This window comes from Ursus maritimus, unplaced genomic scaffold, assembly GCF_017311325.1.
Source record: "Ursus maritimus isolate PB19 unplaced genomic scaffold, ASM1731132v1 scaffold_12, whole genome shotgun sequence".
Classification (NCBI taxonomy): domain Eukaryota; kingdom Metazoa; phylum Chordata; class Mammalia; order Carnivora; family Ursidae; genus Ursus; species Ursus maritimus.
In genome coordinates this window covers 32,826,017-32,898,105 of record NW_024423564.1, presented here as the reverse complement: position 1 = coordinate 32,898,105, position 72,089 = coordinate 32,826,017, and the positions used below count along the sequence as shown (strand labels likewise).

Genomic DNA, 72,089 nt, shown 5'->3' with positions numbered 1-72,089 from the left:
AGTGAGCTGTGGATGGAGTATTTGTACCATGAAAATCAGCACATTAGAACTCACCCCTCCACTCCCAGCCAGTTTACCAGCACACTACTGATTAAAGGTCCCTCATAACTTGCAGAAATACCCTAGCATATCTTATATATAATAGTGATGCTTAAGACATATTTTATGCAAAGTTTGGAAAGAAAACTGAAAAAAAAAAGTCACTTAGAAAGAGTCCTTTGAAAGAAGCTAAGAACTGTGTGCCTAGAAACAAATAATATGTTTAGTAACTGAACAGAAGAGGTTAAAATCCTGTGGCTTCACTCTGAAGTTTTTTCATTTGAGATTAGAGACTATCTTTAACTTCAAAGTCAAGTAGCTATAGTAATAATAGAGAATTTTTTAACAATTTTTTTAAGGATTTTATTTATTTGAGACAGATACGAGAGAGAGAGAGCATGAGCAGGGGAAGAGGCAGAGGGAAGGGAGAAGCAGACTCCCCGCTGAGCCAGGAGCCCCATGTGGGGCTACACGGGCATCATGACCTGAGCCAAAGGCAGACGCTTACCGTCTGAGCCACCCAGGAGAATTTTTTGAAATATTATTTTATACGTATAAGCCAATATTCTTAAAATGTTATGACAGTTATTGACTGTCCCATAGAAGTGTTTCTAGGCTTTTATGTAAATGCCATTAAGCTTTGACATTAGTAGATTCTTTTGAGTGAAGTACTGGTAAGGAATTGGGTAATGTAGAAAAGCTAAGGTGTAGAAAACAGGGACCAGTTTAAACACAAAGCACAATCAGGGAATTGCCAGCTTCTCATTTGGGGTTTACTTGGGGGATTTTTAAACTATCTAAATAAATGTACATAAAATGGACTAAGTCCTCTAATAAAATTCTAAAACTATGTTCCAATTTAAGTCTGAACAGGAATTGAGAATAACTCAAAGTGAATTTGATCGTCAAGCAGAGATTACAAGACTTCTGCTAGAGGGAATCAGCAGTACGCATGTGAGTGTTCATTCACTGGAAATTCATTTGAAACAGAAGACTTTGATGGTCCGAAGGCACTTTGAGGGGGAAAACTGAACTTCAAAACTTTTTCAGTCATTTATCAAGGAAATTTAAATTGTGGCCCTTTCCGAGATATATGAAGAAATATTTTAAATTTTTGTTTACACTTCATCACCTAGTTCTCCCACCATCAAGTCCGTTTGTTGGTTTTTGTTGGCTACATAGTTTGTTCTTACACTGTTAACCGAGGTCAGCCTTGATAAGCCTTGTAGTAAGTAGAATGCTTAGATACTGGTGATTCTTCCTGAGTACAGGTTGTGCTCTGTTTCCCCTTGGAATTTAACACTTTTAAGTAGATTGTAGAGTTAAGAAGTAACTGTAACTTTCCTTTACAGGCCCATCATCTCCGCTGTCTGAATGACTTTGTGGAAGCCCAGATGACTTACTATGCACAATGTTACCAGTACATGTTAGACCTCCAGAAACAACTGGGAAGGTTGTAATTTCCTTTTCACACATGAAACTCCTGATAAGAGAAGAAATTCAGATTTTTGCGTATGAACTAATAATAGAGGTGAAGATTAGAAGAATTAAAGGCGTTTATTAGCTTGCTTAAAGTCAGATTTTTTTTTTTAAGGACAGGGATGAGAACATAATTTAAGTGAATACTTTTTTAGTGCTGTATAAAGAAAACTTTAAAGTGTTTGAAGTTCACTTCTCTCTTAAAATACCTTCCAGTTAGTTGAGAAAGATTACATTTACACTTATTTGCCCTTAGAGATAAGCTAATTTATACTTCTTCATTACTTGTTCACTGTTTTAAAGAAAAGTTTTAGAATACTCTATAACACCTCAAGTCCATGATGTAATTATTAAAAATTCTATTTTAATATACCTTAAAGCAAAATGATAGCACAAAATGCACATAGCTCATTCATTCATTCATCAAATGTTTATTGAATACCTGTCATATACCAGGCACTGTTCTGTATTCTAAGATTATATAAGCAAGCAGAATAGGCAAAGTTGCTTACCCTTATGGAGCTCACATGGTAAGGTGACACTAGAAATAAAATGAGGTATAGGACAAATGTGGTCTCTGCTAGGTCTAGGTAGAAATACCTAGTTATTTAAAGTCTAGGTAGAAATGAAGGCCATTGACAGATAAGCCAAGTAGGTGGTAAGAGGAAAAGTAGAGGTGCAGGTTTCTGTGAAGGACCTCTAACTTTGACTCAGGTGGATCTGACAAAATTTCACAGGTGACATTATTTTCGTGGGAATAATCTAGATGAAGAAAGGAACAGGGATGAATATTCCAGACAAAGGAAGAACGTGTATGAAAAAGCCAGAGAAAAGAGAGAGGGGCAAGTTCAGGGAACTGACAGTAGTTTGTTCTGGTTGGAGCATACATAGTGTTTGAGTTAAGAATGGAATGGTAGATAAGGCTACAAGAGTGAAACAAGGTCATGTCACCAATGACCTGTAACGTAAGTAGTGATAAGGCGTTTGAGATTTATGTAGTGAGGAGCCATTAAAGCAAGGGAGTGATACGTAATATTTGAAGGAGAAATATCAGAAGAAGTTATTTTCAAGGAATACGTTTTTTAAAAATCACTTTGGTGTTCTTTTTTGCATATTAATCTTTTAAAACTAGACCTAGAACAAAATTAGGCACATCCACAAAACCAATTTTAGATTTTAAAGATGACTCGTAGCCTGATACCATTGGTTATTCCAATAGGATTTATAGAAGATTTATGCTTCTGTATATTTGACATTTTGTTAATGGTATTCAGTATCTGAAAGCAGAATACCACTTTATCCCCACATCATTACAACTATTTTAAGCCCAGGAAGCCTTAATACTTCTTTTCACTTTGTCCTGGTACTCTGGGAGTGCAGCAAAGGAATTGCCATTGTTACCATTCATATTTGTACTCTGCTTAAAGCCGCACAAATGCTTGGAACTCTGGCATTCAAACAAAATGCTAGTTATTGCACTTTTGGATAAGCTCAAACATTACAGAGTGAAATGGGTACTGTTGTTCTAGGAGAGAAAGTCTAGCTTATCTCTCTGCCCTCAAAGAATTAGATTACTGGTAAAGACCAATCATAGAGAGTGGGGGGGGGAATTTAGGTCTTTAATGTTGCAAGTTATGCTCTTTAAGAGAGTATATAGAACTATTCAAATGCAGAACTGGACAGATCATCCAAAGCCACACTAATTCAGAAGCTATTTCTGAAGAACAGAACCAGGTTGTAATGTTAATGGTTGTAATAGAGTGTTGGGAGGAGGAGGAGTAACTGAGTAACAGCAGTCAGTGAGGAAGGGCTCCAGTTGTCCCCAGGCACTCCTCTAGACACCTCATATGTAACGTGATAGTCCTCACACCAGTGAGGGTTGGTATTTGTATCCACATTTTACCGATGAGGAAACGGAAGCACTAATCACAAAATTAGTAAATGTATTTTATTTTTAAATAATTAGAGGGTTTTACTATATCAAGCTACAGTGGCAGAAAGTCTGTAGTTTTTAAAATCTATCAATAAAAGTTCTTAGAAGCTGAAAATGGTCTTTCAGGGTTTGGTTGTTGTTTGGTTGGGGTTTTTGTTTTTCTTTTTACCATTAATTCACCAAAATTGACACAGGGGGACCTCAGTGGTAAACAAAGGCTAATTATACTAGTAAATTTGAAAGTAAAATTCCATGGTTAGAATGACTTTAAAAACCACACATATTTGGGGAATGAGCTTATTTTTTTTTTAATCTTCAGCAATGTATGTATGTAGTCACGGCTGAGAAACTGAGTTCACTGAGGAAGAGATGCTAGGAAAGGTGTTCCTAACTTCAGAGTAAAACCTGAATTAGAAATGAGGTTTTTTTTGTCATTAGAACCCTGTTATCCATCAGAGAATTATTTGCTTTAACTTTTAAAAATGCGCTATTCCAGGCATGAAGGGTACAGTTTAAACAAAGCAGACCAAACCCGTGTCTTCATTGCACCTACATTCTATTTGGAGGCAGAGGGGAGTAGAAAATCAATATGTATGTGAATTACATAGTATATTAGAAGGTGATAAATGCTATGGAGAAAAATAAGCAAGGAAGTATCTTGGTTAGGAGTAGAGGTTTGCACTAGTTAGGGAAGACAGACTTGAAAGATGAAAGGAAGCAAAGCAGGCAGGCAGGCAGGCATCTGAGAGAAAATGCTCCAGGAGAGTGTACAGTAAGTAGAAAAACCCTGCAGCAGGAACATAGCTGTGGTGTTCAGGCAGCAGTAAGGAGGGCTTGGCTGGAGATGAATTGAGGAAACAGGAAGCTGGGACGGACACAAAGGGCTTTGGCCTTTACTCAGAGATGAGGAACCTTTGGAGGGTTTTGCGCTAAGGAGTGATATGATTCGATTAGCATTTGGTAGGATCATTCCTGCTCCTCTATTAAAGATAAATGTTAGGGGGCAAGGGTGGAAGCTAACAGACCTGTTTAGAACCGATTACAGTAATTTAGCCAATAATGCAGTCAGTCAGGAGATGATGGTGGCTTGGATCGGGTGATTGTGGTAGATGTGGTAGAAGCGGTCAAACCCTGGGTGTGTTTTAAAGGTAGAACCAGCAGGATTTGCTGACAGACTTCATTTATATGGGGCTTAGGGGAGTCCAGATTTACTGCAGGTGTTTGGCCTAAACAACTGAAAGAATGGAGCTGTAGTTAATGAAAGTAGAGAATGCCACAGGAGGAGCAGGTTGGGGTGGTATACTGGAAGCCCAGTTTTTTTATTTGAAGTTTGAAATGTCTATCAGACATCTAAGTAGAGATACCCAGTTGTAGGACATGCAGGTCTGGAGTTTGGGGGCTAAATTAGAGATATAAGTTAGAAAGTGGTCAGCTTATCAAGGATATTTAAATCTGAGACCAGATGAAGGGCTGTCAGTGTAGGTAGAGAAAAGAAGAAGGCTAAGGGCTGAGCCCTGAAGTACTCCCAACACAGAGAGCTTACGGAAGCAGTGGTATGGAATGAACAGTGAGGTAAGATAGGTAAACTAAGAGTGTGGCCTGGAAGTCAGGTGACGAAGACAGGAAAGTGGAGGGAAAGGATCCACTGTGATCATTAGCCAAGTGAAATGAGAAACGTTAATAGACCATTGGATTTAGAACACTGAAGTCATTGCTGACCTGGACAAGAGTAGTTGTAATGGAACAATGGAGGCAAAAGCTTGTCTATAATATAAAAGAACAAAAGGAGAGGGACTGTGATGGTGAGTTTAGATAAGTCTTTGAAAGGAGTTTTGGTGTAAAGAGGAACAGAAAAATGAAGCAGTAGCCAGAGGAGAAAGTGGGTCTAGGAGATTTCTGTTTTTTTAAGGTAGGAGAAATAAGCATATTTGTAAGCTGATGAAAATGATACAGTACATGGAGAAATATAGCATGGGAAAGAAAAGGAAGAATTACTAATGTGATATTCTTGAGAGGAGAAAGAAGGTGAGATTTTTGTGCAGAGGTGAAGAAATTAGCCATGAAGTGTAGACAGCTCATCTGTAGTAAGAGGAGAGATGATCACAAAGCATAGATGTTTCCTGATTCTTTTTTTTTTTTTAAAGATTTTATTTATTTATTCGAGAGAGATAGAGACAGCCAGCGAGAGAGGGAACACAAGCAGGGGGAGTGGGAGAGGAAGAAGCAGGCTCACAGCAGAGGAGCCCGATGTGGGGCTCGATCCCATAACGCCGGGATCACGTCCTGAGCCGAAGGCAGACGCTTAACCGCTGTGCCACCCAGGCGCCCCAAGATGTTTCCTGATTCTTTTTCCTCTCAGTTCAAAAGGAAACAACTCATCAGCTGAGTATAAAGGTTAGGGGAGAATTGCTAGAATTTTGAGGATGGATGAAATAGTCATCAAAAGAATGGAAAGTGAATGGACTAGAGAAATGTAGTATAATTGCTAGGCAGCATTTTGGACCCACTTGAGGTTCCTATTCATAAATTGAGGGTAAGGCCAGACAACTTGGGTTTTGTACATTTCTCCTCTCAAATTAAGTACATGGATACTGAGTAGGTTAATAGGGAGGTTTTTAGCAAATGAGTAGGATGAAGTGAGGAGCTTAGGAGATGAAGGCATATGCAGGTGGGTGATTATAATTAACCATGGCCATGAAGGGCGTATTGGTAGGATCAGAGATAGTAGGTCTATGGTAGGACAGTAGATTCACTCTAGGCTTGTTGAAGTGAGTGTACTAGGGGGGAAAATGGTCAGAAAATGAGATGTTGGAAATTGTGGTTATTGCAAAGGTTACAGTTTTTGGAATTGCTAAGGTCTAGATGAGGCAGTGGAAATGGGCAGCTGAACTAGAGGGATTAGGCACAGAAAGAGAAGGTATCATGGATCTGAAAGGCCAAAGTGTTAGAAGTATTAGTTCTATATGGATATTAAAATCTTCAAGAATAAAGATACAGTGTCAGCGAGCCAGGAGCTAAAATCTTGTAGAAGTGAAGGGAAAGGAATGAGACATCTGTAGATGATTGCAAAAAGAAATGGAGGGTAGTATATAGTCAAATAACATGAAATTCAAAGATTAGGCAGGATTGGTTAGAAGAGTGTAGAAATGGTAATGAGGAACGTACAACTCCGACTCCCATCCACCTCTAGGTTCAATGATAAAAGGAGTGTGAAAGATAAACACAGGGTAAGAGGCTAAAGTGAAGGTTTAGAGAAGAGATTTTAAGGCTAAATGGAATTATGCTCCTGGCTGACCACAATTTCCAGGTCGCACAGTGGTCATAAAGAGAAGAAGGAAATTTTATGGAGGAATGAATTTCACTCACCTTAACAGATGAAGCCTTTTATATTTATTAAAATTTAAATCTGAATTTTCATAGGAAACTAAATGGATGAGAATGAATATAGGCCAGCCATTTTTGCTGTTTTCCATTTAGTATTAGAGAAAGAGTAGCTTTACAATAAACTGAAAATTTTAATTATCTTTATTTATAAGCAAATCAGTTACAGAGATTTTACTTATTTCTAATAAAACTTTTATTTTTACCCCCTAAAAAATACAAGACAGAATGAATTTGTGAAATTTGCCCTGTTCTCCCATTGAGTCTTCATTATGATAATTATTAGTCATAACATAGTATTTGAATGCCCATGTCCTCCCCTGTCTGTATGTCCAAAAAGGAGTGGTATTGTTTTATCTTAGTGTCTTCAGCTTGTGGTCCAGATTCTGGACATGTAGATACTCCATAAATGTTTGTCATCTGAATAAATAGAAAAATGTGATAGGATCAGTTTTATCAAAGAGTTTGGCTATTCTGGTATTTCTCAAAGAATTGAGAAAACTTCACTCTTGTGATAATATCTAATATAGAAGTAGTTTTTCATTGATATTTTTATTTAACAACTCTTAAAGGCAGGAAAAGATTAATAAAACATACTAGTAAAAGTTTTTTGGAAGTGTTTTAAGGTTAAACTCATTTTTTTTTTCAGGAAAAAAACAGCATTTTTTTTTTTTTTTACTTTATAATTGTAAAGACAGCTTGAAAAAAACTTTCAAGGACTTATATTTGGAAAATACCAGAATTTTCTGTAGTGCAACTGGCCCAAGAAGCATCAGTTAGATAGCAACCTTTGTCATTAAAATATTACTGACGTCTGTAAATCTTTAGCCAAAGTGGAAGTTAGTAGAAAGTAAACACTGCCACCAAGTGGTGGTATTCAGAATCTCTTAGTCACTTGAAAATAGATAATTGGCCATTTTCTTTTCAACAGTTTTCCATCCAATTATTGTAACAACAATCAAACTTCTGTGGCACCCGTGCCATCTGCTTCATCAAATGTGATTGGGTCTTCTGCCTTGACTTCAACAAGTGGCCTAGTAATCGCCTCTCCTACCAACCTCATAGACCTTAAGGAGTGCAGTGGCAGCAGGAAGGCCAGGGTTCTGTATGATTATGATGCTGCAAACAGTAGTGAATTATCACTTCTGGCAGATGAGGTAAGTAATATATGGGTATAATAAAACCTGTATCATAGATTAACATACCTTCTAGTATTACAAAATGCAAATGCCTCATTACTTACTTGGAAGTAGTTTATCGTGATTACTTTCATAGATTTAAGATGGTTATATTAACATTTTGTAAAAAATTTAACTACTGTCCTAACAAAATAGAATATCACAGAAGTATTTAAAGCTTTTAACTGCTAAGTAACTAGAAGATTTCTAAAACTGCCTCTAATAAAACCCTTTATCTTTTAGCAAAATTGATAATTTTAAAAAACTTCAGTAATGAATAGTTTAAACAGATTACAAATCTGACTACTCTTCTATGTGCTTATTTTTTAACATAGTTAATAACTTGAAATATTTTATTTTGTAGGTGATCACTGTGTTCAGTGTTGTTGGAATGGATTCAGACTGGCTAATGGGGGAAAGGGGAAATCAGAAGGGCAGGGTGCCGATTACCTACTTAGAACTGCTCAATTAAATAGGTGGACTATGGAAAGATTACCCATCATGACACCAGTATTTATATACAATTAACTCTAAATAAAGCAGGTTTAAGTATCTTCCATGTTAATATTCTTAGGAGACTGAAAAGAAAATACCAGCCATCAGAAACCAGCCTTTCTGCCAATAAAATTGCATGGTAAATATTTCATTACTGAATTTATGTTAGTGCTTTCATGCCAAGAATGTTTTCTTACAAAATTCTCTTTCTACTGAGGTTTCACTAATAAGCAGCTTCTACTTTTGAGCTCCAACTTAAAGCAGAAGAACTGTTTTCTACTGAATTTTTCATTAATGGCAAGCTTTTTCTTTTATGTAAAATAAATTTATTGTGAATTGATATCAGTGACTCATTTATTAGGTATAATTAATAGCCAAAGAATAAAATTAAGATTTGTTTTAAGCTGTCGGTTTAAAAAGAGCTGTAGGATATAAGCCTCTTTTATGGAAAATATAGTATTTCTGAATGTTTCCATAAACAGAAATGCAGTTATACAATGTTTACCTTGTTTTCCAACAGAAATTGAATTATTTCAATACTATATCTCAGTGGTTTATTTTGGGGGCTTTTGGGGTTTTTAGTAAACACTACTGAATGATTTCTTCTAAATTTAAGAAAAAAATAGTCCTTGAAAAGCATTACCATACTCTGTTATATTTTCAGTTAAGTTCTGCAACATCTGGAACAAGTTCATTTCGCTAATCAATTTTTTTTAGGATTGTTCAGTTGGCACAATTTAATGCATAATCAGAATCAGATCTGTTAAAAACATACTTCAGTAAAGAGGATTTGTTGTTCATAAGAATAAATTCTTATGGAATCAAAAAATGGAGTAGTGCAACTACACCCATCATAGAGGAAAATTGTATACAAAAAGAATACATTTTTGGTTACTCTAAGCCTAGTAATTTTGCATATTTATTAATGAACTTAGGTTATCTTGATCAGGATCTCTGGTTATGAAATATGCTAATGAAATTATTAGTGCCACACTTGCAGTCAGAAAATTGCTGTTTGGACCATTGCTGTGAATCAGATTGTTTCCACATTAGGCCTTCTACATTCATTCTCATTCATTCATTCATTCATTCATTCTTCATTCATTGTTGAGGGCCAGGCACTATGCTGATCCTATCTGTATCCCCAGGATGCATAGCCCATTCCCCTGCAGACCTTAAAGACCAGTGGAGAATACAGAAAAATAAGCAGTTTCCATATAACAGAATCCATGTCATGATAGAAGAAATACAGGGTACTGTGTTTGGGAAATTTGGGTGTCACCTAATTCAGATTTGGGGAGTAGGAGATGGTTTGGAGAAGAAGTGTTCCAGGCAGAGGGAAAAAGATATGCCGGTCTGGAGCCAAGAGAATGTAGCATATTCTGACAAAAGTAGTTCAGTCTGGCTTACACATGAAGTTTGTACAAAAGTGTAGTTCATTTCTTCAGAGAATTTTTGGTACTTTAAAAAATGATGAACACTTAACACAAAAGGTATGTTAAAATGTGTTTAAGAGCCCCTAATAAGAGCTTTGTAAACATGTTGATAATAATTCACAGTCCAAACTTTAACAGTAGTTGTTACCCTCTTATTTCTGTGCTAAGACACATTCCTCTGCAATTTTATAATTGTACAGACACTTTGATTCACACTGTGAATCACCATACTCTTAACCCTAAAAGCTGTTTAAGTTGGTTAGTTAGCTATAGCACTAAGTTAGTGAGCTTTTTATTTCTCCAGAAAGGAAGTTCTACAGCCAGCCTAGAGTACCATCTTTAATGTGATATGAGTCAGGTTTAGGTTTTAAAAGATGATACAAAAAATCCAGGTCAACTCAAACAGCAACTATAAACTAGGTTTATGGAAGTAGAGTAGTAAGGGGGGGAAAAGTATGGGTGCTGGAGTGAAATGGCCTTGGGTTCAAATCCAGTCTTCCTCACATCCTGTGCTTTTGAGCTTGGACTCCATTGTATAAACTGTTGTTTCCTTATTAATAAAAAAAGGGATAATAATTATGCCACCTTAAAGTTGCTGTGAGGATTCTATAGCAAATGTTAACTTGTATGGTAAGTCATTTTTAGGGAAAGGTTTGACACATAGTAGAAGCATTCTGTAAATATCAGTTTCCCTTTGTTAGCCCCTGTAGCTTCCTGACCAATCCAGAGTGTAGACCTTGTTTATGACTGTACCGGAAATACCTTTTATACCCACACTCTATTCTACTCATCAGCCCTGTCTTCCACCCCCTTTAAATCAGACCTAGATCTAGGTTTAACTTTACTGCAGCCAGCGTGAGTTTTTATCAGAACCTTCTGTTTTCCATCAAATGAATGTTGATTATAACAACCCAATAATGTGCAGTAGCCTTCAATGTTAAGGTTCAAATGCTTCTTGTGCCTTTGTCTACCACAAATCCACCATAATATGTGGACTTGTTCTTATGTTTGTTGCTTTTTAGAGGGGTTTGGTTTGGTTGGTTGCGGGGGGGGGGGTTGGTTTTGTTTTTTGTGGGTTTTTCATTTTGGTTTTGACTTATGAAGTCACGGATTTAGTTTTTACTCAGGTAAAAGCCCATAAAGGTTCTTAGGCATGGAAGAAAAGCTTGGGAAGGCTAATAGTTCATGGTGCCATTTGAAATTATTTAAATAAGCTCTGTGCCCCAGAGCTTAACCTAAAAGTATAGTAACATGTGGAGGATGCACATGTGAATGAGATAATAAACTTGGAAATAATTGTTAGCTCTTTTACAGACAGACAAAAATGATTGGATTGTCTCTACATTTGTTTTCAAAATAATCTAACCTAAGACGTCATGGTATTAAATTGTTTTTATGGTGCTAGTCAGAAAAATTCATATTGTAGGACATTAGGTCCCAGAAATGGGAATGTGCCTCATTCTGAGTAACAGGAGAACTAAGAAACCTGAGACTAGGGTCGCCAGTGGGTGAGAGTCCATCCTCGGCTGCTGTTCTCCACCAGAACAAAGGAACAGAATGTGAATGGAGGAGCTGGTGTAGGAGGGCATTTCTGAAATACACTGTTGGAAAGATAACAGAGTGCAGGACAGGAAGCAACAGCTTTGTTTACCCAGAGAGGCCCAGCTTACCTCCATGCATTGACTGGATTCCTCGAAAAATATCTTCCCTACCTCCCCAATGCTTGAAATTTGGAACTATGTTGCCTAGTGTGTAGCACTTAGAGCCTGAGTAAGGAGCCATAATAGCTAGCTAGCTGTGCTGCAAGCCCTCCTTCAGATGACCAAGTGGCTCCTACCTTGTGGTGAGACTCCAAAGGGGAGGAGGGAGTTGTGGCCTTTCTCCCACTTTATCCTAATGAGAAAGTCTATTCAGTAGGGCAGCGGTTCTCTGTGTGAGACCCTAGGACAGGCAATAGCAGCATCACCTAGGGACTTGTTTCAAATGCTAATTCATTCTTACAAGTACTTTCTACCTTTATTTGTACCTATTTTTTTGTCTTGAGACTATAGAACTAGTCTTAGTTCTTCCATGTAACTTTGTAAAAATAGTTTAAGATAAAAACTGTCTTCTGATCTTTATTCTAGCAGTGTCATAATTATATAGTTTTATAATTATGTGATTAGTATGTATCTGTCAGTCTTGAATGTAGGTTCCCTGAGGTAGAGGCTATAATTCTTTTGATCACAGTTAAATTTCCAACTTTTAGTACACACTGTATGTACTCAATAAATACTTGTCAAATGAAAGGGGGGGATGCAATTCCTAAGGCTTATCTAAGATCTACTGAATTAAACTCTGGGGGTAGGGCCCAGCCATCTGTTTTTACAAGTTTGAGAACCACTTCAGTAGAACAACAAAAACTTGCCTTGCACCTTCAGGGACTATCTGACATCAGTCGAGGAATTCTTCCTGCCTTCCGCACCGTCACCCAGCACCTCGCTCGCAAGTGCAGAGGTGCCTCGCTGGGGGTATTACAAGTGCGTGTGACGGAATAAGGGTATGCTCAGTGTAAGCAAGGGAAATAGTACTTGGAATGGCAGGACTTGGTTGCTGTGGAGGGTTTCTTAGGAATGGATCCCATAGTCTGAAGAAGAGTAAACACTTCGACCACTCACATTTCCACTTAACACAGTGACAACTTGACATCAAAGCACCCTGACAAACCATGGAAGAGGTTTCAGACTAACGTTTACATCCCTGTGCCTCAGGTTGCTGAGCCCTTTAATTCCTACTTCACGGGAAACTTTTTAAGAATTGTTAATACTTTTTTAATAACACAAGTCATAGATGCGTTGGTAAAAAGGGAAAAAATGAAAATTTAGTTTAAAAGAAAAATCACCTATAATCCCCACTATCTGGGAGAACTGTTATTTAGGTGTATAGCCTTCCAGACTCTTCTGTGCATTTATACATTTTTTTAAATGGAATCAAGTTGTACATACTGTTTTGTAACTTTTTTTCACTTGACAATACCATAACTATCCTGCTGTGTCAAACATATTTCTACATCCTTTTTAATGGCTGCACGGTATTCCATCATATGTGCTACATTTTATTAAATTGTTGGTTTTTAGGTTTCCAATTTTTCACTAATAAACTGCTTTAAAGAACATCGTGTTGCTCAGTCTTTTGTGTGTTCTCAGTATTTCCTTAAGATGAGTACTTGGAACTGGAATCGCTAGTAGAGAGGATATGCCAGTTTTTGAAATCTTTTGTTACTGCCACTAGAAAGCTTACCAATGTACACTTTTATCAGTATATTTTTAAAATATATTGTTTCTTTTTGAAGGGCTTCCAACTAAATATTCTTGGGGCCTTCAGTTTAAAACTAAAGTGCAAGAGGAAGATAAAAAGATCCTATAAAATTAAAACGAGATCAGTCTTAAGTTATTCCTACATGACATCATTTACTGTTCTACCTTCTGTTAGGTGTTTCGCGATCCTCTGGGAATGTTTGTAGTACTAGCTTGCTCCTTGCTTTAATTCAGTCTCCTGGAAGCACAATCACCTTTCTGAGTTCTGCTGAAATGGTAGGAGAACACTCTTAAGTAGACTGGAATCTTGTGATAACTCTGATGCAGGCTTCTTGTTGGTTTTAGAGAGCATAGCCATCATAGGGGGAAGTAGAAACTTTGGAAGGTAAGCAGATCACTGGCTCTCCCACTTGGTTTCCTGACTCTGTGTCAGTCAACCTCTTTGAGCCTGTTTGCTCAACTCTAGAATGAGAATAAAACAAACCTCTCTTGCAGGATTGAAAGGATTACCATGTTATGGACAAACTGGCTAGCACCTAGTAGATAATTTATTAGGATTTCCAGCTGAGTGTTTCTAGCTGAGTGTGTTAGAGTGGTTGCTGTTACCAACCTCTGTGGAGTAAATATCACTGCCGCTGCCAAACTTCCTGGGAGCTGTCATAATTAATGGGTATTGCCTGGTATATCCTACTATACCTACAAAATCTGGTTCTTAAAAAAGCTGCCTAATTTTTCCACACTCAGGTATTCAAATATCTAACCAGATGAAACTCCCAGACAAGGTGTATGATAGATTTCAACTATTATGCTTTTATGGCCATGTATCAAAGTGGTAATCCTATTATTCTAAAATGCTGAGCTGGACATGTCAACCATGCCAAACCTCCCCTTCTAATTGAAACTGCCCCACTCTTGTCTGTGAGAAGCTGGCGCAGAAGACTCAGCTCAATAAAGGTAATGGCAGTTAGCGAAGTCCCAATAGCATCTCCAGAAGTAGAGATCAGAACTGATCTCAAATGAAAGAAATTTATTTAGACATGTATCTGAACTCTAAAAGTTGCTCAGCAGTATTTCCAAAAGATAGATGTCTCAGCGTTAACAGCTACAGTAATCATAGCAGACTAAGCCCCAGAAACCAACTCGTCACATTTGGATGAACCCCAGGAAGTTTAAATTAGCCTCTGGTTTGTTGGTTATAACTGGGAGCTACTCAGCCAATAAAAAGTGAGTAGTAAGAGAACTGAAGAGGGATGGAAGGAAGGAAGCCTATAGAGGAGGCTTAAGTAATTATGAGGCCCAAGAAAATGGGCTATTATTACAAGCAACTTTTTGGAAGCCTGAGCATCAGGGTTCAATGCAAATGTTTCTGCCTAGTCCCATGTACTAGGGACATTGGTGAAACTCGTGCAGCGGTGGGTAGTCCCCAGTAACCACAAACAGCCATACGTGATGGCTGCTTGCTTTCTGTGTGGTTTCCTCTGTTCAGCCTGCCTGGAGACCCTCATCTGTTCAGAGCAAGCTCAGGAGGATATTCTGGACTCCCTCAAGCAGAAGTAATTACCCATATATACACGTGTAACTCAACTGTGGCGTTTGTTGCTTTGAATTGCAATTACTTGCTAATCTAGCTGAGCTCAAGGACAGGGGTTCTGTGCCCCCTAACTCAAGACACCTGATGCGGAGTTTCAGCAATCCCCATAGCTGCTTCCAGTATTCTAATTTCTACAAAAGGTGTGCAGCCGAAGCTGTCCTGGAATGAGGCGGAAGGGAGGTCCCTGAATGCTGTGCTCACCACAAGTGTAGCTACCATCTGTCACCAGACAACACTATTCCAGTAACACTGACTCTATTCGCTATGCTGTGCCTTTTATCCCCGTGAAGTATTCATTCCCTAACTGGAAGCCTGAACCTCCCACTCCCTTTCACCCATTTTGCTTATCCCACGATCACCCTCCCCTCTGGCAACTGTCAGTTTGTGATCAGTGACCTTTGGTGTTACTATTATAGTTGTTTTGGGGCACCACGAAGTCCGCTCATATAAAATGGGGAACTTCATTAGTAAATGTGTTTTTTCTGACTTCTCTACCAACAAGCCATTCCCCTGTCTTTCTCTCTCTCTCCTCAGGCCTCCCTGTTTCCTTGAGACAAGACCAGTATTGAAATTAGACCAACTAATAACCCTACAAGGGCCTCTAAGTGTTCAAGTGAAAGGCAGAGTCTCACTTTAAATCAAAAGCTAGAAATGATTAAGCTTCGTGAGGAAGGCATGCTGAAATCCAAGGTAGACTTAAACCTCGGCCTCTCCTGTCATACAGTTAGCCAAGTTCTGAATGCAAAGGAAAATTCTTGAAGGAAATTAAAAGTACTACTCCAGAGGACCCATAAATGTTAAAAAATAAAGCAGTCTTCTTGCTAATATGGAGAATGTGTTAGTGGCTGGATGGAAGATCAAACCAGCCACAACATTCCCTTAAGCCAAAGCCTAATCCAGAGCAAGACCCCAACTATTTTCAATTCTATAAGGATGAGAGGGGTGAGGAAGCCACAGGAGAAAAGTTGGAAGCTGGGGTGCCTGGGTGGCTCAGTCGGTTAGCGTCTGCCTTTGGCTCAGGTCATGATCCCATGGGATGGAGCCCTGCGTTGAGTCCCATGTCAGGGCTCCATACTCAATGCGTGTCTGCTTCTCCCTCTCCCTCTGCCCCTCCCTTTGCTTGTACTCACGCTCACTCTCTCTCAAATAAATAAAATCTTAAAAAAAATAAGTTGGAAGCTAGCGGAGGTTGGTTCATGAGGTTGAAGGAAAGCAGCTTTCTCCACAGCAGAAAAGTGCAAGGTGAAGCAGCAGGTGATGTAGAAGCGGCAGTAAGTTATTGAGAAGATCAAGCTATTGAGAAGATCAAGCTATGAGAATTCATGAAGGCAGCTACACTAAACCACAGATTTTCAGTGTAGACAAAACAGCCTTCTATTGGAAGAAGACACTATCTAGGACTTTCTTATGTAGGGAGGAGAAGTCAATGCCTGGCTTTGGAGTTCAAAGAACCGGCTGACTCTGTTGTTAGGGGCTAATGCAGCTGATGACTTTTAGTGAAAGCCAAGGCTCACTTACCATTCTAAAAATCCTAGGACCCCTAAGAATTATGCTAAATCTACTCTGCCTATGTTCTAGAAATGGAGCAACAATGCCTGGATGACAGCACATCTGTTTACAACATAGTCTATGGAATATTTTAAGCCCATTGTTGGGACCTACTGCTCAGAAAACGAAGATTCTTTTCAAAATATTGACAATGCACCTGGTCACTCAAGACCTCTGATGCTGATGTACAATGAGATTAATGTTGTTTTATGCTTGCTAACACAACGTCCATTTTGTAGCCCATGGGTCAAGGAGTAATTTCAACTTTCAAGTCTTATCACATAAGAAATATATTTCATACGGCTATCACTGGCACAGATAGTGATTCCTCTGATGGATCTGGTCAAAGTAAATGGGAAAACTTCTGGAACCCATTCTAGATGCCACTGTGAACATTCGTGACTCATGGGAAGAGGTCCCAATATCAACACGAACAGGAGTTTGGAAGAAGTTGGTCCCAGCCCTCATGGATGACGTGGAGGGTTCCGGACTTCAGTGGAGGCAGTAACTGCAGGTGTGGTGGGAACAGAGAGAGGACTAGAAGCAGCCGTGGAGCCCGAACATGTGACTGAACAGCTGCGATCTCAGGATCGATCTTTCATGGCCAAGGGGCACCTGGGTGGCTCAGACTGTTAAGCGTCTGCCTTCGGCTCAGGTCATGAACCCAGAGTCCTGGGATTGAGTCCAGTGTGGGGCTCCCTGCTCAGCGGAGAGTTTGCTTCTCCCTCTGCCTGCTGCTCCCCCTACTTGCTCTTCCTCTCTCTCTTTTAAATAAATAAATAAATAAATAAATAAATAAATAAATAATTTCTAAAAAAAAAAACCTTTCATAGATGAGCAGTTGCTTCATAGGGATGAGCAGTGAACCATCTCAGCGGTTCCTGAGATGGAATCTACTCCTGGTGTAGGTGCTGTGAAGATCGTTGACAACAAAGGATTTTGATTGTTACATAAACCTAGTTGATAAAACGGCAGCGGGATTTAAGAGGACTGACTCTAATTTTGAAATAAGTTCCACTGTGATAAAATGCTACCAAGCAACAGCACCACATGCCACAGAAAAGTTGTTCTTGAAAGCAGGGGTCAGTCGATGTGGCAAACTCATTGTTGCCTCATTTTAAGAAATTACCAGTCTCCCCAGCATTCAGCAACCACCACCTGACCAGTCAGCAGCCATCAACATCAAGGAAAGACCTTCTACCAGCAGCAAGATTATGACTTATTGGAAGCTCCGGTGATGGTTAGCATTTTTTAGCAATAAACTACTTTTTAATTAAGGTAAGTACATTTTTAAAGACTTAATGCTATTGCACATTTACTTTTATATGCAGTGGGAAACCAAAAAATTCATTTAACTTGCTTTATTGCAATATTTGCTTTATTACAGTGGTCTGGAACTAAACCTGCAGTATGTCCGCAGTGTGCCTGTATTTGAACCTCAGTATTGGGAGCAAGAGAGTTCTCTCCTATTGTTAAGCTATAAAATGTTACTATTACTATTCTTCCCAGACAGTACATCTTCTTGCAAAACCACCTAGCACAGAAATTAAGACTATATGTAGACTTTGGGATTAAAGAAGCGAATGTTCAAATCCCATCTCTACCAATTATTAGCTGTGAAAGGAGCAGGTTACATAACTTCAATTCCTGTTTCTCCATCTGTAAAGTTTGAAATACCTATGTCCTAGGTGTGTGGCAAGCAGTAGTTCTCAAAACATGGTCCTCAAACCAGGAGTATCAGCACCACTTAGGAATTTATTAGAAATGCAAATTCTCAGACTCCAACTGAATCAGAAATAATTTGTGTTTTAACAAGCCCTCAGGGGCACCTGGGTGGCTCAGTCATTAAGCATCTGCCTTCAGCTCAGGTCATGATCCCAGGGTCCTAGGATCGAGCCCCGCATCGAGCCCCTGCTCAGCGGGAAGCCTGCTTCTTCCTCCCCCACCCCCCTGCTTCTGTTTCCTCTCTCGCTGTCTCTCTCTCTGTCAAATAAATAAATAAAATCTTTAAAAGGGGGGGGGGCGCCTGTGTGGCTCAGTCGTTAACAAGCCCTCAGGTGATTTGGCGCATGCCGAAGTTGGAGAACCACTGATTATGAGGATTAAATAAAACAGTGCATGAGAAGACTTGACTCAGTAATTGGCACATGGTAAATAACAATTTCTATTTGTCTTATCACTATTATTATTGTTATCACTATCAGAATGTCTAAAGTAATGAATGAACTACACTCGCTTCAAACAAATTTCCATATATATTTTTTCATTACCGAGCTTTTCATAAGAATTCAGAAGAAAAAATGTTCAAAATCATTAGCCATCAGGGAAATTCAATTCAAAACCACACTGAGATACCACCTTACGCCAGTCAGAATAGCAAAAATAGACAAGACAAGAAACAACAATTGTTGGAGAGGATGTGGAGAAAGGGGATCCCTCCTACATTGTTGGTGGGAATGCAAGTTGGTACAGCCACTCTGGAAAACAGTGTGGAGGTCCCTTAAAAAGTTAAAAATTGAGCTATCCTATGACCCAGCCATTGCACTACTGGGTATTTACCCCAAAGATATAGACGTAGTGAAGAGAAGGGCCATATGCACCCCAATGTTCATAGCAGCAATGTCCACAATAGCTAAATCGTGGAAGGAGCCGAGATGCCCTTCAACAGATGACTGGATTAAGAAGTCGTGGTCCATATATACAATGGAATATTACTCAGCTATCAGAAAGAACGAATTCTCAACATTTGCTGCAACATGGACGGCACTGGAGGAGATAATGCTAAGTGAAATAAGTCAAGCAGAGAAAGACAACTATCAAATGATTTCTCTCATCTATGGAACATAAGAACTAGGATGATCGGTAGGGGAAGAAAGGGATAAAGAAAGAGGGGGTAATCAGAAGGGAGAATGAAACATGAGAGACTATGGACTATGAGAAACAAACTGAGGGCCTCAGAGGGGAGGGGGGTGGGGGAATGGGATAGACCGGTGATGGGTAGTAAGGAGGGCACGTATTGCATGGTGCACTGGGTGTTATATGCAACTAATGAATCATCGAACTTTACATCGGAAACCAGGGATGTACTGTATGGTGACTAACATAATATAATAAAAAATCATTAAAAAAAAAAAGAATTCAGAAGCTTAACATTTGAAGTTTTCTGATGAAAATATGGGGTACTAATCCCTATACATTAACCAATCATGTAGAAAATGAGTTGAAATTATTTCTACCAAAAATTAACCAGCTGAAAGTATAAAAAGTCAATCTATCTCTGCAAAAAGGAGCAATTGGAGAAAGGGTCAAGATTTTTCTTGGAAAACAGTCCAGTGTATACTTACATGAATGGAAAAGTGAAACATTGAAGCTCCAATGTTCTGTATCATAGAATACACCCATGATCATTTTGACCTGAAATTTTTGAAAGCATATGTTGCCAATTGCATGTTGTGGATATGAAACAATTTCAATGATGCGATCATAAAATGGCTAACTTTATTCCATGTAACTTCCTGATGAATATCTCAAGATAAATGTTTCATAATGCAACCCTGAGAAACTAAATTAATTTACCTTCCACTTAGGGCGTGTGGATATAAACCAATTACATATTGCAGGAGACTAAAATACTTGTGGTTTTAGAAGAGTTCATCATAAGCCATTCCTTCTGAGAGCATTTAGATAGCAAGTCCAGTAAAAATTAAATTTGTGGTTATGTACCCTTCAGGCAAATTACTCACTTAACCTGGCAGGCCCACAGGTTTCTCATCTGTAAAATGAAAGGGTTGAGCCTGGTGATCTCTATCATCCTTCTAGCTCTTGCGTCCTAAGATACTCTAAACAAGGAAAACTTGTTCATGTTTCAGTAGTAACTGATGCTAAACCCCAAATTATTAATTAAATTAAATAGCAAATAACTTAAACAATAGATTGTTCTATTGGTAGGTAATTGATGGGACTGGTTTATTTATATTTCATTTTATTTTTTTTAAAGATTTTTTTACTTTATTTGACAGAGAGAGACCGCGAGAGAAGGAACGCAAGCAGGGGGGAGGGGGAGAGGGTGAAGCAGGCTCCCTGCTGAGCAGGGAGCCAGAGGCAGGGCTCAATCCCAAGAAGCTGTGCTGGGATCACGACTGGAGCTGAAAGGCAGACGCCCAATGACGGACCACCCAGGTACCCCTATATTTGATTTTAGAGAACAAAACTCTTCAGTGTGAATTTTCTAGAAAAGACTGAATGACAACTTGTGAGAGATTCCTTTTGAAATCCCTCTCCACCCGGACTGACAGAGCCTAACCGTCACCTCAAAGGGAAAAGACTCACTTTGTGCTCAGGCTTTCTAAAGGGTTCTAACAAGCAAATACGAACACTGGCACTAACGGTCTTGGTTTGGCATTATTGAGTTTTTACGTTCCTTTGAAAACTATTGCTAACATTTATCAAGCAGTTTACACACGTTGCCTTCTTTAAACCTGGCAAGAAGGTATTCTTGACCCCATTTTACAGACAAGGAAACAAAGTTTAGAGAGGCACAGAGCCAGATAGTGGCAGAGCTGGGCCTCATTCCTTGTCTTCCCAAAGCCCAAGTTCTTAATCAGTGTGTAACATGGACACCAGTTTGTTTTTTTTTAAAATGTGTCTCCAAAAATGGTCAATACCTTATTATTTCCTGCAGTACTCCTGGTCTAGTAACTTCTTGGGGCAGGAAAAAAAAATGTTCTTGGCACGAAGAAGCTATAAATTACTGCTTAACCAACTAAAAAAAAAAATCTACGAAGTTCATCAAGCCAAGTGGGGATCGTTCATTAAACACCACACCTGAAAGTGCAAAGAAATCAGCCTTGGCTTAAATCAGGGGTTCTCAAAGTGCAACCTTCAGAAACTCGGAGGGGGGTGAAATCTAGCCGTCTTGGGTTTCAGCAAGCTCTCCAGGTGATTCTGATGCACATGTTTGAGAACCGCTTTTTAAATTTAAAAAACTACCTTTTTGTCTTTCACTTTAAAGCTGACTGACCTGCAGAAACAGTAAAAAAGAGTAATGACAGTTCCCAAAATATGATTCTAAGCTATTAAATTAAGCTGACGTGTAATACCATTTTACTGAGTCTATCAACTAAATAGGCCATTACTAATGAGTAATTTGGTGAGCAAGTGAAAATGCTCAGACTATTATCTTGCCAGGAACAGGGGAAAGAGCCTATGGATTAAAAAAGTTTATTCCAGGGGCGCCTGGGTAGTAGCTCAATTGGTTAAGCCTCTGACTCTTGATTTCGGCTCAGGTTATGATCTCAGGGTCTTGAGATCAAGCCCCAAGTGGGGCTCTGAGCTGGATGTGGAGCCTGCCTGAGATTCTCTCTCTCCCTCTCCCTCTTCCCCTCTGCCCCTCACCGCACATGCCTGCACTCTTTCAAAAATAAAAAATAAAAAGTTTATTCTACAATTCAGCTATATGGGAATATGTTCTATAAATTTGTCTTTTATCAAGGTAACAAATCTATATAATCCTTATTATTCTTTCTAGCCAGAGTCTTAGTTTCACTGAGAGAGGTTATATGCCCTATGTGGCAGGACAAGAGCACACCATTAAAAAAAAAAAAAAAAAACAAAAACAAAAACAAAAAAACCAGGTGCCATTCATCGGCATTTACGAGATGCCGGTCACAATATGGTGTGACACATCCTCTAATTTCGTTCTCAAAACAACACTGTGAGATAGAGATTGTTATCCTCACTTTGCAGATGAGAAAACTGAAGCTTCAACAGAGACATTAAGCGTGAACCTGCTATGCTGGCTTCAAGGTCCCGGAGTCTACAGAGCCGGTACATTCGAATCCTAAACTATATCTCCCTCCTTCCTCTCTCCCCTCCCCGACGCTCACCCCTCCCATTCCTTTCCTCTGGACTGTCTGGGACTGGAGCCAGTGCTCTGGGTCTTCCTTCTCAGCCCATTTCCACCTTCCCCCTCACGATGCCCATCGTGGCTAATTTCTAGCCCCGTTTCTGCAAACTCTAGCCCTCCAGCTCCCAGGCAGCTGGCCTAGGAGGGCTGCTGAGACTCGGGAGCTCAGGGGAGCTCAGGGGAGAGGAATGCCTCCTGGGAGGGGAGAGGAGGAGGAGGGGGCTAGGGGCATGACTGAACAAATTGTGGGAAACTGTCAACAGTGATCTGAATAGGGAGATACTAAGCAACTAGCAAAGAGAACAGCTAAAAATGATTGGTCAACATGAAAATTGTGGAAAGTGTCAAAAGTTCAGAAATAACAGGAATAAAACGAACAGATCCCTGAAGCAGTAATTAGTAAAAGTTCATTGTGTCCACACGACAAAAAGGCAGATTGCAAACCAGGAGCCCACAAACCAAAACATGGGATGAGGCTGCGAAGTAGATTATTATAAAGCAGCATAGACGGTGAGAAAGAAGGGACTTCTTAACAGTGATTGGTTATACCGTTAGAATTTTCTTTAATGATAGGGAATTGGCCAGTGGTTTCCTCTTATTAATCTGGGACACAGTTTGTTTATGATTTTCAGAGGCATAAGCAAGAAATTACCCAGGTCAAGTTTGTCTTGCAAAGTAAGCTAAATTAAGCTTTGCTGGTAGAACTCAACTGGTTTTATCTCCTATGGGAATTTTCAAGGCTGTTTTTCAGTTTATTCTTTGGTTTTGGTTTTAGCAGAAGATGGTCATTTGTATGAAGAGCTTACCATATCTGCTCCATTATAATATAGCAAAATAACTAGTATGCGAACTATTAAATGGGCTGTATCAACTTTGTGTATTGCTTTGCCGGAAGAGCGACTTGTCTACCACTGCGATAATGCCACACTTCAGGGTTCGTGAGCGCGCTTGAGACCGCTGCAGGGTCTGCTCACCACTTGAGAGTTACAGGAGCCACTAGCCATATCCTAGATTAGAGAACATATATCCACCAATTGTGCATACATTCTAATGCAATGATGCAAAAAATTCCCCTTAGATTAGTAATGGACAAATATTGGTACTGACTCTAAACTTGCTAAGCCCTCAGCAGCCATGTGTCTACCTTAGAAACCCAGCTGGCGGGGGTGGAGAGACCTCCTTCCATGTCTGATCACTCACCTCATTTGTGTTAGCGTCACATCGCTGATACAGGAACCCCAGTCACGAGCAGGTCGTGGGCAGGGGTTCCTTTGCCGGTCTTCCCTACCCGCTTCCCAGCTTCCCCTCTCCCCAGAGTCCTATCAACAGAGACCTTGCGACTTAAGAAAAAGGTGAAATAATAATAGCTACAAGGATTTAAGTTCTTCTGCATGCCAGGCACTGTGCTAAAAGTGATTTACACCCATTATCTCATTCTAACAACCTGTGAGGTGGGTACCACTCCTATCTCTGTTTTACAAAAACGAAAATAAAGGCTTTTCAATCACCCAGCTGACAGAGAGGCAGAGCCTGGGATTTGACCCAAGACTCGCTAATTCCAAAAGCCTTGCTCTCATTTCTACACTAAGGGTTCCCCCAATGAACAATTACACCATTAAGCCTAAGCAATGTTTAAAATGAATAGGAGCAGACACTTATTCTCCGGCCAAGCTGCTCAAATGCAGCTAAACAGACTACTCAACCACGGTTTGATGGTCCTGCCCAGTGGGTGCTATTCCAGGAAATGGTTTTCTTTCCTCTTGTCTCTTAACCCATTTTGGTGCCCACCATTTTGGTACCTCCAGAGGATTGGGAAAGCTCCTCTCTTAGAGTAATCAGGGACCCTTCCTAGCCTCCTCGTTAGTGTAGGAAATGAGTGCCTCTTCTCCAGTCCATCAGCTCATCTCAGTAAGTGAGCTTTCCCAAGGGTCTTTTAAAAGTTGGTTGCTCAAAACTCAGAGCACATTTATATGTAATAGATGGTGACAAGGCTCCCGAGTCAGTGCGCCAAAACCCATTCAACTTATAGTGCCTAAAAGAGTATTGATAGAGCAGCCCAGAACAATGTAAGGTTGCTGAAGGCCTCTAAATTCATCTGAACCAGGGGTTTTTCATGCCTCTAAAGTCCTAGGACAGTGACGAGTGTGTAGTAGGAAATAATAATAGCTAGTATTTATTGAGCATTTGCCAAGTGCTTGAAACTACATGCATTTGACCTTCACGGCAGCTCTAGACAGTAAGTATGATTATTAGCCTCAAGAAACTGAGGCACAGAGAAGCTAAGTGACTTCCCAAGATCACAGACGGGATAAGCAATAGAGGCAGGAATGGAGCCCAGGAGTCTGGATCCCAAACCGCTGGGACTAACAAGTGTGGTGTCTTACCGCATTGGGCCTTATTTGCTGCCTAGGGGTTGAGGAGAAACCCCGCGGAGGCTCTACCATGCAGGCAGCTGCCACGATGTGCGCAGGGATATCACGCAAGCAAGCAGGTGGGAGTGGCTGGAAGTGGCCCTGGGGAATCCCTCCACAAAGAGGGGAAGAGTGCTACATCCACACAAGCTTCCGTGCCTTGGGGACAGGAGGGTGTCAGTGGAACGGCCATAAGAGATGATGGAGCTGCTTGTACTGGAGAAGAGATTTGTCTTTTCTTCACGGTTTCTCAGGCTGCTCTGAGCCATGGTCGTGGGCAAGTCCGTTACTGCCCTGTAGAAGGGGCACCGTAACAGTTCTCACCTCTAGGGGTTTGTGGGGGTTAAATGAGATAATTCACCAGAAATAACTCTGTGCAGTGCCTGGCATCCACTTACTGAACAGATCTTTGTCTAATTATAACCATTATCATTACAACATGATACCATTTGACTCTGAAAAAAGCCAGCACCCACTGGAAAGTCCTTCTCAATAGACATTGCTAAGACAAGCTTGAAGGGAAGGAGGTTTTGCCTCAGAACTGTGCTGTCATGCTGAATGGCAGCGCGGGGCCCACCCTCCCTTGCCTCAGTTAATGAGGGCCATCAGTCCAGTCTCCTTTCCCAGTAAACCTCAGACCAGCACCACCAACAAGAGGCGTAATGAATTGGCATGAGTCCCTCGTCTTTATTTCTGCTTCTGTGCTCTCAAAGGTTAGGGCTAAGAAGCTGTGAGATGGAGGATCGCTGGTTGGCAGGAGAAAGAAAGCAGCCAAGCCAAGCGGGCCCGGAATAATCAGGCTTGAGAACAGGCCATAATTTACTCCAAAACGGTTTCTAATGGTGATGGGGGGTGGGGCGAGAACAGAGAAGGGAAAACAGATGCCTCTTGAAGTTTTTCATCAAAAATCTAATGAACCGTAATTTACGAATGCAATGGTGTTTTACGATCTACTCTGCAGTTCTTTCAAATGTCCAGATCCAGGGCCAGCTCTCTGTGCTTTTCCATCCACTGCTGAGACGGCTGTTATCTTTGCCGCTGCTAATGGTCTTCTCTGATTGGCAAAAAGGAAGGAAAAAAAAAAGGAAAGAAAAAAAAAGAAAAAAGAAAAGCCATGATGACATGATGAATGTGTCCTAAGTTTAACATTTGGTTTTGCCATCTCATTATATATTAGTTGAAGAGGCTTTTGGAAGACGCAACAGAGACATTATATGTAAATCAATAACAATTTTTCTTTTGTGTTCGAATCATGAATACTGACTAGCTAATTTTCATGGCATCTCTATAAGATAAGTGAGTTTTATTATCCTGTTCCAATTCAATTCTTCTTCAGGGTTTTAATCAGCCTACGCGATTTTATTTTAATTTATCTACATGAAATGATTTTTGCCAGCACCCTACATTTTCATCAGATTTTCTTGTCATAGCCGGATACAGCTGGCACAGACAGTTAAATGCTACAGAATGGGGCAGACTGATGAGGATGGAAAACCAAACAAGGCATCAGCATGAAGCACCATAAATGGCTGGAGGGGCCTGGAGAGGGGGCATGACCCACTTGGAAGTGTCAGGAAGAACAGTCTAGTTGGTACCCGTACAATCTACAAAGTTATTAGCGTCAATGAAAAGGGGGAGCCCAGGCAACAGTCATAATTGGTGATGGTACAGGGCATTTGACAAATGTAGAGGATTGTCCCAAAAAGTGGGTGCACCCCTTTCCCTCTCTTCCTTGGTTGCCCCATTGATGCTGGGCTTGGTCATGTGACTTGCTTTGTCCAATAGGATGTGGAAGGCACATAAACAGCAGTTTGTAATGTGTTTGCATAGTTGGGCTTGTCTTCTTGGGCTTCTGCCAGCACCTTGAGAAGACCCTACCCTGCTAGCACTAGTTCAAACAGAAACAGGACGAGAGACTTGCAGAGAAGATCTGGCCCACGCCTACAGCTCTAAGCAGGCCCAGGCAAACACACATGCATTGGGCATATTCTATATAGCAAGTGCTTTGGGCTTCAAAACCTCCGCAAGCGCTGTCTCCTATGCCTGGATTACTCTTCACTGTTTCTTCCAATAGAGGGTTATTGCCTTCTCATCCTCCCAATCTCAACTTCAATGTTACTTTCTCAGAGACCCTGCCCTGACACTCTCTTCCATCTAAATTATGTCCCTCTGTTAATTCCTTCTGAACACAGCTTGGTTCTTTTCCTTCATTGAACTTACCATAATTTGTTTAATGCTTGTCCTTCCACTGGATTACACTCCATGAGAACGAGGAACATATCTTACACATCATGTAGTTGTAGCACAGTCCCTAGCATTAGTAAGTACTTAGTAAATATTTGTAGAATGAAGTATACTAAGCACTTGGCTGGGGCATAGAGCTATAACTACTACACTGATGAACACAGAGCCCTTCTTTCAAAGAGCTGTGAATCTACAGGACCAAACCATCACACATTGCATAGCAGTGGGCTAGAACTATTTAATCCCTTTCTGCCTATGGTCAGTATTGACCTGAGAGATTGAGGCAAATGTCTGGTTAGCTATTGCTGTATAACAAATTATACCAAAATTTAGTGGCTAAAAAGAACAAGTATTTAGGGGGCACCTGGGTGGCTCAGTTGGTTAAGCATCTGCCTCCCACTCAGGTCATGAGCTCCGGGTCCCGGGATCGAGCCCTGAGTCAGGCTCCTTGCTCAGCAGGGAGTCTGCTTCTCCCTCTCCCTCTCCCTCTGCTCATGCTCTCTCTATCAAATAAGTAAAATCTTTTTTAAAAAATAAAAGAAAAAAACACAATTATTTACTATCTTTCACGGTTCCTATAGGTCAGGAATTTGGGAAGACCCTAGCTGGGCAGCTCTTCCCGAGCCTCTCATGAGTTTGCAGTCACATGGTGGCTGGAGAAGACAGAGCTGGACAGGTGTCTTTCTTTATTCATGCCTAAGGGCCACTTACGTTGTATGTCTGGACTTCCTCACAGCAGGGTGGCTTCAGAGTAGTTAGACCATTTCCATTGTGGCTCAGTACTCCAGTCCAAGTTTTCTAGTAAGCAAGGCAGAGGCTACATCACATATTTTTTTTTAAGATTTTATTTATTTGACAGAGAGAGAGACAGCCAGCAAGAGAGGGAACACAAGCAGAGGGAGTGGGAGAGGAAGAAGCAGGCTCCCAGCGGAGAAGGGAGCCCGATGCGGGGCTTGATCCCAGGACCCTGGGATCACGCCCTGGGCGGAAGGCAGACGCTTAACGACTGAGTCCCCCAGGCGCTCCTACATCACATATTTTTTAGTTGTGTTTAAAAAAATGTAAAATTTTCCATCTTAACATTTGTGAGTGTACAGCTTAGTAGTATATATTCGTGTTGTTGTGTAACCAATCTCTGAAACATTATCATCTTGCAAAACTGAAATTCCTCACTCATTAAACAACTCCTTATTTTCCCCATTCCCTAGCCCCTGGCAACCACTAGTCTACTTTCTGTTCCTATAAATTTGACTACTCTAGGAACTCCATGTAACTGGATTTATAAAGATTTGTCCTTTTGTGATTGGCTTATTTCACTTAGCATAACATCTTCAAGATTCATTCATGTTGTAGCATGTGTCAGAATTTCCTTTCTTTTTAAGGCTGAATGATATTCCATTGTGTGTATATGCCACGTTCTGTTGATCTGTTTATTAGTTGACAGACGCTTTGGTTGCTTCCACGTCTCAGCTATTGCAGGCAATGCTGATATGAACATGTGTGTGCAAATATCTGTTGGAGTCCCTGCTTGTGCATTACCTTCAGTGACTTAGCCTCAGAACTTTAATAACATCACTTATTCCAATGTCATAAGCCCACCCAGATTCAAAGGGAAGAGCACTGAATCCACCTTTTGATGGGAGGACTTTAAAAGTCACATTGTAAGAAGAGCACATAGATCAGGAGATCTTGTTACAGCCATCTTTGGAAAATACAACCTGCCATACAAGGCTCCAGCTAGAAACAGAGGGTAGGGGTAGGAAGGACTAGGGAGGGGTCTTCAGCTGTGGAAAGAGAAAGATTGTAAGGGTTGGCATACAGGCATCTACCACACCAATTATGGTCATCAGTGAAGACCATGCTGGCAACTAGCCTTCATCCTATAGAAAACAGGACCTCACCAACTTCTATCTCCTTAGCCTATTTTTTTCCCTTCTTCATAGCACTTATCTTCCCCTTAGTACTTAATTGTATAGTTGTTTCTTATAAGTCCTTCTCCATTAAAATGTAATTTCAAAAGGCCAGGGACTTTGTCTTTTTGTTTGCTGCTGTACACCAGGGCCTAGCATGGTGACTGACACATGGCAGGCACTCAGTAAAATCTTATTGAATGAATGAATGGATTAAAGAAAGAGGAAAATGTAACTTGAGTTCTGAATTTTAATGTTGATTCAGGGTTGTCTGGTATAGACATATAGTCTGCATATAAATTTCAAGCTCATTCCATACCATCTGGGTGGCCTTCAAGGAGCTATTTAAGAGAGGAGATGGATACTAAGGTGGCCAGTACTGAAATTCATAATAATTATGATCATGGTAAATGGAAGGTTGGGGTCAAGTGATAAGATATTGATTAAGGGGTCCCTCAAAACATGTGTGGTCCACCTCCCACGTCCAGCAGAGGAGGAAGCTGAGGCCCAGAGATGTGAAGGGTCCTGCCCAAAACCACATAGTGCCGTGATTAAAAGTCTGGAGCCCAGACCCCTGACTCATCCTAAACTATAAGATCAGTCAGAACTCAAGGTTGCAGGTGATAGAAGTGTACCTCCATAGTGTCATATCGTCTAAGCCACAGCTATAGCTATCATAGACAGTTTCACCTCAAGTGTACCCCTGCCTTCCTCTGTTCTTCCCTTTCATGGGTTTCTCTAAAAACTCAGGAGCCCACTCAGCCCACACACAGGTTCTCTAGGAAGAGAAAGTAGTTAAAGCCCCCAGAGGCAACTTTCAGCTAAAGGGAAATGGGAGCCATTGGACAGATGCCCCAACCTTCTGTCTGATGGATAGACAATTCTGGAAGCCATTCTGTAGGCCTCAATGGTCTCTACAGAGCTCAGCCCCTGTAGCCAAACTCAGTGACTTGATAAAGCACACTAGATTGACTTTCTTTTTCCCTGTGCACTTTCCGTGTTCCCTCAGGGAATTATTTGGAATCACTTCCCCAACAACTAGATTCCTATCTAAATTCTTGACTTGGGCTCTTTTTTAGAGAAATTTAAATAAAGAGATCAAGCTATTAGTAATATAGGGGGAAAAAAAACCCTGAATATGCCTTAGTTATTCAGAGATTGGTCATTTAATCTCTACCTGCAGATGGTAGGGATTAAATGAGATAAAATATAAATAGTGTCTCCCTGAGTCCCTTACCATGGTAGATGCTTCCTCAAGGTTATTATATTTTATCTAAGACATACCTTCTCTTTAACGCTTAGCATTTCTAAAGACAAGATAAATCTTAAAATCAATGAAATCTTACAACTATAATTAGAAGCACTTTTTTCTTTCTTAAAGATACAAAAATATTGGGTACATCTTGGATTCTTCATTTTAGAGCCTTTGGAATTTGGTAGTTCTCAGTTTCTTCTTATGGAATCTGGAAATCAATTGGCAAATGCAAAGAAAGTATATGCAACAGAGCTGGTCAAGAGACGCATACTCTTCCAACACCTGATGAGCCTAAATACAGCCAAGAGGGAAGGAGTAAGGGAGGATCCAAAGGTCTTCCAGATGGATGTTGGAACTTTAAGCTCATAAAATTAGACTGCATTTCATTCATCTCTAACACCTGAGCATTTGCTCAAGGCGAAGGCCTGGTAAATGTTTATTCATAGAAAGAAAGTGAGTGGGATGCCAAGGTGATATCTCTTACCTGTCCTGGAAGCACATGTTAAGTGTGGGGTAGGTAGGGCCAAGAGGGGCATCTTTGGAATCTCAGGAACGCTAAAGTGCTGGTCCAACTGGAGAGGGTGAGCCAGCCCTTCAGAGTGCCTTTTCTCCCCTGGGAGAGGCTTTCTGTTGACTGGGGTCGCACTGGGGGCTGCACACCTTCCCAGGGGTGGATAACTTGTATCTACTTCCTGACCTGCCAACTTGCCTTCACTTCCTGGGGCTCCGCAATCTCCCCATCCAGAGCTCTGACTGCTTCCTCTTTCTCCTCCTGGCAAGCAGCCCTCCCCCCCTCCATAGGTCTGACTCCCATAGCACTTTAGCCCCTGGCCTTTACCCCCTTTTCCCTCCTTCCAAATTGAACCACCCTATGTTCCATCTCTTTAGACTCAGACCACTCTCCAACAAACCAGATAGACACATTTGGCTTTCAGGGTTGATAGGATGATTTACATCTTAACAGGGACTTTCTGTGCCCTAAGTCTACAACAACAAACGCGTGCCAAGCATTCCACAATGAACTCACAGGGGTACTGTGGGACGTTTTAAATTTCGGAGGGAAACAGAGAGACATTTGCCAGACTCTGCACAAACTACTACACGTGAAGTTATTTGGTCTTAACTACTTAGTAAATAGAACTGTTAGATATTTCTTTTGACCTAGGAGAGCCATGAAAAAAATAAATATGCCGCGAACTGAGAAAGTTCAGGAACTTCTGCCCTAGGCTAAAAGAGAAGGTAAGGGTAGCATCTGGAGCTCCTTAGCAAGCTCTGGAGAAAAGTATTTGTGAAGAGAAGGACAATTTCAGGAACCCTAAATCACACCATGGAGGTGAGTGCCTGCTCTTCTGGTAGCTCAAGTTGCCCAGCCTTGTTGACAAATTCCTGGTCATAACCTAAGTGACAGCTGAATCCTGTACTGTCAGCCCCCTAAAAGTGCAGCCTAACCATGGCCCCATGGACAAAGAGAATGTGCTTAGGGATCATGAGGTTTGGTGGTCAGAGATGGGAAAAGCCTGCCCTTTTAGCCCTTCTGACTGGTGGAAATGACCAGAGCAGAAACCAGCTGCATCCTAGATCCATTTCCAAATGGTCTGGCTTTCCCAGATCATGCTAAATGGCCTCCTCTCCCCTTCTACTATTCAAATTCCGTCCCTTTCTTCAAGACCCAGGAAGATAGCATGCATATTATTTATATACATATAGAGTGTTGGTGTGTGTTAAGCTCCATGAAGCAGAGACATTGATTTGTTTACTGCTAGATAACCAGTGCCTGTAAGAGTACCTGACACGTAGTAGACATTCAGTAAATATATTGAATAAATGAACTGTGGTTCCATGAGAGAATTAAGTCCTAATGCCCCACCATCCACTTCCTCCACGTTGCTCCCTTTTACCATTCCATTTTAGGGTCAGTTAATGATATGTTAACAGAATAAATAGAACTTTTTATTTCCACACAGATTTGGTAGCTCTCCCTACATCTATTAGGTATGTCTTGGGTTGGAAATGGTTAAGAGTGAATGGCTCCTGCTTAATGACTGGTATGCACTTAGGAGAGGGACGTTCAGCCATCCCTGTAAGGTGACTTTTGGGACCCCGGAGTTAATGGCTCTGTAAGCAGATCCAGCCTTTTAAAGGTTTCACAAAAGGGCACACACACACAATTGAGGCTGCAGTTCTGAGTACTGTCTGGTCCTGATAAGGCTGGCTGGGAATGCCCTATTCTATCCTTTCCCCAAATCAAATGCTCTTTGAGAGCTGGCCAAGCATTTGAGACCAACCAAGCAGTACTAAGTGCATTATCTTGTCTAAGCAAAGCATGAGAAATAAATTAAGATCCTTGCTGACCTCACCAGCTAAAAAAAAAAAAAAAAAAAAAAAAAAACTCTGCCTTTACCTAATGTCTGGTCAATGCCCTAAAGAGAATCTTCTTCCTTCCCTTAAATTGTATTTAGGCTAAAGAGATTTGGTCTTTTCTGCAGTAATTCCCACTGTACAAGGACACTTCTGTTTGAACTTTCTCTGGTCATTTCTAAACCAGATCACTAGCAAAGGGAATGGGATTATCATAATCAGCTTAGATTTATAGGATCTATCCTAGGAGCGGGCAATGCAGTTCCAGAAGTCATAGAGGAAAAGAGTAGATACCTGAAAAGCCAATCCGGGTTTTCTTTCTGAGCTGCATACTCAGGAATGGGTTCTGAGTATACAACCTGTAGTGTCCATTATGAAGGATTTCATAGATAGGACAGATCTTAGGGTGAAAATACTTCAAGTACTCAATAAAAGAAAGAAAGAAATTGTTTTGCTAGGGTTGCACTTTCAGATGTTCTCTGTCAGCTGCAATGGTTGTTTCCTTGAGGTGTTGCTTTTTAACTACTGCCTGTCACCTATGTGTGAGGTACATATATCAGACTTCATACACCTAGCCACATGATGAAAATTCGTGACAGATAAGTGATTATACAGCAAGCCGGAAGTGCGAAGCTATGGACAAAGCACAGTAATTGGTCGGGGGAGAAAGGATTTCCTTCCAGCTGGGAGGACTTGGAAAGACGAGCACAGTCCCTGCTACACAGGACTATAACATATTGGACCTCTTTTCCTATATCATCCCTTTTTACCTTCCTTTTGGATTTCTTTTGTTTATTATTTTATTTATTTTTGAAAAGTTTGTTAAGATCCTATCACTTGAGGGGAAATGTGCTAGGCCCTTGGGTGGCAAAGACATATAAGATATAATCCATGTTATTGAAGAGTTCACAGACTAATAATGGAGGAGACCAAAATGTAAACAAACGATTGCCCTCCTGATAGGAGACATCCTATCAGAGAAGAAATAATTTTATGGGACTCCAGAAGAGCAACATACCCTGCTTAGAAAAGTTAAGGGATTAACACTGGTAAATCCTGCTTTGTTCATGTGGCTTAAAGTCCTTCATGGGGTTTTCAAAACCTTTCCAACCTGCCCTATTGTTCATTCACCTGTCCAGTCCACTCTCCTTTTACTCCCAGCAAGAAAGTTGTTAAATCTTTTCAGACTGAAACAGATGGCCCAAGTTATTGTCCCTGCCATTCTATTGGTTCCTGTCCTGAAGTGAGGCTGGGCATATTATCATCCTGCCATTGGACCCATTTGGTAAAATCTCAAAGTCCTTGCATGTGCTGTCACCATTGAAAAAATGACCAGATATCCTTTCCCTGCCTTTCACTTTGAGTCCTCCTGGTGAACACCCAACCCAGTCCCACTTCAACAAACCTCTTCAGATTGTTTCAGCTTAACCTCGTTACGGCTGAATCCCCAGGGCAGTTGTCTTCAAATTTTCTTGCATCTTGTAACAATTTTTGAAAAAATAACCTATGTGTACCCTACATGATTTAAACTGACATTGAGAAATATTCATCATATGTATAATTTCCAGCATGTTCTAGCATATTCTATGATGTCTACAGGCCCTGAATCTGTTTTTTTGTCAGAATCTTGGAGCTGCATACTTAATTCATTTAATTTATAGACAATATCTATCACATAAATTAGCAAACCCAGTTCTCATTGTCAAACCAACCACTGCAATCAGAATCACTTTCTGTCATAAAAAGTCTTACTTTTTTTTTTAATTTTATTTATTTATTTGACAGAGAGAGACAGCTAGTGAGAGAGGGAGCACAAGCAGGGGGAGTGGGAGAGGAAGAAGCAGGCTCCCAGCAGAAGAGCCTGACGCGGGGCTCGATCCCAGAACGCCGGGATCACGCCCTGAGCCAAAGGCAGATGCTCAACCGCTGTGCCACCCAGGCGCCCCTAAAAAGTCTTACTTTAATTTTCAGTTCAAATAAGCTCCATGTTAATGCTTACCCCTGTGACAACCATCTCACTTTTGAATTTAACTAGAAGGTGGATGGATGGATAGATGGCTAGATAAGCAAGCCCTCAGCTTGCCAGAGTTTATCTCTTGGATGAAGTAAGGGACAGCTTGCTCCTTTCAATATTTCCTGCTGGTACTCACAGAACTCCCCTCAGGAGCAAGGTATCCTGAAATTGTCCCCTTGTTTGATCCCCTGGGGCAATGTACATTCATAAGACTTAAGCTGGGCAAGAGGTTTGTCTTTCATTTGCAAGAAGGAAATTTAAAATAAGAGATGAGGGGGCACTTGGGTGGCTCAGTTGGTTAAGTGTCCAACTCTTGACATGGGCTCAGGTCATGATCTCAAGGTCATGAGATTGAGCCCCCATCAGGCTCCCTGCTCAGTAGGGAATCTGCTCCAGATTCTCAGATTCGCTCTCTCCCTCTCCCTCTGCCTCTCCCCACTGCTCACTTGCTCTCTCTCTCTCTCTCAAATAAATAAATAAATCTTAAAAAATAAAAAATAAAATAAAATAAGAGGTGAGAAGAATCAGTCAGTAGAACACGGACTTGACAGGCCAATTTTTAAAAAGGTCAGATTTTAATGAATTGACTGAAAGGTTGATTTCAGAAAAATTTTAGAAAAGAAAAAATTTCCGAAAACTTAAAAGGGGTCTTCAAGACATATTGGGAGTTGATCACGTGGTTCAAATTTAGAAAAGACAGTTGGAAATTGAAGATCTAGAAATTTATTCACTTAAAATTAATTTAAAGGCCCCATGGAAACTCACTGGTTCTTGTCCAGTGGGTGGCATTTCCTGGGTTATACGGCACCATCTTAAAGTCTCACAATGAGGCCCAAAGTCTAATTCTACACATGGACTTGGTTGCATTCGAGTATGGAGCGTGCCAGCTTTCTGATCCACATTTTGGTTTTCAGAAACCCTCTCATGGTTCTACACTCAGTCCTCTCATTTTCCTCTTGCCCGTTAACTGTGACTTATTTTCATCTTCATTCCTGAAAGGCGGTCTAAATTTCCTAAATGAAGAGATTGTGAAAACTTATTTTAGCTTCTCTTCTCCTCCCATCTGAAAAGAAAATCCTGGCTAGGACATCTCCTTCTTGGTTGAAAATTATCGGGGAAATCACCATGGAAATTTAAGGGTGGGTTGGTGAATGTAGAAACTCAATTTGGAGTCGGATGGTCTTACTTATGAATGATGGTCAAATAATTAAGAATCTGAAGTGACTTGCTGCCGCTGTGAAAAAGCTTGAGCAACTGCCCCTACCCCAACATGGACCACACCCCTCTGTGGTGGCAGGAATATTTATGGGGAAATATGCTTCATGTTCCAGAGTAATTTTCAGCCTCCCATTTTGTGAAGGTTTCCTACTAGATTTGCTAGAAAGTAGAAGATGCTGTATTTGCTAAGGTCTACGGTAGCGGGACATGTCCAGCCATCCGCTGAGTTCAGTTCAGTTCAGTCACATTTATTACACTCTGTGCACCTACTAAATTAGTGAAAGAGACAGGATGTCTATTCTCCAGGAGCTCAGATTATAGGTGAGGCTGAGTTTCACCTATAACTGAACCTCAGTTCAGTTATGATGGCCGCTACCCTATCCATCTTCTCAGGGACTGTAAAATTTCTGAAAACCTAAATGTGGTTTTCAAGAGACATTGGGAGTGGATCACTTGGTTCTGCTCTCTGGGTGTTGCCTGGTTCTTGCCAGGCTCTGCCCACCCTGAACTAGCATTGGACTTGACTTCTCCTTTCAAAAGCTAATCCCTCTGTGAAGAATGTCACGGTTGCCTCTTAGTATTGCTAAGTATTGCATGTTCCTTGCAAATTAATCTCTAAACTCATCTATCCTAATACGAGATACTATTTATTTACCATCCATAAACCAAATCCAGATTTTTCATCCCGCTCTATTATATATGATGAGCTAAGTGTTTTATGTGATTTCTGAAGCAATTTTTCTTCCCTGAGAGTTTGAGAGAGGCGGCTCTGGGACACAGTTCCAGAGCTTCTGGAATAAGCAGGTACTCCTGGGCCTAGATTTTGATATAGCGGCAGTCTCTTTGGTTTTCAGTGTGGGCCAGCTCATGAGAAGGTTGCTATCCTTCCAACTAGCAACACTTGGCTGTCTTTTGATGGAGAGGAAGCTTTAAGGAAGTGAAATCCTCTTATTTTGAGAACCTAATCAGGAACTGAATCAAAACACCATTTGGCAATACTTTCATGCATGATTCTCTAAGGCTAACAAGAAAGTTTCAAAGAAACAGGTGAATAATTTGTATTTTCCACCTAGATAAATTTTTAAAAAAACATACTGGATTCACAGTGCAAAGAGTAGAATACAAGTATTTAGGACCCTGGGTATCCCATAAAAAAAAAAAATTACTACCGAGGGCAGGAGGGGATATTTCTGCCTGGAAGGTCTGAAACATCAAATGAATGAGCCAGAACTTGGGCCTTCATTCTGGCTACCTTTTCTTCCCCCACAATGTATCAGATATTTCAGGGTAAATTTGATTTGGTTCAAGCAAAGTGGAAAAAGTCAGGGGGAAAGATATCTCCTGACAAAGATCTTAGCCTTCCACCAGATGAACAGTCTGAAAGCAAAAATGGGATTTTCCCTCATTTCTTAAGAATAAACATGTGTATCCACGGGAAGAAAAAAAAATGAAGCATCCTCTTACGCCAGCACAGCAGCTGAGACAGAGCCAGGTGCAAGCTTTGGCAACAAGACAAGCTTTCTTTCTCTCCTCCTTTACCTCTATCCCTTTCCCAAGCCTGCACCCCACCCTTCACCCAAACACTTATCCCCTTAAAAATCCCCCAAAACACTGGCTATGCTTAACGGCTAAAGGATAAGAGCAGATGTGCAATCTTCATACATTTTTGGTTTGGATCAAACGGACACTTCTGAACTCCCCTTTCTAAACCCCCCCATGACAATCCTTTGCTATCCGTCTCCCTCCTCCCCTTTCCTCTCTGAATCATGCTAATTAAAGTTCCACGGGTGAAGGCGACTTGAGCTGGCTCTCTCCAACTGTGTCATGCCCCTGCTTCCTAATTGGACATGCCAGCAGAAATCAGGGCAAAGCGACTTCTGCGGGAGCAGCTGCTGAGGCCGCTCTCCTGCCCCCATGCCCGTCAGCCCTCCTCCAAAGACGGTATTTCTTTCCCGTCACATCTTGGGCAATATTTCAGAAGCTTATTCATCCTGCCACTCACTTCCCCCACCCCTACACCTCTGCCCCCAAACAAGACATTGGGAGAGAAACATGAGATTTTATGTTATCCTAATTGAACAATAGCCCTTATTTCATCTCAAGGAAGATAAATGGGCTGTCCAACTTCACTCCTCACTTTATCTGTAATGAGGCTTCTCTCTCAACTGTTTACTAAAGTATTAAAAAGCGCTTTGCAGCACCTGCTGGTATATTCCATCAAAGAGAGTCAATGGAACAGATGAAGACATATGAGAAAGTTGGAGAGATATGATGCCTTTATGAAACTTCAGATTCCAGACCTATTAGAAAGAACTGCTTCCCCCTCTATGAATTCAGTGGCAAAAAAAAAAAAAAAAAAAAAAGGCCCTTTTCTTCTTGTCAGCAAAGTGGTTTCTATCAGGCAGGACAGCACTTGGCAGGTTTTTCCCAGGGTCAGACCAAGGTGGATAACTGGTTGCAGCCATTAATGTCCAGGTGGTAAGAAATTGCCTAAATTTCGAGATCCTAATAAGTCATTAGCATTCCTATACTGAATGCACTTTAGCGGACCCTTCTCTCACCCACAGTGATGAAACATGTCTGCTCTCGCTCAGGCTCTATCTCCGGCTGTTCTTTGAAGACATGGGCACTTTCAGACGTTGATTGCTGCAACGGTGAGCACACGGGAAAAGGAGCCCAGAGAACAGAGCCTGCTGGGGTTTTGACACTGGATGCTGTGTGACCTTACACGAGTAACTAAACTTCCCTGCCACATAATTTCTTCCCTTACAAAATAAAGAGGCAACATGTGCTACTGCTAAGTATCCTGGTACAGGTAATGAAAACCCATCTGTTTGATGTGCTGAGATTTTTAGGTAAGCAGGAAGTGTGGATATTTGATCACGTTACAGCCCCAGTCCTGTTCAAAGGCTGCATTCAACACTTTGGGGGCCTACTGTGCACGCACGTGAGGGGGGAGGAGGATAAGACATGGAAACCTACAAAGGGGAATAAAAGGCACAGCTGTATCAGTCAAGTTTCTACCCCTCCTCCAAGAGCCCACCCATGTCCCTTCCTGACTGCCTGCTCAAGTCTCTAAGGTAAACTGTTCCTCCCGTAGCAGATCAAGCCTCTGTCACCTTGTACTGTCATCTGCCTTCATAGTCTCCCTGCTAGACTGTTAGCTTCAGAAAGAAAGGACTGTGTCCTGTTCATTTTCTTGGCCGCAGTGTCTAACGTAGCTCCGGAAAGCTGGCAGGCGTGCAATGTTTGTGCATAAGTAAATGGACGGAGTGAATAAATAAGTATCAAATATAGACCCTAAGTTCTAAAAGAGAACTTTTGTGCTGTGGTGGGGAACGTCCTAGAATAGGAGCCAGAAGGCCAAGGTGCAATCCCCAACCTGTCATTCTGCAAAAGTCAGACTTTGGGCTCTCTGAGCCTCAGTGTCCACATCTGAAAAATAGGCACATGAACACTCAAGCAAAAGAAGGTTATTGTGGGCATTAAGTGAAATAACAGAGGGAAAGCACTACTAAATACAGTTTTACTCTCCTATCCTGTGACCCTTTTCCCTAAGCAGTTGGGACACAGCATCAGAGTTCAAAGGAGAGACCCAGGTGCAACAGTCGATTTCTAGGTTATCGAAGAAGTAAGAAATTGTAAACCACAGGTGCAGATGAATTCTCAGAGAGGAAGGGAAGAGAGAGAGGCTGGTCATAACACTCAAACACATTTTCACAATTACAGAGGGGGTGGTTAAAGAACTGGTTATTCTGACACTTGTTAAAATGATAAGGAAGACTATTCAGGACTCTTGTGATAGGTGTCAAGACTATCACAGTAGGGGAGAGCCTCAACTCTGAATACTGCAAAGGCAGCTGGGGATTCAGAGCCCAGGGGGTGGAGGGCCTGCTGGATGGAAAATTAATCAGAGGAGACATGGAGGATAGGGGGATTCTTGCTAAATGGACTAACAGGAGTCTTTCTATGACTGGACTAGGCAGGCCAAAGACAAGGTCCAAAGGCAAGGCCTACCGGAAAAGGGCGGTCCGAAGAGCCTCCTGAAGTTTGGTCAAGGAGAGGGTCTTTGCCAGTGGGGAAATCATGAGCTAAAGATAAGATTAAGGAAAGAGGACGTTGTGTCCTGGAGGCAAGCCAAGAACAGAATGGTGAAATCTATGGAATGTAATGACATGATCTGGGGAAAAGGAGACCAAGCTCAATCCATGAGTGTTTTGGCTCCAGGGTCTTATGTCTGGGTCATTATTTAAAACTTCTGTGTGGGTGATTATAAAAATCCTCCATGCATTTTCAACAGTCTATTTACCAAAAAATTAAAGACATACTTTATGGAGGAATAGAGAACTTATGAATATATCCTTCTGGAAATGGGCAGCTCAAAACCGCATGCGATTCTTTCCAAGCAAGACTAAACCTGAACAGTCAACAGTGGGGTTATAGCTTCCCTTGTTCCTCCACATCCTCTGGCCTCCCTCAGGTCTGGGGCACCCACATCTTGCTCCTGGCTCAGACGGGGCCTGTGGTTGACTAAAACAACCTTACTTTCCTTAAAAAAAAAAAATAAGCAAATCAGAGGTTAACAGTATAATTGCCCAATTAATTAATTTGAAACTAAGTTAAGGTTCAACTTAGGCATTGATTCTGATATGTCAGAACTTTTAAAAAGTACTGATTCATATATCCAACCTTTTAGTGACTCCTCCAGATTTTTGTCACCTAAAAATTTGATCGTCATGCCTTCTGTGTCTCTATGCCTTTAATTTTTTTAAGTTGAATAGCACTATACTAGAAACAGAAATCCAGTGAACTCTTCATTAATCCATCCACCTTTGTGCTATTTGTGTTTAACTGCTTAAAATTACTATAAACAAAAATGCACTAAATTGAGAGCTTCTTGAGGGCAAGAACTGGGTTCACTCATCTTTGTATTTCTGTTGTCTATCAGCCCATGGTCTGGCAGACAGTCGTCTCCCACCCCCATTTCTCTCCCTGTGTCATTCAGGAAGTCCTGCCCAGCTCTGACACCCAGGCCTGCTGGGTTTGCAATTTCCCATATTCTCTAATTCAGCAACCCACTTTTTTAGTAAAGCTGTCATTTGTTTCTGCCATGTTCATGCTTGCTCTGAGATGGACCACTTTCTCTTCTTGGTCTTCACAAAACGTCTGCTCCACAATCATACTAGCCTCCTGCCAAACTTTCAGGTAACCTAATACCTATAGATACAGAAAACTCAAAGATTTTTTTAAGAACTAATTACTTCTAAGCTTTATACAGTCGAGCCCAAGTTTTTCAGGGATTTCTTACTTCGTTTTACTTACTCGCCCAACAGCATTCCTCACAGCTACCTGCTCATCCTGCGCTTACCCGTGTCTGTAGAGAAGATGGCGGCCCGTGGGCAGTTAGACCAGGGCATGTGAAGGGAACAAATTGCATGGTGCCAACAGCACTGTCTCCTGCAGAGCCCTTAGTCCGTTCCTCGCAGCACTTCCCTGGGGTGAGGATGAGTGAGGACAATGATTTCCTGGCTCCTCTCACTCCCACTCTCAGATTCTGCCCCAGCACGTCTCCAGGCACTGCCTCATCCCCAGAGTCCACCCTCAGCTGCACACAGACACACTAAGTCTCATACTCCAAGCAGAGCTCGTACAGGGGAGCAGACATGGGCATTTTAGCCAACTCCCTGTCAGGCCTCTTTGGCCAGGTTCTTGTGGCCTTCCTTAGAATTTCAGGCCTATCCCTGAGGCAGGGAGTGACTTTTTCTGGACACAGTCTCTACCTCATTTCTCTTTTGGAAGTAGAAAAACCATGTTCCGGTTATCCATCGGGTACAATAAACCATCAAAACTGACCTTTATGCAGGAGTGCAATTCAGATGCAATTTTCTGCAGAGTTGCAATATATTCACACAGTAATTTAATTTCCATTTTTCAGGTATAAAAACTACTTCACTGCAAAGTCAATTGACCTATTCAAAATCACCTAATTGGTAAGTGGCCAAGTGACTGACTCTGGTCTGTTTGACTCCCGCTACCTTGTTCTTCCCATAACACTACCCACATTACCATTCATTCAACAAGTATTTATTGGGCCCTGATGATGACAGACCCGAGGCTGAGTGCCAGAATATACTGTGAACAAGGTATAGAGCTTCTAGTTAAGCAGGGGAGACATACAGTGAACAATTACTTGTAATTGCTTTATATGCTAAGAAGAACAACTACTATGTAGTTGTTAACAGTTTAGGCTCGGAACCAAATATCTGAGATTGAATTCATACTAGCTGTGTGATCTTAGGGAAGTTAACTAGCTTTTCTATGTCTTGATTTCTTTATCATAAAATGTGGATGACAATATTACTATCAATCTCATAGGCTTTGAGACTAAATGAATTTATACATATTAAGTGCTCATAATTTGTGCCCAATATATATTAGCTGTGATAACAGAGATCTCTGAAAGAAAGGGGATCTTAGCCTGGGGATGGTATGGGGCAGGGGCTGGTGAAGGTTGAGAAAAGTTTCCTCAAATATACGGAGTTTAATCCGAGGCCTGAAGGATGAGTAGGAGTAATGCTGGTAGGGCTGAGTGATGAGAGAGGGAGAGAGAGAGATAGTGGAGTGGGAAGAGCAGGGGTTGGGAGAGAGGAGAGCAAGCAAAGAGAACAGCACATGCATAGGATTCATCAGACAGTAACTAGCCAACAGTTGCCATATCTCATGATTGGCTCCATTCCCAGATCTTACTAAAATATTTGTCAGAGTAAATGGAAGGGAGTTTATCAGGGAGAGAAAATGTAAGGCTTTTAGCCCCTGCCCAATCAATCAATTCCTTTCTCTCTCTCTGTCTCCCTACCTATCTCAGCAACACATAATGGTGAGAGCACCGAACTCCAAAGGAAACACTGGGCTGCTGCTGTGGCTCGACCTCCTACACATGACTGGCCACTGCACCTCATCTCCGGGCCTCAGATTTCTTCTCTATAAAAAAGAGGCCACAACAATTCCTATGCCAAGTGCTATGGATTCACTTTAATATGATATTAAAATTGTGTGAACCCACTCAGGTTGAATTCCCAGCTTTCCATTGTGTGGCAGAGTAGGCTGCTAACCACTCTGACTCTCAGTTTCCTCATCTGTACAGTGAGATTGGGAAAATATCTTGATGAAATTGGTGCAGCCACTCTGGAAAACAATATGGAGGTTCCTTAAAAGTTAAAAATAGACCCAGCCTATGACCCAGCAATTGCACTACTAAGTATTTACCCAAAGAACATAAAAGTACTGATTCGAAGGGATACACGCACCCTGATACTTACAGCAGAATTATCAACAAAAACATATATATCAATATATATCATATCTTCTTTATCCGTTCATCAGTCGATGGACACTTGGGCTCTTTCCATAGTTTGGCTATTGTTGATATTTCAGAGTCATGAGATAAAGCCCCCAGTGGGGGCTCCCTGCACAGTGCAGAGTCAGTTTGAGACTCTCTCTCCCTGCCCCTCTGCCTGTCCCCACCACGCACTCTCCACTCTCCCTCTCTCTCTCTCTCTCAAATAAATAAATAAATAAATCAAAAGAAATTTGAAATGTAGTTTCATTATATATATATATAATGGAATATTACTCAGCCATAAAAAAGAATGAAATCTTGCTATTTGCAATGACATGGATGGAGCTAGGAACTAGAGAGTATTATACTAAGCAAAATAAGTCAGCCAGAGAAAGATAAATACCATACGATTTCATTCATATGTGGAATTTAAGAAATAAAACAAATGAGCCAAGGGGAAAAGAGAGAGAGAAACAAACCAGGAAACAGACTCTTACTATAGAGATCACACTGATGGTTACCAGGGGGGAGGTGGGAGGGGGGATGGGTGAAATAGGTGGTGGGGTTTAAGGAGTGCACTTGCTGAGATGAGCAAAAATACTGTGTAGGTTATACAGTGACGTGGCAAGATGGCAGAATAGGAAGCTCCAGACCTTGTTCCCCTATGAAGACTCTGACGTAAGGGCACCTGGGTGGCTCAGTCAGTTAAGGTTTGATTCAGGTCATGATCCTAGAGTCCCGGAGTCTGCTTCTCCCTCTCCTTCTGCCCCTTCCCCTGCTTGTGCTCTTTCTTTCTCTCTCTCTCTCCAATAAATAAATAAAATCTTAAAAAGAGAGGGAGAGAGAGAGAGAGAGAGAGACACTGACTTAACCACAACATGGTCAAAAGTTCTTTATAAGAACTCCAAAAATCAGTTTGGAAGTCATGGTACCCAAGGCAAGTTCAAAGCCAAGAACAGACACATTGAAATGAGCAAGGAAAGCTGTTTCATTTGAACCAAATCAGCAGGTGTAGTGATGATGAACTCACTCAACTTTTGTTTATCTGGGGAACTTCCTTGTACATGATGAGTTGCTTTCTCAAGAAGACAAAACGTCCTACAAAAATGACAGGAGGGGTACAGTCGGTTGAGCATCCGACTCTTGGTTTTGGCTCAGGTCGTGATCTCATGGGTCATGGAATCAAGCCTTTGTCAGGCTCTGTGCTCAGCGGGGAGTCTGCTTGAAGATTCTCCCCCTCTGACCCTCCCCCAGCTCGTGCTCTCTCTCTCTCAAGTAAATACATAAATCTTTTTTTAAAAAATGAAGGGGAGGGGCACCTGAGTGGCTCAGTTGGTTAAGCATCCAACTCTTGATTTCAGCTCAGGTCATGATCTCAGGGTCGTGAGATGGAACCCTTCGATGGGCTCTGTGCTGGGCATGGAGCCTGCTTAGAATTCTCTCTCTCCCTCTGCCCCTCTTCCCCATCCCCCCCAAAATGAAGGGGATATAAAGACTTTCCCAGAGAAACAAAAGCTGAAGGGATTCATCATCACTAGACTAGCTCTTGCAAGAATTGCTAAAGGGAGCCCTTCAAGTTGAAACAAAAGGAAGCTAGACAACAACACAAATGCGTAGGAAAATATAAAGCTATAAATCTCTCTGGTAAAGGTGAGTACACGGACAAAGAATATTATAATACCTTAATGGTGGGCCATAAATCACTTTTAATTCAGGGATGGAATTTAAAAGATAAAAGCATATAAATAACTATACCCATAAAACAATGTTAATTGATACAAATTATAAAAAGATGGTCAGTTTGCACTATCGTTGGTGATTCACTGTTCATTTGTCTTGTGTCGGAGATAAGGTGAGTTAATGCAGGTAAAGAACAGAGCAGCAGCAGCCAAGGCTCTATAAGGGACAAATGTTATGATGATGATAATTCTTTTGAAGGCTTCCCTGGGTGAAGTTCCCCTCTTCTTCCCTTTCATGACTCTGGTATAGGCTCTTTAGGAGGACTACCCATAATCTTGTGGTTGCATATGTCAAAGTCCCTAGTTTTTAGCCTACCCATGTCCCAAGATGCTCTGAATCATTCTGGTAACAAGAGAATAAGATATCTGAGCTATCTTTGCAGTTGGTCTGACCACTTGGCTATGGGAATAATTGACCTGGCAAATGCCATGGGTTACCTGGATGCTGACTGAGTTTTTACATGAAGCAATCAGTCTTTCTTAACCATGAAATTTAGAATCAAAGACCTCATCAGGGCTAGGTTAGGAGATTTCTTCATCCCCTCAATCAGCAAATGTATATCAAGAACCAGCTAAATGCTGGCACGAGGATGACAGTCCCTACCCTCAGGGGCTGTCAGTCTCCTGAAGGAGACAGACTTCTCACATGTCCCTCCCAGCGGAGCACAAGGGCCCCCGCAGCTCATGCGCGGGAGTGAGGGACACAGGCAGGGGCTGGTCAGCGAGCCCCCACCCCTCCCAGGCTCAGCACTGGGCTCATGTTTGTCCTTACATTCCCTCTCTAAGGTGATTCCCTTAAATAGGGAATAGACTTAAATAAATAAGATACAAATGAAGACCTCTCATGGGGATAAAAGAGTCCAGTTATGGAAGTGTCAGTAGGGGGACGGGGAGGAAGAGCCTAGACCTTGAAGTCAGAACTGTCTGGTGTACTGCTCACTTAATCTTTCCGTGCTCCAGTTCCCTCATCTGTAAAACGAGGCAGCACCAGGACAACTCTCACAGGCTTGTCAGGAGGTTACACGAGATACTATGAGAAAGCACCTCTAGCAAGCATTAACTGTTATTTTTATTATTGGGGTCTCTGCATGGTCCTTTATCGAAACTATAAATAATTTAAAATCATAAGGCTCTGGGGGTGCCCGGGTGGTTCAGTCGGTTAAGCATCTGACTTCAGCTCAGGTCATGATCTTGGGGTCCTGGGATTGAGCCCTGACTTAGGCTCTACACTCAGCAGGGAGTCTGCTCTCCCTCTGCCCCTCCCCTCTGCTCGTGCTCTCTCTGTCTCTCTCTCAAATAAATAGATAAACGGGGTGGCTCAGTCGTTAAGCATCTGCCTTTGGCTCAGGATGTGATCCTGGAGTCCTGGGATTGAGCCTGATATTGGGCTCCCTGCTCCGCTGGGAGCCTGCTTCTTCCTCTCCCACTCTCCCTGCTTGTGTTCCCTCTCTCGCTGGCTGTCTCTATCTCTGTCAAATAAATAAACAAAATCTTAAAAAAAAAAAAAAAAGCTTAAAAAAATAGTAAGGCTCTGGCTTCCCTTGGAGACATGTAGAGAATTTCTCATGCTAAAATGCAGAGCTGGCCAGTGCCTGTTTAAAGAGCCATGGCTCATTCCTTCCCCAGCGGCAGAACTGGGATCTTTTTATTTCTGATTCATGGGTGATTTGGGCCTAATTTTCTGGCCCTTATTATCCCCTGCAGTTGAAGACAAAGCTGCTCTCCCCACAGCCCCCAGCTCGGTGGCTTTATCCTTTCCTGGAGCAATGCTTATAAAAATAGCACCGCCACACCTTTCTGTTTCTGTCCAGATTTCCTTCCGGTACTGAAATTTTGCTTTATCAAATTGTGCTTGAAATAAGTAGGTATGCACTGGAACTTGGATATCCTGTAGCCATTTGATTGTTTTGGTAATGAAACCTGACCAACAAAGAACTTGTTAGACCACATTTAAAAATCAAGTCATACGAAGTGATGAGAAAACAATAAGATGACTGAAACAGACTATCTAGTATTTTATCTATCGTTGTTTTACAAAGGGTAACAGGAATAAATGGAAGATAGTAACTTTCAGAGAAAATCATACAGGTTAAAGAAAAATATAGGGCGAAAAGAAACGTTTAAGGATACATATTTCATATGTAAATATGAAATAATTATTAAAGTGTTTGATAAATACGTGAGGTAAAAGGAATTAAAACTGCATTGGAGAATTTAAGAATACTGGGGAAAAAAGAAAAATTTAAGAATATTGGAAAACTAGGTAAATAGATTTATAGAAATAAATTGTTTTATTAAAACAAAAACTTCCTATAAAAATAAATTGTTATTAAAGCAAAAACTTCCTACGTTAAATCCAATACCACCGAGGAATGACTTCTTTTCACAGAATTCCAGGAGGAAATAAATAACAAATATTTTTGAATTACAATTGCAGAAGATTATATTTCTATTTTGGATACAAGTATGATGTTTTCAAAATTAGGAAGATAGTCAAAGTTTGGATTACTCAGCTAAAAGACTGTGTAATATTTTTTAAATCTAAAATTAAGGGGGAGCATCTGGGTGGCTCAGTTGGTTAAGCATCTGCCTTCGGCTCAGGTCATGAACCCAGAGTCCTGGGATCGAGTCCTGCATCAGACTCCCTGCTCAACAGGGAGTCTGCTTCTTCCTTTCCCTCTTCCTCTGTGCACTCTCTCTTTCTCTCAAATAAATAAATCTTTAAAAAATAAAATAGAATAAAATCTAAATTAGGAATGAACTCTGAAAACAAGAAAAATGCATTAAAATAAATACTGGCTTAAGAAAAATCTCACTATGTTAAAATGGAACAATTAAAAAACAAAAAAAATATTTTAATAAAAATCAAGTAATAAATCTGAGAAGGCACTTAAAATTATATCAAGTCCATCACATTATCTAAATAGTGCTCTAACCTTTCAGAAATAATAGAACCAGAAAATTTGATAAATTGGACTTCATCAAAATTAAGAATTTCTGCTCTTTATAAGAACTGTTAAGAGAATGAAAAGACAAGATACAGACTGACAGGAAATATTTACATAGTAGATCTGATGGAAGACTTATATCCAGACTACATAAAGTACTTTTTTTTTTTTTAAGATTTTATTTTCAGTAATCTCTACACCCAACAAGGGGCTTGAACTCACAACCCTGAGATCAAGAGCCACATGTTCCACTGCCTGAGCCAGCCAAGCACCTTTTTAAAGTACTTTCAAAACAAAAATAAGAAAACAAACATCCTAATTTAAAAATGACAAAAGATTTAAACAGACATTTTACAAAAAGATATACAAATGGCAAACACAGGAAAAGATGCCCATCATCATGAGTCACCGGGAAAACGCAAACTATAACCACAATGTAATACTACTACGTATCTACCAGAATGTCCAAAATTAAAAAGACTGACCAGACCAACTATCGGTGAGGATGTGGAAGAACTGGAACCCTCATCTACTGCTGGTGGGAATGTAGAATATTGCAACCCCTCTGGAAAGGAGTCTGGCAGTTTCTTTAAAAGTGAAATGTACTCATACCATACGACCCAGCCATTTTATTCCTAGGTATTTACTCAAGATAAATTAAAGTATATACCCATATGCAGATATGTATGTAAATGTTCATAGTAGCTCTATTTGTTTTTTCAGAAGATTTTATTAGTTTATTTGAGAAAGAGAGAGAGCATGAGCAGGGGAAAGGGGCAGAGGGAGAAGCAGACCCCCCCCCCCGAAGCAGGGAGCCTGACTTGGGGCTCAATCCCAGGACTCTGGGACCATGACCCAAGCCAAAGGCAGACACAACCGACTGAGCCACTCAGGTGCCCCAGTAACTTTATTTATAATAATCTGAAACTGGAAACAACCAGATGTCTATCAACAGACAATGTGACCGATTGTGGTGTAGCCACAAATGGGATACTAGTCACCAATAAAAAGAATGAACTACTGATAAAACAACATGAATAATATGCTGAGAAAGAACTCAGATTTTAAAAAGAGCATATAATGTGTGATTCCACTTATGTAAAACTCTAGGAAGTCCGAAATAATCTTTAGTGACAGAAAGCAGATGAGGTCACCTGGGGGTGGGGAACAGGGCGTGTGGAAGGGCCAGTCATGGAAAGGGGGGCTTCCAGAGAGAAAGCTTTTTGCAGGTGATGACCCTGATTGTGGTGATGGATATGACAAAATTATCAAATTGCACACTGTAACCACGTGCAGTTTATGTCCCTTCTACCTCAATAAGGCTGGTCTCTAAAAAGAAAAATTATCAGAGGGTTTATACTATTTCTGTTGGAGAATGGGCTTCACTATGTTTTCCTTAATACTCAACATTTTTGCCTAATACATAATGTACTATGTACCCTAAGCGGAAATCAACCACTCCCCTTTTTCTCTTCTTGCTGTGCTGATATTGCCCTCGGTAGTTAGCAACCAGACTGGGAGAGATCCACTCCCACTCTCAGAATACATCTCAACAGCTGCCCGTGGGTGGAGACCACTTGAGCCCTTGAGCAACTGCTCAGACAGCTGAGGGAAGCTGGAGGCCGGGGGTGGTGCAGGAGTTAGGGAGCGTGGGGGCGAGGAGAGGGGCACACACCTGCCACAGGATCCTGGGCCAAAACTCAGCCCCCACTTGTGGTCAGTTAGGGATGACTTACGTAGCACACTAAGGAGCCCGAAACCCATCTTTGATAGCGTTTCAGCTTCTCTTTCGGGTCTGATTGACCTCTTGGACTTTATAACCTTTTGGGGGGAAGCCCGTTGTATTTATGTCTGCCCTTCTCTAAAACTTGCTCACAGACAAGGGCTGGTTAGCAAGCCTGTCCCTTTGTTCCTTCAAGNCAGGGAAAGAGGATCTTTGACCTCTGTTTCTTCGCACTGTAAACAAAGACCTTCTTGGCTGCCAGTAAGCTCAAAGTGCTCATTAAGCAAGAAGTTTTCTGGCCAGTGGTTGAAATGACATCATGCTTCCTCCTGGAATCCAACCAGAGATAAAAATCAGGTCATTCAATTTACAACGAGAAAATGCTCCCTTCTCCTGCCAGCATTCAGGGGTTGCTGACTTTTAAAGAGATCAAGGAAGAGAAGAGCCTATTTGAACTCAGGCTTTGAGAATGTCTCCTGAACTACCTGCGCTTAATTCCTGATAATATGCAAAAGTTTTCCACTCTAAATTGCCTGGTGTCAGAGAGCAGAGGGTGCTCTTCACTGATCTTTTCAGAGTTTTCAAATTGAGTGTTGAACCGGACTCCGCAGTGGGCAAGTGGGTTTCATTAGCTGATAATGGGACAATCCTTCAGGGCTCTCTAACAAAGTACAGTGGGAGGCAGAAATTCATTATTTTCATCTTTTTACATCATTGATCACAATTTCACATGGGGAAGAGGAATATATTGTGATCTTAAAGAAATCCAATCAGATTCCTTTAAGATTAATCCAAAAAAAGCAAAATTTTCAGAGGATGCTGATAGATGTCCTGTGATATTTCTTTAGTTTTTAGACCATTATGAAGATCTTATTGGCTTTATTCAACTTATGAATCAAATTGCACCCAATCTAGCAGATAGAAATTCAAAATGGTATATGCATCCCCATGTGTATTTTGGCATTACTTGCAACAGCAAAGATACGAAAGCAGCCCAAGTTTCCACTGATAGTTGAATGGATAAGGAAGATGTGGTATCCATATATAACATAATATTACTTAGCCATAAAAAAGAAGTTTGTTTGGGCAAAAACTGATTTGAATTGGGCAGCACCAAACCAGAAGTGGTTAGGAGTACTCCACAGATGGGAGCTTGGGGAAAGACTTTTATAGAGAAGAGGCAGAAGCCAAGAGAAGGAATTATTTGATTGGCTATAACTTAAGCAGTTGCATTATTTGGGAAAGCCTAGTTGGCTCTTTGTGATTGGTTGTCTTTAGTTTTGTATTCTTAGGCTTGAAGCATTGCAGGCTTAGGTTTTGGTTTGTTTACATGGGCCAATAAAGTGTTAGAACCTTGTCTAGGGGCACCTGGGTGGCTCGGTCGGTTAAGCGTCTGCCTTTGGCTCAGGTCATGATCCCAGGGTCCTGGCATGGAACCCCGCGTCAGGCTCCCTGCTGGAGGGGGTCTGCTTCTCCCTCTCCCTCTGCCCCTCATCCCTGTTTGTGTTCTCTCTAATAAATAAATAAAATCCAAAAAAAAAAAAAGAAGAAGAAGAAGAAGACCCTCAGTCTAATGGCCTCCTTGTTTAACTAGAGTTAATCATTAACTCTACTACCATTGCAAGTGATGTTGGAGTTTAATTCCATAAGGAAACTGCAAGAAGCATTATAAAATACACATGTCAGAATTATACCACCCAAGGAGGGTCAAGCTTGGGTGTTTACACACCACTTCCTATCAGTCGTTTACTAAGGACTATTCCTGTGTAGTATTAATTCTCCAGGACGTCCGGCCTGCTAAATGGCAGTTTGCCTCAGTTCTGGAGAAAGTTCTCAGGCATGAAGAGACAGATACAGGCAGTTGGAAATCTCGGAGTTCACTGCCATGGTAGAATCCAAGGTCTTGGGCAGGGCACACAAGGACTTTTTCTTATTTTTTTTTAAAGCATTTCCACTTATCAAAAGAAATAATTTCATCCTCAAGGTAATAGAAAACAAGATAAATGCACCAACTTCCTCATAAAACAAAGGAGCTTTTATTCTATGGCAAAATATCCAGATTTGAATCTCTTCATCAAAGGAATTTTCCTCGAGATTAGTCAGATTCAAAGTATTCAGAGCACAATACAGTTGATTTTCTAAAAGAAACATCTATTCCCAAACCACTGAGGATTTTCATGTAGTGCATTTGCCATCAGAAGTAAATTCAACTACATAAGATGGTAGATGATCTTTTTGTACCATGAATGGAAATTTTCGATCAAATATTTCATTATCAGCTTTTACAGAGTATATTTAGAATTTCCCATAATTAAAAAAAAAGACCTTTAGAAAGTATTGTCCCAAATTACTTTTTAAAATTATTAATATAGTGTGGCTTTTTAAAAAATCTAATAAATATCATTCGTCTTAAAAAAGGGCGTCTGGATACTACTTCTACTTTTATAAAAAGAAACCTCCTATCTTCTGATTGGTAGAAAATGCCCTTCTGAGCCTGTGGGAACCGTACTGTGGTCCAGCTGAGCTGTGCTACTCTGAGGCTTTTGGAAAATCCACAATGAAGCCAACTGGCAACGTAACCTGTCCCATGGACCCAGAGAGTTAGCAAAACAAAACAACAACAACAAAAAAAACCACTCAAGTGACATGAAAACAATATAATAAATACTTAAATCCTTGCCCAGTATGTTTTTGTTTGTTTCCTTAACACCAGATTGTCTGGTTCAAACACCAGGCCTCCAGCCTATAGCGAGGAAATGAGATTTCTTTACAGTTCTGCCCAAATTACAAGGGCACACATGAACGGCCACCCCACCCCCACAGACGCACAGACATAGACACATAGACACACAGAAGCAGGAAGTCAGCCCTTCCCCTGAAGTCCCTCCCCTCTCTCCCAGGTATTCCTAAAAGGGGGTCCCACGTGGTCCATGAAACACTCTATCAGCTATATCACCACAGCAGCCACCACAAGCGTTTCCTGCTTGAATCCCACACTATTTCCTGTGAACAGCTGTCCTCTGACCTCCACTCTCTTCCCAAGTCTCACAGAGACTTGCTGGAAAATACTTATTTCTATTTCTTTCAACCAAAGAGACCACTTGGGAAGGAGATCTCAACCGTCCATCCAGCTTTCTTCCTCCTTCACTTCCCCCTCTCCCTTCTTCCCCTCCTCATCCTCTTCTTCTCTTCTTATCCAATTGCCTGTTCACTGCTCTGTACCCTTCATCAAAGTTGTAGCCTCCTTAAAGGCTCATTGTTACCCTATTCCAGACAGAGCGTTTGATATGTCGTGGGTATTCAAAACCTGGTTTTTGAATCATGGTAATAGCTGTACTTACTGTATACTGTATACCCTAAGAGATGATTACTGTTTTATGCCCATTTTAGAGATCAGAAGATTAAGGTGCAGAAAAGTTACGTTACTAGCCCAAGATCACACAGGTAGTAACAGTCAACCCAGAAGTCAAGTCTGTACAATCTGGCTCCAGGGACCATGCTGTCCATCATTGGGTCCAAGGCCTTACCATGGTTACCAGAAATAAGGCAGGAAGGAGATGGAACACAGCCCCTGTTCTTCAGTAGCTTACAGAATTATTTTCAGTCTTCCCTGTGGTTTTTCATGTTTTAGGTGATACCCATTTGGTACTTTATCTTATACAGTCACATCTGATATCTCTTATATTCCTCTCCTATATTGTTCTATTTATCCTATAAATGTCTCATCTCCCCGATCATATTGGAAGCCCTTTGAGGGCAGGGACTGAGACTTATACTTCTTATCAGTATCCTTCCTTTGATCAAGATACTTTTATTTGCAAATAAGAAAAAAACCAACTAAAACTGGCTTACACCATCAAGGGATTTTGTTGATTCATAGCACTGAAGACCCACAGGTAGGTCTGACTTCAAGTAAGTCTTGATTCAAGACAACAATGTCACCAAGGTCCCTGTGTCTTTCCTTTCCTCATGTCAGCCTTTTTCTTAAAGATGAATTTTACAGTGGTCCCAAATATCTGCCAGTAGCAACTAGGACTTCTTGCTTCCTTAGTTAGTTGTAGCAGAGAAGAGAAAAGTATTTGTTTTAAACGCCCTAGAAAATTCTTGTCATTTAATGTACAGGGACATGCCCAGTAAAGACTGAATTAATCATAGGGGTGTGTGTGTGTGTGTGTGTGTGTGTGTGTGTGTGTGTGTGTGTGTGAGAGAGAGAGAGAGAGAGAGAGAGAGAGAGAGAGAGAGAGATGAGCTAACTAGTGTAGCCCAGGTCTCCCACTGGCTCGCAAAGAATGCACTCCCAGAATCATACAGGGTGTCCAAACCACACGGGGGGGGGGGGGGGGCTGTTGAGAAGAGAAAGGAAGGGCACGGAGCCATGGCACCTCTCTCCTTTGCTCTTTACTTGAAAGGGACTTTGAAAGTCGATCAATACGACCTCTCCTGTGATTGCTTCTACTTCCTTTTCTTTGACAAGTCGGCATTTAGAATGCGGATATCTGATTCTAGGTGATGGTGGCAGATCTACCCCCTGGTCCAAGTTCACTTGGAACAAACCTAATCTCTTTTCTTCAAAACAACACTTTCCATATTTGAAGACCACTGTTCTGCTTTCCTTCAGCTGTTCCACGTGGCAGAGTTTTATGTTCCTTCCACACCTGCTCGCTCTGCTCCTTAAGAAGCCCTTGTGCTGGGAACACTGGAGCCTCCATCGGAAAGAGCTTCGTCTGCCCTCCCCGCCCCCAGCTCTGGGCCCTGCTCCTGCTGGACGCAGGGAAAGTTCTTTCTCACTGCTGTGGCCCATGAGGTTCTCCCCGGGGTTGTTGCTATACCGACTAAAACATGTCAGGGCTGGCAAGTGTCAAGCTTTCAGAAGCCTATCTGTGGCTATTTTCCCTCTAACTCATTTTTTTGCTCTCTGGAGGAAAGGGAAAATGTGACCACAATTCTGTCTTTAGTTGGTGTCTGGAATGAACAGAAATGCCTAGCTGTTAGAGAGAGGCTCCGAGGAAAGAAACCCATTTGTGGCTTTAGGAGCCACCTGCAGAGGACATGAGGGTAAACACACACTCCTTAGGTTCATAAGCCAAGCCAGGTCCTCAGTTTTTCTCAAAACTGCTTCCCTCGCACGAGCTTTCCCCTGGTTGCCGTCAGAGAGACAGGGGGCAAGTGAACATACAGATGTGAGCGAAGAGTAGTGCAGGGAAAGCAACAGGTCGCCTGGAGGGGGTGGACAGCTGTGTTTTGTGCCCGGGGCCACAGATTCTGCTGCTGGATGCTGAAATTCTTCTGGATTCCAAAGTGGGCAAGAAGGGAGAATGGGGCCTTTATGAGATGAAAGGAGATAGCCGAGGAGGTTTGTTTTATTTGAAGCATCCTCATTCCTTCCTTGCTTTTTAAAAACTGACATATAACTGTTGAAGACAAGAGCCAGGTTGTAGCTTCAAAACTGGGTGACAGCAGGCAGAATTCCTCCCATTTTTACAGCCTGGAAAGCAGTGGAATATATAGCCTTGCTACTTGGTCCAAACCTAATCTGCTTACACTGGCTTTTCGAAGGGGACACCAGAGAATAGTGTACCAGTCAGCCCGCCGCGTAGGACTCAGAGGACTCATAACCCAAATTGTTCCATCTTGAAGCAAATGATGACAGGCTCTGGATGGAGTCCTGCTGTCTGGGAAGGACTAGTGCCCAAACTTAGGCCCCTCTCTCACTGAAGAGTAGAAAACTGGATGGATTTCTGGATTTAGGGTTGATTCCTTCTCATCAGCTCCACCTTACTTTGTTAAGATCCCCCTCCTCCTTCACTCACCGTTCTAGAAACTCCTTTTTCTCTCTGCCTTTGATTCTATTTAGCATCTTGGCATTTGAACCATCTTTTCTAATGACTTCTCTTTACAAAACCTATAAACTCACTGACAGGAAGGGGCTAATAGTTATTGAGCACAGACCAGGCACAGGGCTTGGTACTGTTACCTCCATTGTCTGTCTTTAACAACACCTCTGTGAGATATGTCCTGTAATCCTGATTTCACAGAAGAGGAAATTTTAAGTTGTTCACAGGATTTTTACCCAGTCCTCAGGGCCTTTCTCTCCACTCTACCAGCAGAATGATCTCATATTCTTAATATTCTCTTCAGCATGTCTTAGGTATGGAGTAATACTCACGCATTGTTTATTAACTACACATTTACCATGCCCATTTGAAAATTCTGAGTTGTGGTTAAGAGTCTTTATACATGGAAGAGGGTAAGAAATAATCTTTGTAACATCTAAGCATGTCTTAGAACTCATTTCACGTTATTTACTTGCCTATGTAAGTTTTTGTTTGTACCCATGAGTTCTACCAACTTAGTCTATTTCCGATACCGTAGAGGAAGATAACAAACCTGGACGACTTCCATCCCTGATCCCCGCATTTTCTTATGCCTTTATTCTAGTTGTTCCTGGGAGTGATAGAAATGGCTCTCAACTATCCTACGCTAAAGATGAAGGAAGGACAGTAACTTCACCACGATGCCAACAAACTACAACAGACTCTGTGTGTGTGTGTGTGTGTGTGTGTGTGTGTGTGTGCATGCTTATGTAGCTACAATTCAGAAAGCAGTTACTATCGGCCATGCAGGGGTCTTCACCTTGCCCTTTACCTGTGAGGTAGGTCCTATTGCCCGATGTAACCGTCGTAGAACCTGATGCTCAGAAGATTTTCATTTATTTAAGGTCCCATAGCTAGGAAGAGGCCATGCTGACTCAGACCCAGGCCTGCCTGGCTTCAAAGGCATGTCTTAACTGCTGTTTATATGGCTACCTCATTTCCCACAAGTAGTGGTCATCCATCCCTTCAGATGAAAGACATTGAGAAGAGTCAAAGATAAAGCAAAATATAACAAATAGAAGAGGTTGACAGATAGCATATTTAAAACTAAGAGCGTAGGAAAACATTTCCCCTGTGTAAAAATATAAAATTACTTTCTGAATATTAAGCCTTATACAAATAGTTTTGTGAAACCAGTGACTGATAGAAAACACATTAACATGGAGAACAGGCAGCAGGTTGATAATCTGCATTTTAAAGAGGCACTTTTTTTGACAGATCAGACTGTTTTATAAATTTTTAAGAAATGTTAATAGGTGTCTGACACGAACGATTAAAGGGGAACTATTTAGGATTGCAAAATGAATTAAAGCTTTAAAATGTCTCTACACAATTATGAGTAGAAGCAAAACTGCTAAAATTGGAATAATGAATTGGGAAATTGCCACTTCAAAAAAGAAAAAGAAAGATCTGACAGCTCTCCCTCTGCAAATAAAACACTCTTAAGTGGGATGAGCCTGGAAGGTGTGGAGTTTTAACTTTAACACAAGGCATTGATAGAAAATGGAGCCCCAGCCTTCTAACAGGCACCATGGTTTGTGCAAAGGATCAGGGACAGCATCTTGACCTGCTACCATGGCCTCCTCTTTCCCCTTCTCTTTCTCTTCTCCTGGCTCCTCAGCCTTTCTCTTCCCTCTAGAAGTACACTTTCTGTTGAGAGCATTCACTGCTTTTCACAGGCACGATGACGCCATCATATACATAATACTGTTTTCCAAAATTGCCACCTCATAAATGAAGTGCTTTTGGAATCATAGTTCTCCACGGAAAAGTACTCGTGCTGGTACTTTATAACAACTTCATTCTTCAGAGAACATGAAGTGAGCTTGGGAAAATGGTTTTAACACTCGGTGTCTCTTCTCTTCATTTTCTTCATCTGTAGCTAATTGTACAAGGTAGAAACATCGCTGACACCAGGAATTTCATTCTGGAATCTAGAACAGGATAAAAAAAAAAAAAAAACCCAACCCCCAACACTCCGTGTTTCTTAGGAAAACATCTTAGAATCGTTCACTCTCTCCTTTGGAAGGAATACTGGAGTTCATCCACAACTCTGAACTCCTGAGGAGGAGCAAAAATGGCAGCTATTCACTAAATGTCACTATTTTTCTTTCCCTGAGTGGTTATTTTTCATGGAGATGAATTTAATAAAATAATTGATAGAAAAAGAAACTGAGGTACTCACAGGACCCATAGTCTTAAGGAGCCTTTGGGAACTGAAGAGTTTTGGATTTCGTTCTAGTAAAAGCAGCGTGGCAGTGACGGGGAGAGTGAAAACTCTCCCAACTGATGACTTCTTGTTGTCCTTTCCCAGACACGTCTCTGAAGATAGACCTTGTCTGATTTTGGGCGGAGAGTTTGACAAAGTGTGGCCCGTCTGTAGACTATGAAGTCATTAAACATGAAGATATGGAGCAATCGTTTTCACGTCTTTTTAAAGCAGCTCCGTGCACCCCACTCAAAATCTCACGTAGAACCCTAAATGCTAGCGGAAATTAAAGGGAACAGCTCTGGTGCAATCCAAGTGGGGGACCTGGGACACTGTCCATGCATTCTCTGGGGTGCTGTGAACTAGACACGTCCATATTCCCAAGAGCTCTCTCCGGCGATTTGACAAGCATATGATACATCATAGTGTTAACGGTTATCTATGGAAAGTGAGATGAAAGGTGATTTTATTTATTTCATTTTTTTCTCTATATCTTTTCTTTAAATTTTCACAAAATGTATTTTTATTTAAAAAATAACACTTAATTTTCAAAAACACATGTATAAGGAAACAGAAAAGTATAGAACTCAGGTTTTTGACTCTTCATGGGGGACAAGGAAGTGACAAAATAAAGGTCTCATTTTTTTTTCAGTATTCTTTTTTTTTTTTTAAGATTTTATTTATTTATTTGACAGAGAGAGAGACAGCCAGCGAGAGAGGGAACACAAGCAGGGGGGAGTGGGAGAGGAAGAAGCAGGCTCCCAGCGGAGGAGCCTGATGTGGGGCTCGATCCCACAACGCCGGGATCACGACCCGAGCCGAAGGCAGACGCTTAATGACTGCGCCACTCAGGCGCCCCTAAAGGTCTCGTTTTGATCACTTCTGAGCCACTTGAGAACGAGGAATGCTCGAGAGAGACGCTGGGTCTTCCCGTGTTCAAAGGCTCACGCGTTCTCCTCCTGCGCCTGCCGGTGCCAGGGGCAAACAGACGGCGTCACGCGGGCTCTGGCCTGGATGCGGCGCGACGGCCGGTCGCTGTCCTGCTCTTCAGCAGCCACGCGTCAGTCTGCCTTCACGCTGCCGACTCCGGAGCTTTTGTTCCCTAGCCTGACAGGCACCGACGCTGGCCACGCTGGGGACGGGGGTGTGAACCGCCTGCAGCGTTTCCCACCCGAACCTACCCTTTCTTTTGTGAAGACGCCACCTCTGACTGTGCCAAGCCCTTTGTTCAGTCAGCACTATCTCGTCTCGGCGCCGTTCCGGGGCAGTGTCGCCTCGGCCCGATTTCCAGCCGCCCGGCCGGACCACATTTATCGTGTGGTGCGGGTGAGCCCGACAGCAAGCCCCAAGAGTCGGTTGAATGATGGGGTCATCCCACCAGCAAATAACCCAGTGGTTCTGAAAGTACCAGCTCTGGAGTCAAGCAGTCAGACCCAAATCCCCGCTCTGCTGTTTCCCTGAGGCATGACTTCTGCCGGTACCGTGAGCTCTGTAAGATTCAGATTTCTCATTTTGAGATGAGGACAGTAAGTAATACCTGCCTCACAGTGTTGCTTCTCAGGCTTGCGGTAAGGATTAAATGAGCTCATTTCTGTAGAACACTTAGCATGATGTTTGGCATATAAGAAAAATTCGAATGATATTATTATTATATGTTTAATATTTAGATTCTAGGGGTGCCTCACTGGCTCAGTGGGTGGGACGCATGGCTCTTGAACTTGGGATTGTGGGTTCAAGCCCCATGTTGGGTATAGATTGCTGACAAATTCTTAAAAAAAAAAATAGATTCTAGATTCTAGAACAAGGGTGGTGATGACAGTGGGGGTGGAAAGGGCACTGGACTAGTCCAGGAGACCTGGGTTCTAGCTTCTGTGAGGTGAAGACACGGTACTGGAAGAAGATCTCATCACACAAGGTCCCAGCAAGAGAGATGGTGCCCTCAAAGGGTGACTTATAGAGAGTTTAATCAGGGAATTATTTATAGAAGTGTGGGCAAGGTGAACTGTACCAGCAAGAGACAAGAGGCATCCAGGGACTCCCAGCAGCAGGAAGCCGTTACCCGCCCCCCCTGCCGAGCCTGAAAGGGGCAAGGATAGGGCATGATGTTACTAGAATCGGGTGAAAGCTGGAGCCCTGGAAGAGAGGCCAGCCCACAGGAAGTGTGGGATAGAGGAATTTAGGCGCTACCAGAATCCCAGCCCAACAGGACAGAGCCAAGGAACACGTTCCAGACTTCTCTCTCCTCCCAACCTCCAATCTCCTTTCAGTGCCTCATATTCATTAAATCCAACAGGAACCCACAAGGCGTGGAAGCCAATGGGACGCACAGAGCGGGACAGAGAAGGGTAAGAGTGCGTGTACAGGAGCAAACAGAACAAGCAGCCCAGCAGGTTTGTAATTCCACGAGTCTCAGAAGGTCGTCCGCTGCACTGGCAGGTCAACCAGGCCTGGAGGGCCGAGTTCAGTAGATGCAGCGGCCTCGGCAGAGATGCTGTCACCCCCCTCCCAGGAAAAGGGAAAGTCCAATTGCGGGTCTGTAGTCAGGAAATGAGGACCCCGCATCCTTGGATGTGAACTATGACTGACAATAATCTGAGAGGCAGGTCTGACAAGGCAAAACCCAGACTACAAACAAGGCAGATCATCCCACAACGACGTCAGCCTGAAGGAGAGCTGCACAGAGAGTCAGAACCCTGGGAAGAGAAACAAGAAGAGCCCTTCGGCAGCTGGATTGATGACCAAGTTTGAATGGAGGTATGCGCTGGGACTGGGGACTTTCTGAGATGCTGAAATGCAATCTTCAGGGCGCTTCTCAGGCTCCTGTAGTTCAGATATAGATAGCATGGGATTCATTTGCTCCCTCATCGATCCATTCCGTCCACAAGTGTGTATTGATGACCTTGCCTGTGCTAGGCAGAGTGCCAGGTGCTGGGGAGAGACGAGGAGTAAGTAAACCTGTCCCGGAGAGCTCAAGTCTAGTGGGGTCAACAGCCGATCAAAACCCAGTCTGTACGATAAGTGGTCTTGAGGGATCGCAGGAGAGAGTTACCCACCTAGGCTGGGGGTGTGAGGAAGCTTCCCTGGGCGGGGACATCGAGGCTGACCCTAAAGACCGATTTAGCAGAAAGAGCAGGGTGAGAAGAGAGGTGGGAACAGCTAGAGGAAGCATCTATGTATTTAGGGGATCGCTACTAGTTCAGTGTGGACACGTGGGGAGTGACGAAAGATGAAGCTGGAGGGACAGCCAGAGGGCACTGCTAGTCAGGGTGGAGACACTGAAGACAAGGGGCAGCCAAGAGGAGTTGTGGGCAGGGAGTGGTACGATCAGAAAACAATTTCCACAACATCAGTCTGGTTTCGGTGTAAAGAGCAGATCAGAGGAGCGTGGGCCCAGCAAGGGCAGAGAGACCAGCAAAGAGGGTTTCAGCAATCTGAGAGAGACGGTGGTATTCAGGTAGAGCCAGTGGACAGGGGTAGACAGACCCCAACACATTTAGGGGACGGTCTGGCAGGACCCAATGACTATCTGAGGTCATTGGGTAGCGGCTAATGCTGGTGCCTGAGACTGGAGCCACAGATGAGTGAGACACAGCTGGGCATAGGGCAACGCAGGGAAATAACTCTGCTAAGATATGTCTCTCTTTTTGGTGAGTCTGTATGCCTTATAAGACTAACAGTTCGATTACGCTTTATACACGCGTAATAGAGCTGCCGGGGTGGGGAGAAGCATCTCCATCCTGTAAGATTGGAAAGCCATGAATTAAATAAAATGAAACCAGGGCACCTGGCTGACTCAGTCGGTAGAGCATATGACTCTCAGTCTCAGGGTTGTGAGTTCTAGCCCCAGGGTGGGCATGGAGCCTACTTTAAAAATAAATTAATTAATTTTAAAAAATGAAACAATGTTTGTTACCTCAGAACTTCTCAGAGTCCTTAATAGTCTAGGGCCCTTGATGTCCTAAACTAGAAGTCTAGTCTACCATATTTATCAAATCTATTTGATTCCGTCTCCCACATACAACATCTGTCTATAGTTCCCGTAATGGTGTTTCTGGAACATTGTTTTTCAAAGTGTGGCTCACAGACCAGCACTGGTTCCCAAGCTGTTAACAGTCCATAAGTACAGAAATCAAGACAATTTAGAAACTTAACAGCAATTTTTTGACTTGCAATCTAATAATTAAAATATCTGGGCTTATTATCTTATGTCTGCTTTTTAAATCTCATTTTCTAGTTATGTGGTTTTTGTTTTGTTTTGTTAAGTAGGTAGGCTCCATGCCCAGCATGGAATCCAACATGGGACTTGAAATCACAACCCCGAGATTGAGACTTCAGCTGAGACCAAGAGTTGGAGGTTTATCCGACTGAGCCACCCAGGTGCCCCTCTAGTGATGCATTTTTATAGTATTTTACAAAATCATCAGCAAAGAATGAAAAGTTCAAAACCAAACCAAACCACAAAACTGGTCTTCACCACAGACAGCTGAGAAGACCTGGGAAACACTCAAGCTCATGGGGTCAAACCCAGCTGCCCACTCTAATCTCCTGAGGAGCTTTCAAAAACACAGACCCCGGATCCCGTCCCCAGAGATCATGATGTAATTCACCTGGGGAGCGGCCTGGGCACTGGGATTTTAGAAAGATCCCTAGGTGATTCGGATGTGTGTCAAGATAGAGAACCACTGTGCTGAGGGAAAGTGTATGCTCCCTGGTGCTCCCTGGCGTTCCTGGTGTCATCCTCACACACCTGGACAAGGAGCAGTGGTGGGGATGGTGGGTCTCAGCCCTGGCCGCCCCAGGAACCTTTCGAACGGACTTGTGCTTGAACCCCACTTGAACCAATTAAATCAAAATCGTTGGTGGTGGTTCCTGGACCCTGGGATTTTAATAAAAATGATTCAGGCAGCCAGAGTTGAGAACCATTGGGTTGGGAAATCCGGTTGCAAATGAGACAGTTAAAAGTGGGGAGGTCAGTTCATTGTTTTCCCTGGAGCCTGGAGTCAGAAGTAGCCCTCAGGATTTCTAATCCTTTACCTTTCCTGGGTTTACATGGCCAGGCAGCCATGGCTGTAGCAGGGGACACTGGGGTGGGTAGGGGATTGGAGTGGGGTTCACCACAGAGACCAGCAAGAGGCTGAGGGGTCCTGACACCAGAGCACCCTGAGTTCTTGCACTCAGCCCCCCTCCCGCTCTCGCTGGGAGGCAGTGCCACTTCTGTTCCTTTTCCACTGAACCAGAGTGACCCGAGAGGCAGATTTTCTGAGAGAGGGAAGCAAGTAAGGCTCTTTGTGCCCAAAGTTGTAGCCCTTTGTGCTGAGCAACCGTGTCCAGCCCTTGCAACAGCTGTGTTTCCGCCTGTTCCCTCACTTCCTGACATGGCCTCCGAGAGAGTCCAGCTGTTGCTTTCCATCAGTCACTGAAAAGGGCGTCTGTTCTCTGGGAAAGCACAAGTGCATTAGGACTTCGTGGCTGAGAGGAAACACAGAGGGGAGGAGGGAGGTACTATAGTGTTAAGACTGTCCTTGACATTGGCTGGCAAAAGCTGGGGACAAATAATTACAGTTATTTTTTAAAATGCTTGAAGGAGAATGATGGGACAGGCCTGGCATAAAGGAATACGCCCCTTATGTTGGCACAACGCTAGCTACGATAGCAGTTATTTCTCACAACGAAATTCTGGAAGACTCCATTGTCTTGCCTATGCTGCCAACATCAATTCAACCAAATGCTGTAGGACAATGAATTTTGGAATTGTCTTATAATACAACTTTGCATTGAAATGCTTGTTTAAAAAAATCTGTTTGAAATAACAGACTCCAAAACCAAAGAAATGTTTAATAACAATAAAGTCTCAGTAAATGAGATCTCTTTGCCCTGGGGCACTCAGCCTCAGAGAAAACTCTAAAAAGCAAATTTATTTAAGGTGTCAGTAGTTTGGTTTCTAGTTGAAAAAGGTCACAGATGAGTTGGTCTATGTAGACACCGGTAAGTAACTGTTTAGATGGGAGACCCTTGGTTGTGTTATAAACTGTTCAATAGTTAAAATTGTGTTCCTATTGCTTTACATGATTTAATCATTTATTTTAAAATATGTTAAGGGCCTACTGTGTGCTAGGCAATGTGCTAGGCCTTGGGGGATTCAATCCACAGTAAGCAAGGCACCCATGGTCATTGTCTCCGTGGAGTTTAAATTTTAATAGACAAAATAATGTTTAAACAGTTAATTACAATGGTGGTAAAGAGGAGAAGTCCATTAAAAATGTACATGACTGTCTTTTCCTCTTTCCTTTCTCTTCCCTCCCTTAAAAAATAAATCCCTGCGGGCACCTTTCTTTTTTCCTTTCTCCCCCAAAAAGCAATTAAGGAGGAGCAAACAGGGTAGGCAGGCCAAGTGGAGGAGGCAGGCGTGAGCAGGGATGGTGGTCTGCACAAAATGGGGAGCGCACTATAGCGGGGTCAGGAGACAAACTACATACAGGAAGATCGAGCAAATAAACCACATAGATTGAGGGTGACTCTGAGTCTGCATTCTCACAAAGGCATCAGAAATATGCAAAAAAGAAAACCTAAAATGAATCCCGTGGTGGTAAATTAGAATTGTAGTCATCATTACGAACTCTTGGTTTTCACCACACACAGATAGAAATAGAGAAATGTAAATGTGTATTTCCTAGCTCTGCCGCCAGAAAGGTGCTGGAAGCAGTGCTAGCCCGGTAGCAATGAGCACACGTACTGCCCAGGTCTTGGTTTCTGAGCATCTCTCTCCACTAGAAGGAACCAGGGCTCCTTGGAGAAATGGCTGATTCCAGGGTTGGAGCAAGGAAATGACAAGATGAGCCTGGACTATCTTTTAACAGAAAGTAAGGAAGAGCTCAAAGAATGTTAAAAGGACATAAAATGCAACTTCAAAAGGCTCCCACTGGCCAAATCCGGGACAATTCCAGCAACAGAATAAATACCAACAATAATGGGTCCTAATCTATGAAACAAAATAAGGAACCTAAGAGGCCCACACTGATATAAGTAGGTGAATGAATGAATGAATAAATACATGGAGAGAAGAGAAAGCCTCCTCTTACAGTAGAAAGTCAACTAATAAGTGTGGAAAGAATGATAGAATTAGAAAATTGCCATTTGATATCAGTAATAACTATAGTAATAATTAATCAGGCAAGAAACATCAGTGGATGCTTAAACTCAAGGGTGAAAGTGGGATATGTAACAGAAGTTTCCACAGTTTCAAAATATCTCTCCATGAAATACTTATTAATTACCATGGTAGGCAGCATAAAAGCCCCTCAAAGACATTCACATACTATCCCAGAACCTGTGAGCGTGGTGGAAGGTACTTAGCAGATGTGATTAAGTTAATGATCTTGACGTGGGGAGTTTATCCAGGTGGTCCCAGTGGAATCACAAGTGCCCTTATAAATGAAAAGGAGGCGGGAGGCTGCGAGAGAGGCGAGAGAGAAGCGAGGGAGGCGAGGGAGGCGAGGGAGGCGAGGGAGGCGAGGGAGGCGAGAGAGGCGAGGGAGGCGAGAGAAGCGAGAGAAGCGAGAAAAGGAGCAGGGGTTGGAGTCAGAGGAAGATTTGAAGATGGGAGGAAGGCCCGTGAGCCAAGGAATGCTATAGAAGTTGGAGAAAGCCAGGAAACAGATCTTCTCCTCAAGCCTCCATTGGTAACACAGCCCTGCTGACACTCAGATTTTAGATCCGGGACACCCATCAGATGTGTGACCTCCAGAACGGTAAGCTAACAGATTTGTGGTAATTTGTTACAGAAGCAATAGGAAACTAATGCAATTATAAAAAAGAGTAACTTCACAGTAGAGAAATCTGACAGATACTTAATGAAAATGATCAAAACTAACACCATCAGAAACCGATGAATAGACAGTGTGTACCAGCAGATAGGATACATTGAAAAGACATAGCATGTGTCATATCTTAGTCGCAAATGCATAAACTGGGTTTTATCCTTAGACGATATCAGAGAAACGCCAAATTGAAGGACAGTCTACAAAAATGACTGGCATGTAATTTATTAAAAAATGCCAAGGTTATGGAAGTCATAATAGACCTTCAGGGAAAAAATGAAGAACATTCCAGATCGAATGATACTGGAAAAACATGACAAATGGAGCAACATGTGATTCTGGTTAACTCCTTTGCTAAAAAGGAGCTACTGAAACAATTGGGAAAACTTGAGTGGGGCCTCTAGGAGAAGGATATAGGGGACTTCTTTTACTACTCTGATAACCTTTCCAGTGGAATTGTTGACCAAAAAAAAAAAAATTCATAGATGATTGTGTTGGTAATCGGAGTCTTGTGCAAGTCATTAGTGTGGATGAAAGAATGTCAGGGAGGTTGGTGGGGGATGGGGGGAGGGGGAGGGGTGACTTTAGTAACTGGCCCCAGACACGCCGGCACAGCTGTAGGATGGGAGGAAGATTTGTTGAGGGATAATGGTTTGAGAGGCCTCCTGCCTTCGCCTGTGAGGTGAAATGAAAATTCACCTCTGCGTTCCTGAAAGGGAATCAGCCGCCAGCCATGTTTGCCTGAGCTCTTTAGCTGGAGCTGAGGCCCGCTCGGTCTGGGGTCGCCCCGGGCTGGTCCGTCGGCTCACACTGCCTCTGGGGCGGCCCCTGAAGACGCCTCAGGAGGCAGCGCTGAGAAACAGCTGAAGCTTCCTTCGGAAACTCGGGGAACATCAACGTGTCATTCTAACTTAATTTGACCAGCAGATGGCAGCAGGCAATTCAGGGAAAAAAGACAGCCCTCTGGAACCCGGAGGTCCGCCGCTGCTGCTTCGAAGTCAGCCAGGAGAGGGCAAAGGCCTGGCTGGCTCGTTGAGCTGTTGGCGGTCTTTGAATTAAAGGGCTCCTGCCAGACAAAACCTCAGGCAGTCCAACCTCACTCTCTGGAAATAATGGGGGAAGGAGGAGGAGGACCAGAGAAAGTCTTCATTGTGTTTTAAAGAAAGAAGCTTTTATTTTTTCCTCATAATGCAAAAGAGAAAAAAAGAGAAGCCCTCATTGAACAGACCCTGAATTAGATGCCTCGAGGGTCCCAAACCTTAAAAAGAAAAGAAAGAGCTGGACTCACAAGTCTTGGGGCCTAAAGCAGCATCATGTATTTAGACAATAAAAATAGGGCTGCAATTCATTTGGGCTGTGAAATAGGGAAGGGGGAGGGTTGAGCATTAGGTGAACGAATATACAGAGAGTGTTTAGAACAGTGATAGATACATGGTAATAGAAATTAGCCGCAATAGAAATTAGCCGCAAATATTATTTACTGAGCACTTACTATGGGCCAGGCATTGAGCTAAGCGTCTTACATGTATTGTACCCTTCATTCCCTGTAATAGTCTTGTATATTATCTCAGGGGGGGTTTTGTTTTGTTTTGTTTTGTTAATTCAGGCTTAGAAAACTTAAGTCATTTGCTGGGGCGCCTGGGTGGCTTAGTTGGTTGAGCGTCAGACTCTTGATTTCGGCTCAGGTCATGATCTCAGGGGTCATGGGATAGAGCCCTGTGCAGGGAGTAGGCTTGAAGATTCTCTCCCTCTGCCCCTCCCCTCACTTGTGCACACACGTGTTCTCTCTCATAAATAGTTTTTTTAAAAAAAAAAGCAAACTTAAGTAATTTTTTTTTAATAATTTTTTTATGTTAGTCACCATACAGTACACTCCCAGTTTTTGATGTAAAGTTCCATGATTCACTAAGTAATTTTCTTAAATTCATTCAAGCATTTACTAACTGCCTCCTAGGGCCATTGTAGGTTCAGCGGGGATGAGGACAGGCATGGTCCCTGCCATCCTGAAACTTACTGCATAGCTGGGGTCATGTAGCTGCTTTAGGTGCAGAGTCAGGATTTGAATCCGCTTCTGTCTGATTCAAAAGCCTTGCTTCTATGACCTTCCATAATAAAGAGCTAACATTTACTGAATGCCTGTTCTGTGTCAGGAACTTGCCATGTTAGTGTTCTCATACTGACACAACAAGGTGGGAATTATGGGCATCAACATTTCACGAATGAGGAAATATTACGTGACTCGCCCAAGGGCCGTACTGTTAAGGAGTAGTCAAGTGCCTTATGTATTTGAAGCCCATGTTTTTTTCCATGACAACGTACTCTAGGTGTTTCCTAGGATCAGAAGACATCTGTACCAGCATCACCTCATTCTGTCCAAAGGTTACATTAGTTACAATACTAATAGATTATGAAACCAGAGTGGCATCTTTGTGGTTGAGAATAATTTGAGGTCTTCAGATTTAGCACTTTGTGCATGTTGGTGAGACAGCCTTGGTATTAGCATCATGGATTCAGAATGAAAGATCCAAGATGGAGGCTTTGCTCTCTTTCATGAGCTGCATAACTTTAAACAAGTCATTTAACCTTCCTGGCACTCCATTTCCTTGTTCATGAATTGTGAATAATATGTATTGCATTGGGTAACTAAAGATGCAATGAGATAATTTGTGTGAAAGTGCTTCGTACACCCTGAAGGAAAACCTAAGAGTTATGTCAATCCTTGTAAAAATTCTTGCTATTGAATCTAGTCCAAAACCTGGTATTCAAGGTCTTTTGTACTCTGGTTTCAAACTCTCTTTCCAGTCTTATCACTCTCTTTTCTTCTACACATAGACCTAAAAATCCCAATTAAAACTGGCTTAGGAAATAAAGGGATTGTATTGATAAATATAATTGGTTGGTTAATGGAATACGCAAGGATTACTTCGGCTTCAGCAGTACCAGAGACCAGTTTCACTTGCTCGCTCACGCTCTCAAAGATGTCGTTCCTCTGTGCTGGCTTCATTCTTAGATAGTCCCCTCATTGTCACAAGCTGGGGGCAGTAGCTCCTGCCTCTACGTCCTCTTAACTTCAAACCCAGTGGAAAGAGGACTCTCAAAGTTGAACTCTCACTAGATCTCTGCCACATTCAAATAGAAGTCCAGCATCTGACTCTCATTGGTTCAGTGACAGGTATGTAAGCCAATTTAGACCAATCACTTTGGCCCATGAGCTAGACGTGCTGATTAACTGAGACCAAGCGAGGCCCACCCTTGAAACTGAAGGTTATCTGTCTCACACCCTGTCTCCCATCTAATCAGATAACACTAGGGAGGGTTATTCTTGAAGTACAGTATGTAGTATCATTCCATACTAGAAGAAGAACCACAACTCGATGAATAGTTGTGGCTGTTGAGTGGTAAAAATAATAGATGTCTCCCACATGGGCATTATAGTCGAATAGAGCTATTTATAGTGTCTGAAGCACATTCTGTAACCTCCTGCTAGTGAGTTTATGGTCCTGCTCTTCTCTTGATCTGGAACACTTCTCTCCCTCTTTCAAGCTCTATCAACCAATCCTCCCCGGCCCTACGATTCAAATATTATCTCCTTACTGTCCTTCTTTCTCTGAGCATAATGCTTCTCACAGTTCTCCTGTTTCATTATTTTTACATTATTTTAAATTCCTTATGTATTTTCGTCTTAATCTGACAAACCCTAAAATTTTATACTGAATTCCTCATTTAATGAAAAAGGCTCTGATAATCTGCAGAGGAAGGAATTACCATATTTAGAAATTCCAATCAGTTGTGAAGATGAATATGTTAATTAAAATCTAAGTCAGTAGATTCCAAATGAATGAGAATTCATTTTAGAAACCTATTATATTTTAACAGTAAAATTTAATTTCAGAGTAACTAAAGTTAACCAGACACATTTTCATTGCAATCCTTCTTGAAAGATTGATTCTGAGCCGTCTTTGATGCTGCAGGTTATCTCTGCAAGTCTGAAAGTGAATCATGAATACGATGGGTGAATTTACTTGTCTTTTCCTCATGGGGTCTGTAAAATCCTTGACGTTTGTGCTGAGCCTACCTCCAGAGCCGATCCAAATGCCTGGAGTACAGCTACTCCGCAGTGTCTGTTCAAGGAAGGAGTAAAGAAATGAAATAAAAGCAATAACAATTGGGAAAAGTATGTGGTTACTCTTCTCGGTATTTGGAAAGAAATCCCCCAGATGTCAGTTTATTTTTCTATCTTTTGCCTGGTTTTGTTTTTTAAAAAAAATTTTGATAAAGGGTTTTGAGTCAAAGGCTGAAAGAATGGTAGAGCTAAAGAAACTATCCACTGTCAAGTGTACCTGGCATTTAGCAGACATGTAAGTGGTGTGGGAATGGACGTGGGGTAGGTGAACCTAAGTTTACTATGCATAGAATCATAGATTAGATTATACAGTCAAGGTTCTGATGGCCCATTCAAAATGGACAAGGGAGGAATATTTATAGAAGGGACCGTTTACAAACGTATGGACATAGACACCTCTTCATTGCGATAAGTTTCCCAAGGATGGTGATGTACCCCAGGACTAGCAACAGCAGTGAGCCGTCACCATCTCTAGACCAGATGGGGCCATAGAATGACACGCTCACTCAAACCGGAAGAGGACCAGCCGACAGGAGCTGTAGTCTTTGAACTTAGCCACTGAGAATTAATACCCCAACTTCTATTTCCTACCATTCTTTGTATTTCTGGTACTCTCTTTTATTGGCCAAACCCAGTAGGAAGCCAGAGGACAGGAAACTGTTGATGTAGTCTGTACAGGTGAGCCTCCCAGGACATAGCAGGGTGGAGAAAAACAAAGAGGGGTTTTGCAAGAATAAGCAGAGAATCATTGGCAGAGATCTTGGAGATCTACTGGTCTCATGGTTTGTTTTTTTGTTTGTGTTTTCAGTAGAAACCGTTATTCTTTGTATATTAAACTTAAGAACAAGCCTGATAGGAAGCAATGGAAATGACGTTATGGAAGGAGTATGGTGGGAGCAATTGTTGGCCTTCCCCTCACCCGCCATGGCAGACTTGGAGGCACCGCCGCACAAGCCCTTCTGCTCTGTAGACCATCGTTCTGTGTAGTTTGGGTAGTTGAAGCTGTTCATGGCAGATGAGAAAACGGAGGTTCCGAAACCTCAGTAAGTAACTTGTTAAGTCTCCGAGTGACTTAGTGGCAGAGCTGTTCACTAGAACGCAGGCCTCCTGGTCCCCAGTGCCGTACTCAAGTATTACTCGGGCACTGAGGGTGTGGTAGGGGTTTGGCAGAAATGTGCGGCTCTCCCAGGCTGGGGAGGGAAGTCAGCACCACTCAAGTTCAGAGTCTGATAGATCTAGGTTCCAATTCTGCTACTGGGAATTTTAGGACACGTTGTGATTAAGCCTCTCCTCCTTAGTTGCTTCATTAGTAAAATGGAAATAAAAAGACCTAATTTTTAAAAGCTCTTGGGAAGATAAATAAGATAACGTTTATTAAGTGCTCGGAATAGTGTCTGGCTCTGGAACCTCATCAGTAACAACTGGTTGTTATTACCACTAATTCCTTAAGTGTCTATGAAATCACATAAAGGTCTCGTTGACAGGCCCTGAGAAATGTCCAGGATCAGAATGTGCCCGACCATGAATTGGAGGGAGAAGTTTTATAACAGGCATTTGTAGGTTTTGCCTTCCTAGCATCCTGCCCCTTGGAGAGCCTCTCCCTTGTTTTCAGTCCCTGTGGCTTGGACCTAGCTGACCCAACCTCGGCAGCAGGGCTGATGGTGTGACTTAGGCCTAAGCCAATCGGTGTAACTCCATCCTCTCAGCCAAGGGCATCAATCCAAGGGTGGGAAGCTCCCCAGGCTGCCAGCTGAGAGTAAATCCTAGGATTTTTGCAAAAGTTACTGGAGTTGTTGGGGACACATATGAAGCTCAAAAGTGAAACCATTCCAGACAACTGTCATAGCCAAGAGATAGAGAATCCTAATGACATGATTTGAGCCCCAAGGCCAGAGGCTGGCAAACTTTTCCTAGAAAGGGCTCCATAATAAATATTTTAGGTTTTGCAGGCTATCACGTCCTCAGTGCTGCTGTGGTAGCTTGAAAGCAGCCATAGAAAATATGTCTGAGAACAAGCATGGCTGTATGTCAGCAAAACTTATTTACAAAAGCAGACAATGGGCTGTAGTTTCCCAACTCCTGCCCTACAGCCAAGCTTAAAGTCAGACAACACTGGGGCTTCTCAGTTAGGTTTGCCACTGAATTCCCTTTTTGGCTTAGGCCAGTTTGAGTCAGATTTCTAGCAATCCAATGGAAAGAATCCTGATAAAAGCTTCCATTTGATCAAATATGACCTTAAGTAATCTTGTACGTCACAGATTGATTGCCTAATGATAGAGAAATTGGTCATTTCTGTCATTGAGTGGAAACTTCTGGGGGGAAAAATTCCCTAAGTCCATTCTGCAGTTGCTAGTGGTTTAAGGTCATGTGTCGGCTGCCTCCAAAGTTGGATTTTTAACTGGTGTTTGTCTCCTTGTCACGAAAGAGGAACAAGTACCCCTGTGGCTTTGCCTTAGAGCAAGCGTCCACAAGAGACCAAAATACTCCTCTGAAAGATCCCAGAGGGTGGCCCCCACAAATGCTAATACCCCCATTGAAGGGCTCTTAATCAGTTGCGTGAAAACCGAGCGAGGGGGTGTTGCTAGGCGGGGAAGAATTGGATCTTTAGAAAAGACCTGAATATTCCT

The 72,089-nt window shown here is 42.1% G+C and overlaps 1 protein-coding gene and 1 long non-coding RNA gene across 3 annotated transcripts in view; both read left to right on the top strand.

The window, feature by feature from the left end:
* Positions 1–8,845, top strand: part of SH3GLB1 (SH3 domain containing GRB2 like, endophilin B1) — a 34,390-nt gene extending 25,545 nt beyond the window's left edge. For both annotated transcript variants that reach the window (XM_040627079.1, XM_040627081.1), the window contains 4 exons: positions 904–993; positions 1,392–1,492; positions 7,764–7,989; positions 8,375–8,845. In XM_040627079.1, coding sequence (XP_040483013.1) covers positions 904–993; positions 1,392–1,492; positions 7,764–7,989; positions 8,375–8,482 — 525 coding nt within the window. In that variant the 3' untranslated portion in view covers positions 8,483–8,845. The remainder of the gene's footprint in view (positions 1–903; positions 994–1,391; positions 1,493–7,763; positions 7,990–8,374) is intronic.
* A 12,904-nt stretch (positions 8,846–21,749) lies between these two features.
* LOC103662941 lies at positions 21,750–57,676 on the top strand. The gene is made up of 4 exons (XR_568604.2): positions 21,750–22,202; positions 38,286–38,345; positions 41,627–41,681; positions 57,628–57,676. It is a non-coding gene; the product is annotated as an uncharacterized LOC103662941 (long non-coding RNA).
* The last annotated feature ends 14,413 nt before the right edge of the window (positions 57,677–72,089 follow it).